The sequence below is a fragment of the Schistocerca serialis genome, chromosome 11 (assembly GCF_023864345.2).
Source record: "Schistocerca serialis cubense isolate TAMUIC-IGC-003099 chromosome 11, iqSchSeri2.2, whole genome shotgun sequence".
Lineage (NCBI taxonomy): Eukaryota > Metazoa > Arthropoda > Insecta > Orthoptera > Acrididae > Schistocerca > Schistocerca serialis.
The window spans coordinates 185017057-185089145 of record NC_064648.1 but is presented as its reverse complement, the minus strand read 5'-3'; the positions used below and the strand labels follow the sequence as shown (position 1 = coordinate 185089145).

General features: G+C 44.5%; 2 protein-coding genes across 5 annotated transcripts; one reads left to right on the top strand and one right to left on the bottom strand.

Moving 5' to 3' along the window:
* Positions 1–17952: 17952 nt before the first annotated feature.
* Positions 17953–18384, bottom strand: LOC126426623 (ankyrin repeat domain-containing protein 65-like). Its single transcript, XM_050088512.1, has one exon. It carries the CDS (start codon positions 18382–18384, stop codon positions 17953–17955), a length of 432 nt encoding a protein of 143 aa, XP_049944469.1.
* Positions 18385–36088: 17704 nt separating this feature from the next.
* LOC126427251 (ankyrin-1-like) lies at positions 36089–71644 on the top strand. Of its 4 annotated transcripts, XM_050089494.1 has the most exons (7): positions 36105–36150; positions 39547–39662; positions 50442–50611; positions 50739–50786; positions 59776–60103; positions 63965–64105; positions 71084–71644. In XM_050089494.1, exons 3-7 carry the CDS (start codon positions 50524–50526, stop codon positions 71583–71585), a joined length of 1107 nt encoding a protein of 368 aa, XP_049945451.1. In that variant the 5' UTR covers positions 36105–36150; positions 39547–39662; positions 50442–50523; the 3' UTR covers positions 71586–71644. The 4 variants fall into 4 exon arrangements, with proteins under 4 accessions (XP_049945452.1, XP_049945454.1, XP_049945451.1 ...); XM_050089495.1 differs by lacking the exon at positions 39547–39662 and having other exon boundaries at positions 36089–36150; XM_050089497.1 differs by lacking the exon at positions 63965–64105 and having other exon boundaries at positions 36103–36150.
* Positions 71645–72089: the final 445 nt, after the last annotated feature.

Below are 72089 nucleotides of genomic sequence, written 5' to 3'. Positions count from 1 at the left end.
TTTTATCATCATGACACCTAATCCCCTGCATTTGTCTTTGGGCACCTATCGCAACTCGCCAATTGGCACTGACTGTTGCATGATATGCCCATATAAGTTATTCACATCCAGGTACCTGATGTAATTTGAATCAAGGGATGCAGTGAACCTGTCACCCATCTGTGGGTTATTTGTCTTGGCAAGCCTATGGACACATTAACAAACTCTGCGATGAATCTCTCACTCAACGAAAAGAAACAAGTTTGGATCAGTCAACAATTTGATGCTGCACTTCGTTTTCCTGAGAGTTGCATCCCCATACAACTCTGGTGCCATGTAATAAAGGGTGGGATCCATAGAATATGTGGTCATGCATAGACTCCAGAATTTCTCAAAAACTTCCGCAAGCAAGCTCACGTCTGTGTTCATGCAAATCTGGGCATACTCTCCTAAAGTGGAGATGCTGAATTTTCATCAGACATTCATGTCATGCTCATACTCTGCATCCGTTATGGCACTGCCTGTTCGGTTGCTGGAAAATGCATTCATATCATGTATCCTGGTTTTTTTGAGTTTTGCCATGCTATCCAGATACTTGTGTGGGAAAACCCCCTTCCTAGCCACAAGTTCAAACTTTTCCTCATTGGGAAAAGCAGCTTGAATGATGTGCATATCGTCCCAAGGTAATTAACGAGTTTCTGGAGTGGTCCCTGGATGGAATGTAGCGGGTCAAGGAAGCGGAGTGTGAGTCTTGGCGTCATTCATTTGGAGAATGAAATATATTTCTCAATACTCAGGCAGGATCCGATTTTTCTCCAAGCTGAAACCAGCCAAGTACTCAACACGAAAGTGAGTGCATACCAGATTAAATTATGGTAACTGCCTTGGTAACTGATACTTCAAATTGCATGTCTTTTGAGTTCCACCATGGAAATTCCCTGTAAGATGACAGTGGTCCCCATGAGGAGTTTCCATTTTTCTACCTGACAGCAGCCCACAAACTTGACAGTCAATCGTATTATTATACAAAACTTCATTCTCCTTCGATTTGGTCATGGGAACGTTGTTGCTGTAAAGCGTATCAAACTCCTATGGCCGCCCAGGGTAGTCACACGGTCTAGGGCGACTTGTCATAGTCTGTGTGCCTCCCCCTGTCAGAATTTCGAGTTCTCCCTCGGGCATAGGTGTGTGTGTTGTCCATAGTGTAAGTTAGCTTAAGTTAGAATAAGTAGTGTGTAGGTTTAGGGACCGATGACCTCAGCAGTTTGGTCCCATAAGACCTTAACACAAATTTCCAATTTCCAAAACTCCTATGAAGGTTTATCAAGCTTAGTTAGATGCCACACTGCAGGATTATCTCTGGCATAAGATTTCTAGTGGTTTAGACTTGAAACATACGAAAATACCATTTGGAACACAGTAAATACGATATGTGTTTTTCTGTAAAGCTAGTATCTGAGGCTGTAGGGCCACTTTCACAGTGGGTCACAGGAGCGAGGACATATCTCACAAACGGGCATCGCTCCTGATAGTGAGCATTCCTAAACTTTATGAATCTGTTTTCCTCAGTGAGCACAAAACACCTACAGGGTCCTTGGAAGCACAACGTACTCGATGCTTGCTAAATACTCGCTTGTCGAAAAGGCACTGGGGCACCTTAAACAAATATGTTCTGTACCCTTATTTTCTTTACCCTTATGTTTCCTCATCTGGGAGACGAGAAAATGGGGACATATCTTTGATCCAGACATAATGATAATTGTCTTTCTTCTTATTTTTCTCATTAGTGAATAGGACCATGTTTACATGCATCTTACAATCACTGGCAAATTATGAGAAATGTAGAGGGCCGATGACTTGCATTTCTCCAAGCCATGAACATGAACCGATATTCCAGTATTCTGAGCCTCAAATTTAGGTATGTTCTGGATCTTAATGGGGAACTCTATACCATCAAAGTTTTTCTCTCCAGGGATAGTATTTTTACGCACATGATATCTGCCTGTACTCTGCAGATCTTTTGTATAATTTCCTTTGCAAGCCAGGACTGACCATGCAAAACAAGGCCTTTTCATTTTTGACATTAATGCATGCCCTCTTAGTTGCTATTTCCTTAGGTAACTCAGTATAGCTATTACTCTATCATAGACATTGACGTCCAGGTGTGTTATTTGGCTGAGTGTGGTGGCTGGCACCATAACCTCCATCTAGAAAAACTGGGCCCGTATAGCTCACAAAGCCACTCAGTGATTGATGTAATTGGTGTTATCACGCCATTATCCCCCCAAAGATAATGAAGACTTGTGCCTTCAACGCCAAGGCAACTGCAACTCTTGGGGGTGGGGGGGGGGATGCAACAGTTTGATCCATTCAATGGCAGTATACTGTGGATCATTAAGGACCTCCGTTTCCATGACAGGAAGGCATGCTCTTAGAAACACAATAGGGTTGCAGTGCTCTCTTTCCGCATTCTCAATGCTAATGAAGGAGATTTGCTTCTCAAAGGCATCCACAATTACCGAGTATTTTAACTGTGGTATGGTGTTACCATTCTGTTATACTTCAATAAAGGAACAGGGAAGGGAATTCCCAACAACTGCAGGATCATTGCTACTACTAACACTATAACTAGATGATGACTGTGTCCACCCCACTGCCGAAAGTGGTTACAGCAAGATGTTGAGGGGTATGTGCCAAGCCACACACACCATTCGTTGACGCTGCTTCTTGGGGAGGATGATATAATGGAGGTGATGCTACAGGCGTCAGGCCAGTGAGAGCAGCCTGGATGTGATGATGACTCTCGTTGCTGCTGCTGCTGCTGCTGCTGCTGTTGTTGCAGGCCTGACACACTAGCCTGATGGGTAGGAGGCCATTGCTCTTGCTGATGTCCAATCCAGGAACGCCAGAGGAGAGGTGGCGCTGGGGCTACACCGAGTGTGGGCTGAGCAACTGCTGCAGTTGTGGCAGCTTCCCACACTGCGACTGTAAGTGCCTTGCATGGCTTCTCATGCCTCATTGGGCCACCCTTCATGGCTGTTGGTTTGGCCGCCACTGCCACTGGAGCCCTAGGCACAGCAAGCAGCAGCACCTCTGCAGAAGAGAGAGAGAGAGAATATCGAAAATTAAAGGGTGACAATTATTGAACTACATGAAATAAAATTGCTTAACTTCCGAACTGTTTGTATTAGGACATTCAAACTCAACAGTTGGCCATGGGGCATGATGGGCATTAGTATGTGCATGTTTTGCATTTGTTTAGTGACAAAGCCCACTTTCATTCGGATGGGTTCGTCAATGAGCAAAATTGGTGCATTTGGGGGACTGAGAATCCACGATTCGCTGTCGAGAATTCTCTTCACCCCCAATGGGTGACTGTGTGGTGTGCAATGACCTGACACAGAACAATCGGTGCGACATTCCGTGATAATATGATGACTACCAAACTGTACATTAAGAGTCTGGTTTGATGCAGCTCTCCATGCTAACCTATCCTGTGCAAGTTTCATCATCTCCCAGTACCTACTGCAACCTACATCCTTCTGAATCTACTTAGTGTATTTATCTCTTGGTCTCCCTCTACGATTTTTACCCTCCACACTGCCCTCCAATGCTAAATTTGTGATCCCTTGATGCCTCAGAACATGTCCTACCAACCAGTCCCTTCTTCTCATCAAGTTGTACCACAAACTCCTCTTCTCCTCAATTCTGTTCAATACCTCCTCATTAGTTAAGTGATCTACCCATCTAATCTTCAACATTCTTCTGTACCACCACATTTCGAAAGCTTCTATTCTCTTCCTGTCCAAACCATTTATCGTCCATGTTTCACTTCCATACATGGCTACACTCCATACAAATACTTTCAGAAACGACTTCCTGATACTTAAATCTCTACTCGATGTTAACAAATTTCTCTTCTTCAGGAACGCTTTCCTTGCCATTGCCAGTCTACATTTTATATCCTCTCTCCTTCGACCATCATCAGTTATTTTGCTCCCCAAATAGCAAAACTCCTTTACTGCTTTAAGTGTCTCATTTCCTAATCTAATTCCCTCAGCATCACCTGACTTAATTCGACTACATTCCATTATCCTCGTTTTGCTTTCGTTGATGTTCATCTTATATACTCCTTTCAAGACACTATCCATACCGTTCAACTGCTCTTCCAACTCCTTTGCTGTCTCTGACAGAATTACAATGTCATCAGTGAACCTCAAAGTTTTTATTTCTTCTCCATGGATTTTAACACCTACTCAGAATTTTTCTTTTGTTTCCTTTACTGCTTGATCAATATACAGATTGAATAACATTGGGGAGAGACTGCAACCTGTCTCACTCCCTTCCCAACCACTGCTTCCCTTTCATGCCCCTCGACTCTTATAACTGCCATCTGGTTTCTGTACAAATTGTAAATAGCCTTTCGCTCCCTGTGTTTTACCCCTGCCACCTTAAGAATTTGAAAGAGAGTATTCCAGTCAACATTTTCAAAAGCTTTCTCTAAGTCTACAAATGCTAGAAACGTAGGTTTGTCTTTCCTCAATCTTTCCTCTAAGATAAGTCGTAAGGTCAGTATTGCCTCATGTGTTCCAATATTTCTACGGAATCCAAACCGATCTTCCCCGAGGTCCGCTTCTACCAGTTTTTCCATTCGTCTGTAAGGAATTCGCGTTAGTATTTTACACCTGTGACTTATTGCACTGATATTTCGGTAATTTTCAGATCTGTCAACACCTGCTTTCTTTGGTATTGGAATTATTATATTCTTCTTGAAGTCTGAGGGTACTTCGCCTGTCTCATACATCTTGCTCACCAGATGGTAGAGTTTTGTCAGGGCTGGCTCTTCCAAGGCCGTCAGTAGTTCTAATGGAATGTTGTCTACTCCTGGGGCCTTGTTTCGGCTCAGGTCTTTCAGTGCTCTCTCACGCAGTATCGTATCTCCAATTTCATCTTCATCTACATTCTCTTCCATTTCTATAATATTGTCCTCAAGTACATCGCCCTTGTATAGACCCTCTATATACTCCTTCCACCTTTCTGCTGTCCCTGCTTTGGTTAGGACTGGGTTTCCATCTGAGCTCTTGATATTCATACAAGTGGTTCTCTTTTCTGCAAAGGTCTCTGAAATTTTCCTGTAGGCAGTATCTATCTTACCCCAAGTGAGAGAAGCCTCTACATCCTTACATTTGTACTCTAGCCATCCCTGCTGATTGCACTTCCTGTCATCTCGTTTTTGAGACGTTTGTATTCCTTTTTGCCTGCTTCATTTACTGCATTTTTATATTTCCTCCTTTCATCAATTAAATTCAATATTTCTTCTGTTACCCAAGGATTTCTACTAGCCCTCGCCTTTTTACCTACTTGATCCTCTGCTGCCTTCACTACTTCATTCCTCAGAGCTACCCATTCTTCTTCTACTGTATTTCTTTCCCCCACTGCTGTCAATTGTTCCCTTATGCTCTCCCTGAAACTCTGTACAACCTCTGGTTTAGTCAGTTTATCCAGGTCCCATCTCCTTAAATTCCCACCTTTTTGCAGTTTCTTCAGTTTTAATCTGCAGTTCATAACCAATAGATTGTGGTCAGAGTCCACATCTGCCCCTGGAAATGTCTTACAATTTAAATCTAGTTCCTAAATCTCTGTCTTACTATTATATAATCTATCTGATACCTTTTAGTATCTCCGGAATTCTTCCATGTATACAACCTTCTTTTATGATTCTTGTACCAAGTGTTAGCTATGATTAAGTTATGCTCTGTGGAAAATTCTACCAGACGGCTTCCTCTTTCATTTCTTACCCCCAATCCATATTCACCTAATTCACCTACTTTGTTTCCTTCTCTCCCCTTTCCTACACTCGAATTCCAGTCACTCATGACTATTAAATTTTCGTCTCCCTTCACTATCTGAATAATTTCTTTTATCTCATCATACATTTCATCAATTTCTTCATTATCTGCAGAGCTAGTTGGCATATAAACTTGTACTACTGTTGTAGGCATTTGTAGTAGCTTACCCACACTCCTATTTTTTATTTGTTATTAATCCTACTCCTGCATTACCCCTATTTGATTTTGTATTTATAACCCTGTATTCACCTGACCAAAAGTCTTGTTCCTCCTGCCACTGAACTTCACTAATTCCCACTATATCTAACCAGAATGTTGCCCCTGCAACTACTGAAAAGGCTGCTTCCCCTCTTCAGGAACCACACGTTTGTCTGGCCTCTCAACAGATACCCCTCCATTGTGGTTGCACCTACGGTACAGCCATCTGTATCGCTGAGGCATGCAAGCCTCCCCACCAGCCGCAAGGTCGATGGTTCACGGGGAAGTGTATGGCAACTAAAAACTGGTTATGTGTTTAATTTCGATGTGTCGAAACGAATAACTCATCAATGGGACCACATTCTGCTATCATTGATGTGTTATTCCTTTTGGCACATCGAAATTGAACACATAACCAGTTTGTACTTGCCAAATTAGTGATGGATACGAGCAGACCGAAAGGTTCTAACAGATAAAGGAGATTCACGGGCCAGAATGTGAAACAGAACTATACTCAGCTTTGAGCTACAATTAAGCTTCCGGAAAACCCAATGCTCCACAGGAAAGATGGAATTGCAGGACACTAACAAAGTAACCATAGACACCGATCCGGGTCCTTAAATTTCGCTCTTCCACCATGATACCACGATCGGAGTTTGCTCGTGTCAACCACTGCCAGTTATCTGAAACATAAACACATCAGCAGCAGACAACATTCTGGCGCATCAGATACTCAAAATGTATCTGCCGAACTGGTTAGAAATAAACCTTTTATTATACATGGCACAAAATGACCCCAAGCAGAACTAATCTACGTGACCACTTGCCCAGTAACAGCTCTTAAAATTTTATTGGCCAATTCTCTAGAACAAAGAAATAAAATAATAACACAGAAAAGGGAAATAGGTAAAATTATTTCGGCCCGCTCTCGAACGCCAGGCACAGACTTACGCACTACTTGGTATGACCTCTAGCTATGCATTAAGCATGACTTCATGTCTATTTGTTGTGCATAGCTAGCACTCACTTAAATGCCATCAACATATCAGGAGGCCAGACCAAATACAGTGACAAGTAACCGAAACAATCAAGATTGTTTTCAGTGTAATTGAGTATTCAATTAACATGAGCAGAACCCACCAAGGAACAATTCGACGACTCCAGTTCATTCACTTTGAGTAATATGTAACAGGCGCGACGCAAATCTGTTCTTCAAATCCCAAGGAAATCCGAATCACTGTCGGCAGCGGATCTGCATTCCAAAGGCTAAACGCGCCGCAGCAGCTGCCCATGCTCCTCCGTCGTCTGGACTCGGCCACTCGTCACGCTGCATACATCCACAGCACCACACGTCACTGTCGCTCACACAGCTGATATCCGAACTCAAGCCCCCTCAGAGAGCGCGCTCCACAGTTAAATAGCCATCCGCCAAAGATGCGAAGAAGACAAGCAGGCATCGAAAATCGACTCACAACGATTGGGATGACAATCGAAGGAGACTGGCGCTAGCAGTGTACCAGCTCAACCACCACCCCACAAAGATGAACACGGGGGCAGCTAAGAAAATGGTAGAATAGGAGGTGCCCTGGTCCCTGAGCTTAAGCTGGCTCAGGTGGACCCAAGATTTACGACCAGATACGAGTTCCTTGACATCAAAATTGACAGTACTCAGAATCTTCACGATCCGGCAAGGACCTCGGAATCATGGCCTAAAATTCCCCTTAAGATCGAATCCTGTGTTACTAGCGACATCCCTCACAAATACCACATCGCTTATCCTCTGTTGACAGGGGCGTCTACCCTTATTGTACAGAGCTGCTTCACGTTGGTGGGCAAGATCGATGTTATGCTTGGCCCATTGTCAATTCTCGCGCAAGATATAAGGGGTGACATAAAGTGGGATAAGGTCATAAACTCCCACAAATTAGAGAGAAGGGAGTTGGGAATGTAAGCAAACATCAATCGACTGGGTACAGTGCCAGTGGACTCGTGTCTGGCAGAACAGAACACCTGATTGAGCCAAGGCAAGGTAGCGCCTCATCGAGTAAGTGTGGTATAACGGTAAAAACAGAGAGCAGCCTTAAGATTGCGGTTGACGCGCTCTGTGAAGGAAGCCTTGGGATAGTAGGGAGTGGTAGTTATATACTTAATCCCGTTAGTAAAACACAAACCCTTGAAGATCTTAGACAAGAATTCGGGAGAATTATCACTAACCAAACTCGTTGGAGGACCAAACTAGGAAACGATCTGGGACAGCTGCTGTACCATAATTTCGGCTGTTATGCCTCGGATGGGTAGGAGCCACGTAAAGTGGGAAAAGATGTCGACAGCCACAGTATGTACTTATTTCCCTGTTGGTATGGGGTAGTGGTCCGATATAATCGATAAAAATGGGGTCAAGAGGATACTGCTCCCTAAACGACTATAATAGGCCTTTACGCAGTCCCACATTAGGCTTACCGCGCTTACTGGATACAGCTACCCACAAATCGCCTAACATCCTAATACAAGTTGGGCCAAAACGTGTTCACGAACTCGGTTCAAGGTCTTGTAGAACCGCAAATATACCCCGACTGCCGAATCATGAAAATATCTGAGGACCATACTAACCAATTCCTGAGGAATAAACACTTTCAGTTCACCATCACTGTCTCCCCTTTTACACAAGAGGCCCCTGCGAACGTAATAGCCAAGGACGACCTCGCCATCTGCCAAATCAGCCCCTACCTAGGGTCCTCAGCCTGTTTGCTGGCTAAGTCACAGAAGAGCCTGGGTGTCTCGAAGAGAAGGAAATTCACCGTGAAATGGCTCAAATGGCTCTGAGCACTATGGGACTTAACATCTATGGTCATCAGTCCCCTAGAACTTAGAACTACTTAAACCTAACTAACCTAAGGACATCACACAACACCCAGTCATCACGAGGCAGAGAAAATCCCTGACCCCGCCGGGAATCGAATCCAGGAACCTGGGCATGAATTCACCCTGAGATCCGGCTCCACTTGGCGCTCGCCTTCCCTGGACTCTCCCACGAACATACCACTAAGGGCGTCCGCCACTTCAGCACGTGCCCCTGGCATGATCATTAGATGTTGCTTTCATAGATTAATCTACAATAAAGAATGTATAGCTCAGACAAGCACATACTACATGAATGATGAAATTCTTAGAATATTACTAACAGCGACACATTACGACAAAAATATATGTACCTACATTCTTGATGTGCCCCTGCCTCAACTACTGCTGCAAGGTGGCCCTGCTGTCTTTCCGCCTCCAGTTGCTGACTGAGGTCAGCTAAGATCTCATCGAAAAATGCTGCAACAACCAAAAAAAAATTAGCACGTGCTATGAAACTCGTTTATGAACACACAGTTGAATGTTTACTTACAGGGCAACTCAGGATCTTCCGATTCTCTGCGTCATTTGCCAGCACCGCTCTTATTGGTATTCCTGCTGCTACATTTCATTTTTTGAAAACAGATAAGCACTGAGAAAAGCGGAACTATAGCCACCACAGTGGACGGGAATAGTGTGAGGATGAGGGAGGTAGGGGGAGTGGCTTATTTAGACTCACCACATTGCATATGCAGCCAATCAGAGGGCTTCATTTTCAATGGGCACCCAACTGGGACGGGCAGCTGATGGAAAGTTACTGAAATCCCCTGTCCCACTGTATGGTGGCGAGATCAATGATGTCACCCTTCTTTGTTAGGGCTGGAAGCTGTGTCCAGCAGGACTTTGTTCTCGATACAATGGGGTGATCTCTCACGTCACAATGGGTGGATACCTGACTTCTGGCCGGCTTCACTTGGTAGTATTCAGCAGCAGTGAGTCGATCGCCATGCGGCCCCTGTTCCATTCATGAAGCACGCACGCACGGTGGTGTGGCACAGTGGTTATTATTATTAAATGTGGGGTTTTTTCCCTAGTGCGTCGTTGTAGTAATTATACACACAGGTTTTTTGCCTCTAGGACAATACTTCGAATTTCATCATCTATTGAGATGATGTATTTCCTGTGACACATTTCGAACTGTTGAAAGCATGTCATCCCCAAAGAAAACTACAGCTCTTGTTGTGCAGCGTTTTGAAGGCAACATTTATATGTATTTAACGATGTTTTCATTGGGTGTAGAAGTATTATGAAGTCCATTGGCGATAGATGTCAGTGTCTGTATTTGATTTATGCGATGTATTATTGAGAGAAGGTGACTCCTTAGATGTACACTATGTGATCAAAAGTATCCGGACACCTGACTTAAAATGACTTGCAAGTTCGTGGCGTCCTCCTTCGATAATGCTTAAATGCAATATGGTGTTGGTCCACCCTTAGCCTTGGTAATAGCTTCCGCTCTCGTAGGCATACGTTCAATCAGGTGCTAGAAGGTTTCTTGGGGAATGGCTGCCCATTATTCGCGGAGTGCTGCAGTGAGGAGACGTATCGATGTCGGTCGGTAAGGCCTGTCACGAAGTTGGCGTCCCAAAACATCCCAAAGGTGTTCTATAGGATTCAAGTCAGGGCTCTGTGCAGGCCAGTCCCTTACGGAGATATTATTGTCGTGCAACCACTCCGCCACAGGCCGTGCATTATGAACAGGTGCTCGATCCTGTTGAAAGATGCAATCGCCATCCACAAATTGCTATTCAACAGTGGGAAACAAGAAGGTGCTTAAAACATCAATGTAGACCTGTGCTATGATAGTGCCACGCAAAACAACAAGGGGTGCAAGCCCCCTCAATGAAGAACACGACCACAACGTAACACCACTGCCTCCGAATTTTACTGTTGGCGCTACACACGCTGGCAGACGACGTTCACTGGACGTTCGCCATACCCACACCCTGCCATCGGATCGCCACATTGTGTACCGTGATTCGTCAATCCACACTACGTTTTTCCACAGTTCAATCGTCCAATGTTTACGCTCCTTACACTAAGCGAGGAGTCGTTTGACATTTACTGGCGTGATGTGTGGCTTATGAGCAGCTGCTCGACCATGAAATCCAAGTTTTCTCACCTCCCACCAAACTGTCATTACTTACAGTGGATAGTGGATCCTGGTGCAGTTTAGAATTCCTGTGTCATGGTCTGGGTAGATGTCTGCCTATTACACATTACGACCCTCTTCAACTGTAGGCAGTCTCTGTCAGTCAACAGACGAGGTTGGCCAGTACGCTTTTGTGTTGTATGAGTCCCTTCAAGTTGACACTTCACTATCACATGGGAAACAGTGGACCTAGGGATGTTTACGAGTGTGGAAACCTCGCGTTCAGACGTGTGACACAGGTGACATCCAATCACCTGACCACGTTCTAAGTCCGTCGGTTCATCAGACGGCCCCATTCTGCTCTCTCACGCTGTCTACTGACTACTGAGGTCACTGATATAGAGTACCTGGCATTAGGTGGCAGCACAATATACCTAATATAGTTTATTTAGACTTGTAGCTGAAGGAGAGATATTTATTTCGACTTATAGGTAAAGTGAACATACTACTTAGAGTTACACAGATTCTTATTTATTTACTTAGAGTTATAGCTGATGGGATTCTCTGTGTAGAGTTTGAGTCTGCATGCTACTAGTTTACTCTGAACTTTTTTTTTAACACCAGTTGTGTGACATTGTGAGTTTCTAGCTGTATTATTGTCTTAAGAAACCAATAAATGAACTGTGTGGAATCCATCCCTGTAACCTGGTTAATTAAACAATATTCCTCACTGTCTTGTCTCCTGAAAATTGTTTAAACAGTATTCCTATGCCTTAAACTGTATAATGCAATGTGATTGATGATATATTCACCTAATGTCATGAGATCCTTCCAGTTCAACAAAGACTGACCGATATTTCCCACCATTTTTATCAGAGGGATTGGGAGGAAGGAGGCGATGGTGGAATGTCCTCTGGTGGTAGCATTCCTAATTGTTTAAATAAATACAGACACTGTGAAATTGTTTAAATAAATACCGTATTGATCCTTTCGGGCCTGCAGCTCAATGTAGACTGAACAAACTTTCCACCATTTCCAGGACTGCTGGGGAGGAGAGAGGGGAGAGGGAAGGGATAGGTGAGGGGTTGGGATTTTTCAGAGGGGTGGTGGGAAAAGGAGCCACGTGTGAGCCAGGGAAAACACATTACATCATCAGGGGAGTAAATAATTGATCAATTTATTTAATTTGCATAATTATTTTGATATAAATTCGATATCAATAGTGTGCCAGAACCTGCTTTGCCCTAATACTGCTTTCCACACTGTGCCCAAAGGATGGTTGCTCGATATACTGAAGAAAATATTATTCATTTGTCGAAAATATAGAAATCATATTCTCAGCCTCAACACTAGCAATACCAACGTGTTTCCCATAATGTGCATTACTGAGGGGAAAGGGTACCTTATGCCCACCCTAAAAAACAAAGTTAGTTAATCACTGTTCAATTATATTCACGACATATTTTTTAAAGAGATGCTGATGAGAAAGTGGGATTCAAGACCTGAAAGTATCTTTCAGTACACTCTCATCAATATCAATGCACTTTCAACAATGTGTACTACCAAGGGAATTGAGGATACTTGTGCCAATCCTAAAAAATAATTTATAAAATGCACATTTCGTTAATTGTCATTGACTTTTACTCAAAACTTACCTTTTAAAGAAATATTCATATGTAAGTAAGATCCTGAACCTGAAATACTTAGAAACGAGCTGGTGCAAGCCACATGGGACATGCTCCTCTTCACAGTTTGTGACCTCAGTACACGGCAACTGCAGTTGTTGGCTGCTTCGGGTTTACAAGTCGCATAGCTTGTTTATGAAAGTGGAGACACATGAAATTGCTGTGTTAGCTGGTTTGAAATACACAGTTCCTTCCTTGCTCACGTTCTACACATGATTTTCAGTCTGTAGCATAGGGAAATAAAAACTTTACTATCACCAACATAATATAGGGAAAGAAAGAAAGTTCTGTGTCCAGTCAGTCAGTAATATAAATTTACATTAGTCTTCCACATTTGTTAAACATTATTTAACCACCCTCTCATTTTAGCAAAACACTAAGGTCTTTCTTATTAGAAACGTGCCTTTATTTAATAGCAAATTGTTTGACCTTGTAAAATACAAGGCTTTAAGCAAAAACCAGCTGCAAGTACTGATAGCTCTCTTGTAAATGAAGCAAAAAGGAAAAGTGACATGTTTCCAGCAGTAATTCTGTTAAATTTTCTGCACTTGATAAGTGTGTGTATAGGGGAGGTGAGGGAGGTTGTATATGCACATGCATGTACATTTTGCTTGTGCATACTGTCATAAACAATATTTGACCCCTTTGGGGCACAAGTAATGTAACTCACATTTCTCTTGTTTTGTAATATTCCAGCCTTGGTAGGTTATAGTTAGTTATTAAGTGAAATTATCATGAGACTGAAACGGACTCATGCATTAATCATAATGTCCTGAGGTGTAAATTTGAAACTTGTCTGCTTCTAGCCAAAGAAAAAAGCACTCAGCAAAAATAAGAACTGGATGACATTTGAATCAACGGTTAGGAGAAATATCCAAGTGCAACAAAAATGTAAGTGAAAATTCGATTGTCACATTTAAATGAAAAATGTAGGTGAATGAAACAACCAAAGTTCTGAAATGGCAGGAAGCTTATCCATTTGTAACTTGTCGAGAAAACGTTATGGAGATGGATGTTTGAGAATTTTGACTATACAGAGTGAAGGTTTTTCTTATTGCAACTATATTTTCACTATGGAACATTCATATGATAAGAAGATGTACAAATCTCTTCTTGATTATTTTCTTATGTGTTAAAAGTATTTATGAAACAGTTTTCTTATTTTATGGTGGTTTATTGGATAAATGATTAACATATACAGATGTTCGGATATTTTTCTGAAAAGTCGCCAAACCAGTTCACCATTTGTTCTTTCATCTGGGTCATTTGTGTGTGGATTTTCGTCGTTCAAAGAGGTCATAAGAGTTCACAAATTGTAACAGAATTTAATTTTTTCGAATTTTCATTAATATCTACAGATGTTGAAATGACAAATAATATGTTTATCTTTTGTGTTTAACAGCTTTTATGTCAGACTAGAGCAAGGGATTGTAGGGATAAATTTAATCTTTTATTAAACCATATTCATAAAGTATCATTCAAAAATTTCAGAAAAAAACTTGTTTTATTTATTGAAAAATTTTATAAATGCAGACAACTGATTTTAAACGAAGCAGTAGGGAGCTGGGGGAATGCAGTGGAGGTGATGGGGCAATTGGAGAGTGCGAAAATTTGCTGTAATGTGAGAATGGGAATCCATGTTGCCTGACAGATATTAGCATGCAGCAGGAGCAGCAGCAACATTGCCGCTGTGTGGGAAAGGAATTATTTGAAGTGGCTCCTCTGTTCGCTTTGATTGATCATAAATTGATAAACGATTTCAATTAGTTCAATATTTGTTTTTAAGTTTTATAAAGGTTGCCTGAGGAATGTTTTTCACGGAGTTTCCTCAAAAGAAAGGCTACTTTTGTTCGTTTAGGAACTGAATACTAATGCTAATTTCACATTGCAAGTTAAGACATAAACTGCAGAATGTTACACACTAAAGTGCCAAAGAAGCTGGTATAGGCATGTGTATTCAAATGCAGAGATACATAAACAGGGAGAATACGCGCCAAGGTCTTCCATGCCTATATAAGACAACAAGGGTGTTGCACAGTTGTTAGATCGGTTACTGCTGCTAAAATGCAGGTTATCTAGATTTAAGTGAGTTTAAACGTGGTGTTATAGTCGGTGCTCGAGCGATAGGACACAGTGTCTCTGAGGATCTATGAAGTGGGAATTTTTCCATACGACCATTTAACGAGTGTACCGTGAATATCAGGAGTCAACGACGACTGGAGAGAATTGTTCAACGTGACAGCCTGCAAGCCTTCTGCAAATTCCTGCAGATTTCAGTGCTTGCTCATTAACAAGTGTCAGTATCCGAACCAACGAAACATCATCGATACGGGCTTTTGGAGCTGAAGGGCCACTTGTGTAGCCTTGATGACTGCATGACAAAGTTTAACACCCCGCTTGGAAGCGTCAACGCCGACATTGGACTGTTTATGACTGAAAACATGTTGCATGGTCGGACGAGTCTCGTTTCAAATTGTATCTAGTGGATGGACGTGTATCGGTATGGAGACACTTCACAAATCCATTAATCCTGCATGTCGAAATGGTGTGAGGCGTGTGCAGTTCCAGTGGTATGGGACTCCGTGATACGTCTAGCAACTGCTGACACAGGTGACACGTACATGAGCTTCCTGGCTTATCATCCGGATCCATTCATGTCCATTGTAATTTCTGACTGACTCGGGCAATTCCAGCAGGACAATGCGACACCCCACATGTCCAGAATTGGCTCTAGGAACACTATTCTGAGTTTAAACACTTCTGTTGGCCATCGAACTCCCCAGACATAAACATTATTTAGCATACCTGCGATGCCTTGCAATGTGCTGTTCAGAAGAGATCTTCATCCCCTTATACTTTTACGGATTTAATGGACAGTCCTGTAGATTCATGGTGTCAGTTCCCTCCAGGACTTCCTCAGACATTTTTTGAGTCCATGCCACATCATGTTGTAGCACTTCTGCATTCTCGTGGGGGCCCTACATGATATTAGGCTGGTGTACCAGTTTCTTTGGCTCTTCAGTCTATATTCTAGGAGCAACTGAAGTTCAGACAGAGAACTGTAGATTATTGGCAACGAAGAGAGTATTTTTCAACTGTTGTGAAGTTTTGAAATGTGAACAGAGAAATATTTTGCACACTGTTTCTTCAAAAGAACAGTTACTTTCATTAGTTTATGAAGTGAATACCACAACCTGTGTCAGATGGTACATTAAGACACAAACAACTGAGACATTTGTATTGCAGCGACAGAGGAGCAATGTCCTTCTGAGTTCGGAATTGAAGATACATTTAATCATACAGCTCATATGGCATTAATCTGAGTATGGTACAGTTTACTCAGGTTTATCCTAGCACTATATGTGTTCCTGCTAAGTACTTCTCAGTAACCAGATACTGTTGACAACTGATTTAAATAACTTATGGGTACGCAGCTTGGTGAAGTCTATGAAGAACTGCTGATATTTCGCCATTTTTGCCTTGAAAATTGTTGGGGATTCACCAGTCAGAATATACACTCCTGGAAATTGAAATAAGAACACCGTGAATTCATTGTCCCAGGAGGGGGAAACTTTATTGACACATTCCTGGGGTCAGATACATCACATGATCACACTGACAGAACCACAGGCACATAGACACAGGCAACAGAGCATGCACAATGTCGGCACTAGTACAGTGTATATCCACCTTTCGCAGCAATGCAGGCTGCTATTCTCCCATGGAGACGATCGTAGAGATGCTGGATGTAGTCCTGTGGAACGGCTTGCCATGCCATTTCCACCCGGCGCCTCAGTTGGACCAGCGTTCGTGCTGGAAGTGCAGACCGCGTGAGACGACGCTTCATCCAGTCCAAAACATGCTCAATGGGGGACAGATCCGGAGATCTTGCTGGCCAGGGTAGTTGACTTACACCTTCTAGAGCACGTTGGGTGGCACGGGATACATGCGGACGTGCATTGTCCTGTTGGAACAGCAAGTTCCCTTGCCGGTCTAGGAATGGTAGAACGATGGGTTCGATGACGGTTTGGATGTACCGTGCACTATTCAGTGTCCCCTCGACGATCACCAGTGGTGTACGGCCAGTGTAGGAGATCGCTCCCCACACCATGATGCCGGGTGTTGGCCCTGTGTGCCTCGGTCGTATGCAGTCCTGATTGTGGCGCTCACCTGCACGGCGCCAAACACGCGTACGACCATCATTGGCACCAAGGCAGAAGCGACTCTCATCGCTGAAGACGACACGTCTCCATTCGTCCCTCCATTCACGCCTGTCGCGACACCACTGGAGGCGGGCTGCACGATGTTGGGGCGTGAGCGGAAGACGGCCTAATGGTGTGCGGGACCGTAGCCCAGCTTCATGGAGACGGTTGCGAATGGTCCTCGCCGATACCCCAGGAGCAACAGTGTCATTAATTTGCTGGGAAGTGGCGGTGCGGTCCCCTACGGCACTGTGTAGGATCCTACGGTCTTGGCGTGCATCCGTGCGTCTCTGCGGTCCGGTCCCAGGTCGACGGGCACGTGCACCTTCCGCCGACCACTGGCGACAACATCGATGTACTGTGGAGACCTCACGCCCCACGTGTTGAGCAATTCGGCGGTATGTCCACCCGGCCTCCCGCATGCCCACTGTACGCCCTCGCTCAAAGTCCGTCAACTGCACATATGGTTCACGTCCACGCTGTCGTGGCATGCTACCAGTGTTAAAGACTGCGATGGAGCTCCGTATGCCACGGCAAACTGGCTGACACTGACGGCGGCGGTGCACAAATGCTGCGCAGCTAGCGCCATTCGACGGCCAACACCGCGGTTCCTGGTGTGTCCGCTGTGCCGTGCGTGTGATCATTGCTTGTACAGCCCTCTCGCAGTGTCCGGAGCAAGTATGGTGGGTCTGACACAACGGTGTCAATGTGTTCTTTTTTCCATTTCCAGGAGTGTAGATGGTTATCAAAGACATTGCCCAGTCTGTATGTTGTTTGAACATTATATATGTCAGGAGAAACTCAAATTCCAGACAGAAAACTGTTGTTCATTGGTAATGAAAAGAATATTTTTCAGTTGTCGTTAAGTTTTTTAAAGTTTGCTCCAGAAATGTTTTCACACTGCTTCCTCAAAAAAAATGTTACTTACATTTTTTTGTGGATGGCTCCTCTTGTTGTAATTCTTGAGATGTTATTGGAGCAGTTGTATGTACTTCAGAATGATGAGTACAAATGAATGTTGGTGGAATAAGTTTATTGTATTATTTGTTTTAAAAAATAATGCAGCAAAGCTTTGTTTCACTCCAGATATGTTGATAGGACTTTGAGCTTGGTGTCAGTAAGACTGACCGACTTGTGGTTAGAAATCCTGGCGACGTCTGGGGCATGTCCCCATTCCCATCCCTAGACCCCCCACTTGGCTCCTGCCTCCATGCAGCATTGTGCAGAGGGGTGTTCTGCCTGATGTCCCTGGCATCCACATCTGCTCCGTACTCCACCAGGCACCTCACCACCTCAACGTGCCTCTCCCAAGCAGTCCAGCGCAGGGCGGTCTGCCTCTCCCCATTCCTTGCATCAACATCCACCCCAGCCGCGAGCAATGTCCAGACCTCCTCCACTGCCCCCTTCATAGCTGCTTCGATCAGCCTGCTGCCTCTCTCCTCTCCAGAAAGGCTCCTGCACAAAACATCAAATTCGTACATTATAATACACACACACACACACACACCAAATGAAGAAAGCTATAACACAAACATGACTGTGAGAAATTATGAATACTTATCTACACATTACCCATTTAGAAATCTAGAAATCTCTATTCTATGATACACAACTGTCCAATTGTCAGTGTATGAGCAACAAATGTATAGAATACTACATCCCATCTCAGAAATAATACAGTTGTCAGATTTTCCCATAATTAATTCCAAACAGCGAATACATTTGACCTCAGCATGTTATTCTTAACAAATGGTTGAGCCCCTCTGGGACACACACTTAATACAGCTAATACTAGCTCTCTGTGTCAAGCAATCCACTTTGATGCATAAGAAGGAAACACACAAAACTATTTACATCCCTAGGTATTTGAAGGCAGTTTACTCACATGGCAGCAAAAATCTATAGAATATTTAAATGTAAACTTTTTGACCCACCAAATAGTATAAAAACTGCATCACATGCAATAAGTTGCTCAAAATATTTTAGATATAAAATTGGCAATAAGTTGACTGTCACTGCCATCACTTCACATATACAGATATATAGAGCGTATGTGTTGGCACATGAAAATTAACACACATGCACACCACGATCTTCTGACCTTACCACTTGTCATCACAAATCGTCACCTCAGGAAGGAACATAGGGACATCAAGCAGATCATAACGAGGCTGCAACATCCAGTGGACATCGTAGAAGACTGGGCAAAGGCGAATAAGATTATGCTCTACCCCGCCAAACCAGCGGCAATACTGTTTATCAAGAAAAGGTCTGTATTAAAGACGCAGCTGAGCATCACAGATCAGCGAATACCTAGGCCCCCATTGCTCTCAACGCGTTAAAAACCTGGGTACCACATCGTTAAGCCATCAGCAGTATATATCTAAATCAAACTGCTTAGTTTTTAACGGTGTATTCTCTACACGTTTAACTAGAAGTGCCATCTTCCTGTTTTCAAAAATCATTGTTCATTTTCGAGAAAAACAGTAAAGCATGGTTTTGGGTACCAAAACCGAGCTGCGGATTTCAAGGCGGCTAATCATAGAAAATGGTTGAAATTTTTGCAGTATATTCGTAAGATCTCGGTCACGTACAACCTTGAAAATTTTCTTGTTATTATATCCATTTCCGAGATATAGAGGTTCAAAGCCATCCAGCGTGTGCACAGAACAAAGGCACGTAAAATCCTGCATGAAGCGAAATCTAAATAATAAATTACCGTAGAAAATTGTTCACAGTATACTCTCCAGGCATTTATCTAGCAGTTATAATAAGAGATAGAGTTTATGACAATGGCAACACGGAAGAGAGAGATGGTGACAATGAGAAGAGACAGCAGCAGTTCGAAAGAGTAAATGAGACAGTAGCAGTAAGAGACAGCAACAGGGAGACGTTGCAGGGAGAGGAGACAGTAGTAGAAGGCGAGAAAGAAGGATACTGTGTCTGTGTGACGGGAGACAGTGATTTTATATAGAGTCTTGTTTCCAATATTTCTTTGGTTACTGAGGAATAGAAAAACAGAAACAATGTGCTAGCAGACGCCATTTTCCGATTTAAGCGGGAAATCAAGCGGAAGTCGCCCTAAGTACAAATCAACATATTGTTAACGAACTGTTTTTCGACCTTAAAGCAAATGAAAATGTAAATAACTTAATTGCAGACCACTTATGATACTTTACCTCAGTAAAGCGAAACGCGTCTGGTGAAAAAGAGCACCCATTTTTGTAGTTGCAACAACAGAACAAAAATACCCTGAAGAATTGTAAAGCAACTACGCACAACATGGCCACGCAAATGAAGAATTTCTTACCATTGTGCTTAATTTTCAGCATCCTTCTGTGACACCGCATTTCAAACACTCGAACTGTGTTCTTTTCGATTTTCTCACAGGTCCTGATTCAGTTCTATACAATGCTCTGCTGTAGACACGCAGTCTCAGTAATTTCTCTCACAAGCTGAAGTCTATGTTTCATTCTAGTAGACTTCCTTTGACAACGAATGTCCTCTTGGGCTGTAATAGTTTGCTTCTTATTCCCTTCTTGTTTTGCCCACCATTCCAAGTCAGCGAAATTTTTTCACTTCGTCTAATGTGTATCCCTGAGTATAGGGCTTAAGTTTGTTGCAAATCACGTTTCTGTTAGTCTTCAGTACTTTTGTTCTTTGTCAATATTTTACGCTCGGTAGACTATTGGTTCAACAGCTTCCGAAAGTCACATTGATAAGCACAGGCTATAAAAATGTGTTAATCGAAATTACCCTCAATTTTAATCGCGCTAACTAACCTTTGTTTTAGTGCCGACATTGTTTCTTCTATGTATGGCCCGCACGTCGGAGAAGAAAGGCTGTATCGTTATCTCACGCTTTTATTTTTCATCTGAGCACTTGTCCGATGACAATAATAGTTCCGTGTGACTCAAAGGCGTGATATAGTTTTTGCGATAGTATGCCACTTCTGGGGCTTGCGTGTCCCTAACCTACCCCAGTTTGCTGCCCAGGAAACGGGACCTACAGTTTAACGTGAAAACCGAACCATGGGCCGTTTCTGGTGAATCTTCGTGTCACTGAGTAATGGCGGCTAGCTAGCTCGGAGGCAGGATAAAGTCTTCAGTGGATTCGATCCTGCGATCTCTTGGTTCCCATTCACAGGAGGCACGCACTTTACCACCAGAGCCGACCGTTCCCTCTTCCATTCTCATTGGTTTCTCCTCCTTGGCCCTCGTCTGTGTCATTGAAACGTTCTCTGGAACTGACTAAGTTGTCTTGGCGGGTAGGTCGTCAAACTTGGAGCAGGAGAGGCACGAGAGGACGTTTTAATTTGCACTGTCTATACTTTGACAGATAAATTCATAAAACTTTGCTAACGTGACCAGAAAATATTCAGGATTCACACTCATAGCAGTGGAAGTTCAAAAATGTAACAAAATAATTTTTTTTTACAAGTGAAATTTGATCATTTTTTCACTTACTATGGGCTGCATTTGTTGCTATAAGTACACTTTTCTTGATAGATAAGAGAGATTCTTCCATGAATTTTGAACAGCATACAAACCATACTTACAGGTGTATGAAACTCTAGAATTTTCGTAATCTATTAAAAAGTGTGCTAAAAATTGAGATAATTAACTATAAAATTTGAGTTTTTTCTAAACATGAAGTTTAAAATGTAGCAGCTCATTCTTTTTTTCATAAATTAAATAAATTCTAGAGTTTCATACACCTGTAAGTATGATTTGTGTGCTGTCCAAAATTCATCGAAGAATCTCTCTTACTTATGAAGTGTACCTATAGCAACAAATGCAGCCAATAGTAAGTAAAAAAATGAAGTTTCACATCTAAAAAAATTATTTTGTAATCTTTTTGAAATTCCACTGTGATGAGTGTGAATTCTGATTCCTTCCTTTTCATGCTGACAAAGTTCTATGAATTTGTTTGTAAAATTATAGACAGTGGAAATTAAAATGTCCTGTGATGCCTCTCCTGTTCCAAGTCGTCCCGTTTGACGGCCTACCCCCCTTAAAGTCTCTGACATCTCATCGTTACATTTTCCGTTATCCTACAAAGCACTTTTTTTCAAAATTTAGGAGATGGTCGCTTGGCCGAACTAGATGTCTCAGAAGAAATCCCTTTACGGCAGCCTTCAGTGTTCCTATGTTGCTGTTTCTCCCAGAAATGTTTGATCATAAGTTTCCTTTCTCAGTGGCGGTTCAACTTCATCTTTTATAGTGTTTTCTGAATAGGAGAGGTAGGAGACATCTTTTACACGTCTATTGGAGGAAAAAATTACTTTACAAAATTAAATGGGAGCTATTATGCTATTGACTTTCCTTCGTTTTGTTCCAAAAGATAGTTGTCACAAAGAGCTGGTGACGCGCTACAAAAAACTTGCATTTACCAGTGTTGTTGATGGACGTTACGTGTTCAAAGGATTGGCGCTAGAGTGAGAACCACAAGTAGCAGGGCGGGGGGGGGGGGGGCAAATGAAAGTGGTACGCACGAGTGGATCCGATTGGCCGTGGATGTATGCATCTAACCATCTAACAACACACCGTGACGTGAACACTAAGTGTGCGCCCGCCACGTGATCCACACAGGTTCAGAGGGCTGTGCGGGCTGTGTCAGCGGGAGTGGAGCAGTGCAAAGGGGACGACGGTTCTCAACACAGTGGAGCAGCAGGTGTTCGTAGCGGAAAGTTACGCGACAACAAAGTCGGGCGAACGGCGTGGTAAGAAGTTTAATAGTGTCAAAGTGCCAGCAAAGGGTGCCATGCAACGATTAGTCTGAAAATGACTTCAGACAGGATCTGTTTTGAGCAAGTCAAAAAAAACATTCCGAAACGCGTCCGCACGCCAGAAAATGTGGCTGCATTTTCTGGTATGATTTTTTTTTTTTTAGTAATTTAATTGAAAACTTTGTTGCTTTGGTAAAAATAAAATTCGTTCTTTTTGTCGTGACAGAATAAATTACTATTAATCACACCAGATTTGTCGGAGAACAGCAGCAACATGTGTAATTGATCCAGCTTTAAGAAATTCTATTACCTTTTAGCGGAAAATTCGTGCGGTAGTCTCCGACGTTAGAAAAGTCGTGGTGTTCCGTTCGGAGCAGGAGGCGGCTGTCTTTTCTCATTCGCGATATCGAAAATTACTAAAAAATGAACAGAAATTTTTTTTCGGAGGAAGATCGCGCGGAGCAAACAGGCAGAAGTTACATGAAAGAAACCTAAGGGACCAACTAATTGGATTTGTACGAACATATAAACGGAACTGAAAGAACTTGGAATAAATACTATAACGATGTCGTCACGACAGCCTCCTGTTCCGACAGAACACACGCTGGATCATAAGCTGCATAAATCTTTTAAACAGGAAAGATTATCACAAGTGTAATTAATGAAAATAAGGTTGAGAGATTTTGTTTGAAATTAAATAAACTTCAAGGCTTCAAGTATTATATTATGAAACGGAAACTTATATTAACATGGCCACCCAATGTGGCGGTGGAGCGAATTTTCATGATATACATTCTCGCTTGTTTGTGGCTACATATATTTTTTAATCACTTAAACTCTTAAAGTTACAATAAAATGATTATATCAGTATGGAGCACAATACTTTTGCGTCCGACTCGCAACACATTCACAGAACAGCTAGAGAGCGGCGCGGCTCCCTGAAGAAGTAAAAATTGGCAATTGTTATTTTGAAACATAGGTGCAACGCTTTTTTTTTTTCCTGATCGATAGCAGCGTATAACAGTTTATAGCTATCGTGATATTCTGCGCTTTTCAGGAGCGCGGCAAATATATCTGATTACAACATTCATTGGTATATGTTAAAAGTTCGCACATACTGACGCGAATACAGAAAAAAAAACTTTTACATGTTAAAAATCGCAGTGATAAAGGCTGTAATGTCACAATTTGAGCGGAAAATGCTTCAGGGTCCTACCAAATCAACCTGACACCTGCTGCAAGAGACCGGCACATCACGTCAATGGTGCAGACGAATACTCCACCTGGACCTGCACATGCATCCTTAGCGAGTGGCTGTTGTTCGTGCATTAAAACCAACAGATGCTCCTCATCGCCTCCATCTTTGTGAATGACTGTTCACTGAGATAACAATGAACTGCTTGGACATGGATCTGTTCTTTGTCTAATGGGGCCTGATTTCGTCTGAGTGGTAGCGTCAGCTCACAGAACCACAGGTTCTGGGCAGCAGAGACTCCGGAAACCTTCCACAAAACACAGCTGCGTGATCAGAAGGTTGGGGTTCGGCGTCCAGTGTCTACATTGCGCATTATTGGTCCCACCTTCTTTCATCGGGCGCTACACAGCCAACATTTCGAAGCCATTTGTGGAAGCGTTGAAGGAGGAGGAAAAACCTACAGTTACTTCCAACAGGATGGAGCAACTGCCCAACTAGTCGACCGAACTTTGGTGCACATTTACACAATCGTGACTTCTGACGGAGTTGTCAGCAGAGGTCGGTCTGGGCTCGGCTCCAGCTGGTCACCCAGCTCACCTGATCTCTCAGTGTGCGATTATTTTGTGTACGGAGCCTCTAGTCTAAGGTGTATCGCAACAATCCCCACGGTCTTCAACAACTCTTGCAAAATATTTCGGATGAGATTGAATACAGTTCCAACAGTCCAGCTTCGATCCGCCTTCAGCAACTTGCTGACCAATGCTCGAAAGTGCCAAGAGATGAATGGTGGTTCCTTTCAACGTCTGCTGTAGTCAGTTTAGTGCTGCATTTTCTTTCCTTTACTGCGTTTCTTTGTACCTTGGAGTTCTGTTCTCCGGGCCACTTTTATTTGCCCTATCCTGTAAATTACATTAGGGAAAACAGCGGTGAAAGGTACACAGCAGGAAGCAAATGTGCAGCCAGTAGGAGACAGAATCGCGTCGAGGAAAACATATTCCGAGCAAAGAGGTTATCTCGGGGTTAACATTCCCAGATAAGCTCAGGGTCAGCTCTTGTCTCTCGAACGAAAACTGACCCGCACTAGATTTGTAAATGATTCACGCAGTGAAACTATATTACCATGATTTCCTCCTAACTACTCGATGTATTCGTCTGTGTTAACATTGACATCTACCTCCTGGTGGTGTGTGGCGGAGGGTACTCTTGGCGGCACTTTCTTATCCCCCCCTTCCCTCTACCATTCACGAATGGCGCAAAGCAAGATCGATTGTCGGTAGACATTCGCGTAAGTTCGGAGTTTCTTGTTGTGGTTGTTTCGCGAGACGTATGTGGAACTCACTTTCTCGGAATTCCACTAGCTACGTCTCTCTTGTAGCGTCTGCCACTGCACTCTGTCGAGAAACCCTGTAGGGCTCACGCGTCCATCGCTTCTATTGATCTTACATGATAAGTGTCCCACAGTGACGAGCAATACTCAAGAACTGGTCAGACAAACGTTTCGACAGCAGTGTCTTTCATGGATGAATTACTGTACATTTCCTTACGATTCTTCCTATGAATTTCAGACCGTCATCTGCTTTTCCTAGTATTTACTTCACGTGATTATTCCAGTTAAGATTGCGGCAGATACTTACTTCTAGATGTGGTAGCTACTGTTTCCAGCAATTCTTCACCTACAATGCGATTGTACAGTCGTGGGTTTCTTCTTCTACATACACGCAGTATGTTGCATTTAAGTACCTCCAGCGTCAATTTTCAGAGCTTGCATCATGCGTTAGTTCTCTGTAGGTCTTTCTGCAAGTCGCAACTTTTTCTGACGTTGCTGCCTTCTTGTAGACAACCGCATCATCTGTGAACAGTCCTATAAAGCTACCGACGTTACCTACTAGCTCATTTATATACGCTGAAGCGCCAAAGAAACTGGTATAGGCGTGCGTATTCAAATACGGAGATATGTAAACAGGCAGAATACGGCGCTGCGGGTCGACAGCGCCCATATAAGGCAACAAGTGTCTGGCGGGGTTGTTAGATCGTTTACTGCTGCTGCAATGGCAGGTTACTAAGATTTAAGTGAGTCCGAACTTGGTGTTATAGTCGATGGGATACGGCATCTCCGAGATAGCGATGGAGCGGGGATTTTCCCGTACTACCATTTCACGAGTGCACCGTGAATATCAGAAACCCGGTAAAAATATCAAATCTCAGACATCGCTGCGTGCGGAAAAAGATCCTGCAAGAACGGGACCAACGTGACAGAAGTGCGTCTCATCCGCCGCAAATTGCTGTAGATTTCAGTGCTGGGGCATCAACAAGAGTCAGCGTGCGAACCATTCAACGAGACACCATCGATATGGGCTGTCGGAGCCGAAGGCCCACTCGTGGACCCTTGATGACTGCACGACACAAAGCCTGTCAACAACGACACTGGACTGTTGGTGACTGCAAACATGTTGCCTGGTGGGACGAGTCTCGTTTTAAACTGTATCGAGCACATGGACGAGTACGGGTACGAATCCATGGACCCAGCTTGTCAGCATGGGGCTGTTCAAGCTGCTGGAGTCTCTGTAATGGTGTGGGTCTTGTGCAGTTGGAATGAGATGGACCCCTGATACGACTAGATACGACTCTGACAGTTGACACGTACGTAAGCATCCTGTCTGATCACCTGCATCCATCCATTGTGCATTCTCACGGACTTGAGAAGTTCCAGCAGGACACTGTGACACCCCACACGTCCAGAATTGTTAGAGAATGGCTCCAGACAGACTCTTCTGGGTTTAAACAACTCCGATGCTCACCAAACTCCTCAGACATGAACATGATTGAGCATATTTGGGATGCCTTGCAATGTGCTGTTCAGAAGAGATCTCCACGTTCTCGTACTCTTACGGATTTACGGACAGCCCTGCAGGATCCATGGTGTCAGTTCCCTCCAGCACTACTTCAGACATGAGTCGAGTCCATGCCACGTCCTGTTGCGGCACTTCTGCGTGGTCGCTACACGTTATTAGGCAGGTGTGTCGCTGTCTTTGGCTCTTCAGTGTGCATTGTAAACAATAGCGATCCTATCACACTTTCTTGGAGTACTTCTGAATTACCATTACGTTTGTCGATTTATTTCTGTCAGGGGGTAACACCACTGTAGAATTTTCAAAAAAATCATTTTTTGATTGGCTTAAAAGATGCTCTGAACGTTCTAAAACACGAGGAAAGAAGTCTAATTCCTGAAAAAGCATTGTTCTGTGGCTCCTTCTCTAGCGCCTCGGATGACCCGAAACTGCGCGCCTGCACCAACTCGATACCCCCCGTGGTGTCTGGTTGGCTCCGAGCACTATGGGACTTTAACATCTATGGTCATCAGTCCCCTAGAACTTAGAACTACTTAAACCTAACTAACCTAAGGACAACACGCAACACCCAGCCATCACGAGGCAGAGAAAATCCCTGACCCCGCCGGGAATCGAACCCGGGAACCCGGGCGCGGGAAGCGAGAACGCTACCGCACGACCACGAGATGCGGGCCCGTGGTGTCTGAGTATGGCTAGAAGCACTCCACAACCATAATACGTTAACTTTGCGTCAACAGGCGTCGGTACGTGTAGGAAAAAGATAATTCTTTCGCTTCGAATCTTGGTTCTTGTATTGACTTATGCTTGTTTATTTGTGATCATATATTATACAGTTCTGTATTTCAAGTAAGAATGAGTGCAAGAAAGTGTACTCCAGCAGACGAGGTACGAAGAGATCGTATCGAATGCGGCCTCGAAGCAGAACGGCATCAAAGCGTTCAAAGAGCAGACATGACGCTATGAGAGCATTTCGGAAGGAATCAGCGGTTCTGCTATGAAAATTGAAAGACAGTGACGAGGATTTTGATGTGAATTACGGATTGAGTTACACGATTATAAATTTTCTTGCCTATTCCTCTGTTATTTCTCAACACGTGAAATGTAAAGCACATCACATTGCGGTAACGAAGTCTTCGAGGTTTTCGCTCCACAATAATTATTGCTTGTTCAAACTGCAAGAAGTTGTTATACCAAGTAGTTAGTTTACGCGGAACGCGTATGAAATCAACCGCCGAATCGTCCTAGCAATGTACCTACTTTGCAGTAGGACTAAACGGAATTGAAAAGTTTTTTGCGTTCATGGAAGTGCCACGACCGATATTTCAGATGTTCTATGATAAACTAGTGAGATGATTTCGATAGCAACGGCAACGATACGACAGGGCAATCCTGGGATAGCGGATTAATGGTAAGAATTTTCCAAAAGTAGAATTTTTTCACTTCTTCATGTACATAACACATTTCAAAACTTCATGCGCGTTTTTCTCGGAATATGATGTTTCAAAACGGCACGCAGCATGACTGCGACAATTTTCAATCTTTTCATTTGAAAACTTAACGACAACTATGAAATAGCAAAAATGGCTCTGAGCACTATGAGACTTAACGTCTGAGGTCATCAATCCCCTAGAACTTAGAACTACTTAAATCTAACTAACCTAAGGACATCACACAACACCCAGTCAGAGAAAATCCCTGACCCCGCCGGGAATCGAACCCGGGAACCCGGGCGGGCGAAGCGAGAACGCTACCGCACGACCACGAGCTGCGGACTATGAAATAGCATTCCGAAGTGAACCACGTAGAGGATTTTCGTGTAGTTAATTTAAACAGCGCTTATTACAAATGATTCTCCTTTTGTTGGTGAAAATTGAACGACTTGATTCAAACACTCTCCAATTGCACGAAAATCAATATTTTTACGAGGGAAAGTGAAAAAGTAAAGGGACATTTCAGAAAAGAAATATTTATTCTGTTGATGGGGAACCGAAACGTACATTATTTTTCTTTATAAACTCCCTGCACTACAACGCAATTTGTCCAGAATTTTTTTGATTCCGTAGGGAAAAAAGTTTTTTGGTTGCACCTGTAGCCAATTTAGCGCCCCAATGACTTCTGCATCGGTTGCAAGTCTTCTCCCCCCGAGCGCCTCCTTCAGTGGTGCAAATGTATGGAACTCGCCTGGAGCCATGTCTGGACCGTGTGGCGGGTGGGTGTTCCAGCAGTTCGAATCCCAACTCATCTATTGTTTCGGCAGTCCGTTATCTTGCTGCAGGGTAACATCTTTTCGCAGTTTTCTGCGACGTTTCGATCTGATAGCAGGTTTCAGTTTAGTTCGCAACACATCACAGTAATTGTCACTGCTCACAGTTTTGTCACTTGGCGTGAAATGAATGGCTAAAGGCCTGGCCAGACAGAATGCGGCCTGGCCGTCCGGCCTGTGGCCTTGAACCGCAGCCGGCAGGCCGGACTGTTGAGTCGCTCGTTACTGTACGGCGGCGGTCTCTCAGAGTGCGGCTCTGACGCAGCGGCAGTCGCCGGGTTGTCACAGATTCAAAGACCTTGTAAAAAATAACTAGACTCACTGATGGCGCTGCAGTCGCGGGATAATTTGAACCTTCGGCTGGACGCCATTATAGTGGTTGTAATCTGATGTGTTGTGTAGTACTGTTGTTTATGAAGACCCTTATTCAACGTTGTATATTTGTTGGGACGTACATACAGTATTTGTTACTCGTAATTCTACTGTCTATACGTTCCAATCAAAAGAAGTACAATGGTGAAGAGTCGTGCAGCGATTAATTGTACAAATAAATTCGAGAAAGGAACGAATATTACATTTCACAGGTATGTGGATATTTTAAGTTGTTTTGTATGTCAATGCACTTGCTGAATAAATGTTTTTGTAACACGGTATTGGTATAATGTCTGTGCATCTATTTGCAGGTTTCGTTTCTCAAAATCATAGCTGTTACAAAAATGGTTTCACGCTGTCAGGAGGCAACATTTCCGACCGACAGAATACCATTTTATATGTTCTGATCATTTTGAAGAAAGTTGGCTGATCTGGAGTGTTTTCATGGTGTAGGTTAGGTTGAAACTTGATAATTTGTTCGTGAGTTGCCAAAGCACTATGTCATCTATAACGCACTTCTCGTCATAAAATCTAAAGCAAGGTAGAGTCAGAAAATATCTATTAATATAGTGAGCAAATCTTCGAGTATTTTGATGCATTTTGCGTACATCTATCGTAAATGAACTACGAAGTATGCTAGGGGTCCAGTACGTAACTTTTAGCTACGGCAGATTCCATGTAGTACGTAAGATAAATTCATAAACAGTGACTAGTTGCTGTTTGTTCATAAATTAAAAAGTATATTGTAGTAACGTATTTAAATGAGGCATTATGTTTGTGACCTAACTCAAGGGACGGCATTTTATAACCAAAAGCGATGTATAAACATTCGAACTCCGCGCGTCAGTTTACCACTCTAAAGGCCGCCGCCCAGCTATTCAATTTGTCGGCTCTTCACAGTCGACCACTGATGCGGTTGTGGGGCCCTGCGCAGATTACAGATTCGCCGCAAGCCGGAGCGGCTGCCTGCCTCTGTTGGCGCATTCAACTGCTCTATGGTCACACTGGAAGCGGCGGCGTGAGGCGGTTTTTGTCTTGCAGCTCGTAGTGAATGCATCATGGACACAGAAAGACTTATAGAGGAGCTGAGAGAATACAACTTTTTGTACGGTACACGCGATCCTGATTTGGAGGCAGAATACTTATGTCCTCGATATACTCTTGATAGAAAGCTGAATAGTGTTGTCACTGTTACGTCCATAACTTCCAATATCAACTACTGTAAACTCGGTAGTATGGATCAACGATCGCCGGGAGAACTAGCGAAAAGAAACTGGGATCCACTATCCTTCGCGCATTTTAACCTGATAGCCTTTCCGTCTATGCTTCCAAGGCAGTTCGGAAACCCCCAGTTCTATAAACCCTTCTTCAGATTTCTTCCACATCTCTGTTGTAGGAGTAGGTAAATACTTGGGCTGTAGAACAGTCCATATTGCCTGGCACACTTGTTTCACAATATCTGAGACTGTTGAACGTCCTAACCGAAAAGAAAAGGCTATGGTCTGGTGACTGTCGCCTGTAGTCAAGTATATGGAGAAGAGTAAAATCAATTATGCCGATAGAATGAATAGATAAGTTAACGACCAAAGATATGTTTGTTTAAATTCGATGATAATGTTATGAATACAATGAAACAAAACAATCTATTAAGTAGAAAGTTCTCTCTAGCGGGACATACGGAACTAGATGTTACTATCGTTTGCTCTATTCGTAAACACTGCAGATAAATTTATCACTCCACTCGTAACTACGTTGTGGGGTAGCACTTTCTTCCGCCGAACCTTTCATATGATACAGCGAAACTGAAATGGAATAATTTATATGACTTCTGTTTCAAGCACAAAGAGGCCACAAACGGTAAAACTTACCTCAAACAAACGGCTTGTCTGTGCCTTGTATCAATTGGCTTTTTCCGGTTCGTTGTGCACTTCTCGGTGCTACCTTTTTACCAGCCGATGCATTTCCTCGAAACATTCTCGCGACATACGAAAAGATTTGAAGAACCTATCTTCGTCAGACTCTAGATCAATACTCAGACGATGGTATTCTCCTAAGCTTTCTCTCTCGCTATCAATGTCGTGCACCCAACATCTCCTCTTCTTGGTGCCATTTCGTATCGCTAGTGCAAGCTTCTCATTTCTGCAAGCAAGCATAATAATGGATTTCGGCCCCTTCCACAGTGTAACACAGCTGACGCATCAAGAGTCGCTGCGGCCGGCCGGCCGTTGCCTGTGTGGCGTCCCTGGGCGCTGACGGGTCCGGCCCACCGCTGCGCCTCGCGGCAGGCCGGATTCTGTCTGGCCAGGCCTTAAGAGACCTTCCACGCGCACAATGGCGTTAGCATAACCTTACCAGCTGGTGGATGACTTTTAAATTGCTTAACTCGTGATGATGATGGGTGTTTCCAGACCATGCTCGCAGCCTTACTTTCCGGTTCGCGATGATGCACCTACGTTTCTTCTACAGTAGCGATTTGCTGTAAAAATCCACCTCCCTGGCGGTGATAAGGGGCCAAATGTTTACGAGAAGATTTTCATCCTTCGCACCTCATGGTGCGCTGACCACTCTGTCGGTACCCACCTTGCACACACTTTCCGAAAATTTATCCTGTCGTGTAAGACGGAATACGCCGAACCACGACTGACATGTAAAGTACTCGCGATTTCGCCCACTGTGATTCGTCTGTTTTCCGTAGTCACGCCCTCAACGACTTCCAAATTGTACTCAGTTGTTGGCTTCGGTGGCCTGCCCCATCATTCCTCGTCACATAGAGAAGTTCTTTCCTGTTTCAAGCGCTCTGTCCATTTGCAGTAAACAGCTGTCGCCAATCCGCACTTGTTGTTGTTGTTGTTGTTGTGGTCTTCAGTCCTGAGACTGGTTTGATGCAGCTCTCCATGCTACTCTATCCTGTGCAAGCTTCTTCATCTCCCAGTACCTACTGCAACCTACATCCTTCTGAATCTGCTTAGTGTATTCATCTCTTGGCCTCCCTCTACGATTTTTACCCTCCACGCTGCCCTCCAATGCTAAATTTGTGATCACTTGATGCCTCAAAACATGTCCTACCAACCGATCCCTTCTTCTAGTCAAGTTGTGCCACAAACTTCTCTTCCCCCCAATCCTATTCAATACCTCCTCATTAGTTACGTGATCTACCCACTTTATCTTCAGCATTCTTCTGTAGCACCACATTTCGAAAGCTTCTATTCTCTTCTTGTCCAAACTGGTTATCGTCGATGTTTCACTTCCATACATGGCTACACTCCATACAAACACTTTCAGAAACGACTTCCTGACACTTAAATCTATACTCGATCTTAACAAATTTCTGTTCTTCAGAAACGCTCTCCTTGCCATTGCCAGTCTACATTTCATATCCTCTCTACTTCGACCATCATCAGTTATTTTACTCCCTAAATAGCAAAACTCCTTTACTACTTTAAGTGTCTCATTTCCTAATCTAATCTCCTCAGCATCACCCGATTTAATTTGACTACATTCCATTATCCTCGTTTTGCTTTTGTTGATGTTCATCTTATATCCTCCTTTCAAGACACTGTCCATTCCGTTCAACTGCTCTTCCAAGTCCTTTGCTGTCTCTGACAGAATTACAATGTCATCGGCGAACCTCAAAGTTTTTACTTCTTCTCCATAATTTGCATTCGACAAATAATTTCCGAAGGGTTTAACGCCTTCCGCGCCAACGGCTTTGCCGCAGTGGTAACACCGCTTGCCGTCAGATCACCGAAGTTAAGCGCTGTCGGGCTTGGCTAGCACTTGGATGGGTGACCGTCCTGGTCTGCCGGGCTCTGTTGGCAGGCGGGGTGCACTCAGCCCTTCCGATGCCAATTGAGGAGCTACTTGAGTGAGAAGTAGCGGCACCACTCACATACACTGACAATGACGGCAAGAGCGGTGTGCTGGCGACATGCTCTTCCGTATCCGCATCGAGTGACACGAAAGTGCTATGGACGACACGGCGGCCGGTCGGAGCCGTTGGGTTTTCAAGGTATATTCCGACACTGTGTGATTTCGTATAAAGCATCTGCACAACGATTGGAATTCACGATATCTAGTTCTGTGGTGCTGTACGATAAGTTCGTTGATTTCAAAAAAGCGTACGGGGCCTGAAGATGTCAAAATCAACTGCCTAAACCGGTTCTTTTCAGAATAAAGTAAAATGTCTTAAAGTGTGCGGCTGCCGGTAACGTTAATTGACATGGAAAATTACATACCAGCCGATGTCCCCTGGTCATAATGGACCAACTGAGATTGTGTGTTGTTTTAACACCTTCCGCAAACAAAAGGCGAATCACTTCCCTCATTTCTTTTTTGGGGCAGATCAGCAAATGAGCTGTCACGTATCACGGCCTGCTACAATAGAACGTCTATCGCGGGGATAAGAGCGACACGTTGTTTAGAACTGCTGCAGACGACAATACTTCAGCCCTGGATGATAGCAGACAAACTTGCTGACTCCTCACAAAATCCTTTCGTGGTTCACTAGCTACACTCGCGTAGATTAAATAGGCTTCTCCTGTTTTTTTGTTTTTTTTTTTTTTTTGTTTTCAGGTTTAGACTGACAGGAGTTACAAGGCGTGCCGCAGGTAGCCTAAAATTCAATATATCTGGGGAGAATTTCTGCGGAGTCGCCATTTTGTAATATTCCCCATACAATTTTTTGTAATGTACTTTAGGCTCAATAATAATCCCGAGCGTTATTTCTCCATCGCCTTCCGTGAAAACGCTTTTTTCAGGACGTTACAGTGATAATAGACCTTAGGAACGATGTGTTGAGTTCTGTCTGCAAGGAACTGTTAAATCCGGTCTGAAATATGGTGCAGTACCCGGTAAGCTCGTATTTCTTTCCACTAGATGGCAGTGCTTTCCTAAAGCCAGTGACCACGGAATCCTCCTGAGCGCCGATGTCTAAGACATCGTGCATTCATGGGGGAGCAGAAGGAGCCGAGTTTCGCAGTAGCTCTGTTGCAGGAATCCATGTCGAGCTTCATAGAGAGTAAATTTTTCGTTCTCTAAAAACGTCATAATACCCGAGCACGAAACATGCTGCAGGATTTTGCAACAGTCTGACGTCAACGATTTAGGTCCGTAATTTTGTCCATCAATCTTAGGAACCTCCTTGAAAACGGGAATGTCTGCCTCACTCAACCTGTGTAGAATCTTACAGGTATCTCATCCGGCTCAGTCGACATTCTACTACTAGGCGATGGTAGTAGCTACTCTTTTACGCTATCACTGTCTGCCATTTCGGCGTTCGTGCGATGGTTGAAAGGAGGTACCGTATTACGGTCTCCCGCCGCGAAACAGCTTTCGAATGCCGAATTCAGTATTTCGGCCTTCTCTGTGTCATCTTCCGTTTGAATGCCAGTGAGTGACAGTATAGGCCAGGGGCGGGCAAACGCTGCACGCGGCTCATGAGCACACAGCGCTGCACGTGTGCTGCTCGCGTGCAGGCGTCGACCGCGGCAGTGGCGACAGGCGGCAGGTTGCGGCAGTGTAGTGGCAGGCTAAGCTGCGGACCTTGATACGAAGCGAGCACTACGTAGTGAACGTTGTATTTCAAGAACCGGAAAATGCAGAGTGAATCAAGGAAACGGAGAAGTGGAGATTTGCTATCTTTTAAAAAGGAATGGGAGAATCAGTTGTTCTCTGTGCAAAAACGTGAAAATTGGAAATGTATAATATGTGACAGTATTGTCGCTGGTGAGCGGAAGTTTAATATTGAACGCCATTATAATAAATTTCAGTGTGTTGCCGTTCTTAGTGCATTAAAAGAGGAATTTCTCAAGCGATTTGGGGATATGTCTTACTTATCCCAAGGTTTTGAATAGTTCTCGAGAGAATCTGGTTTCTGTAGATGATATTCATCGTAGTTTGCAAATGGAATTAATAGACCTACAGTGTAATTCTCGTCTGAGAGACAAGTTCCTTTTGGCAAGACGTGTAATAGATTTTTATCACGACTTTCCACAGCAAGAGTTTCCTCGTCTCCATCGTGAAGCCATGAAGATACTCAATGTTGGGCTTGACATACTTTTGTGAGAGATTTTTTTCTGTTATGAAAATTAATAAGTCTCGGTTAAGAGCAAACATCAGTAATGAAAATTTACGTAACTGTTTGCGTTTGTCTGTATGTAGAAATTTTGTTCCAGACATTAAACGTATTGTAAACTCCACCTGTGATAATTAAATAAAACGTATCGTAGGTAATAGGTACTCTTTCAAGCCATGATTTCTTTCAAGCACTCCTACTAACCTTATTCCTTCATTCAATAAAGCAGGCCAGGAAACAAAACGCATTACAGAGGAAGAAGCGGAGAGACGGTATGGTGGGGAGGGGTGAGAAGCGGGTGGCCAGCTTGCCCCTGTGTGCACACAGAACACCTGTTAACTGCACACGTGCATGTGCAACGCACACGTGCAGAATTCCTGCCCGCCCCTGGTATAGGCTATCCGACTCGCCAACAGATTTTGCCTTTCGTTCGGATTACTTGGCAAAATTTTACCTTGCGGGTCACCCTGAACGCCGTGGCTGTCACGTGCGCGTCGAGTGCCGATAACCCCAGTGTTGAGTGCCACTGCCCCACACACACACGCCGGCCTTGGCATCTGCTGTGTGAGATGTTAGGCAGAAATACGTAGGACGTCATACGTATGCAAGCACTGTGGTGGGGGAGAGAGGGTGGGAGACCCGAGGTGGAGGGGAGACTGAGTGGGAGGCAACAGCCAGCTGCGGCCAGGATAAGGATATAAATGGCAGAATTCGCGACCCGCCGCAGCACACGCTGGTACGGTGTGCACCGGAGCGCGACGTCTTTGGTAAGTCTCTGCATGCGGAATTTCTTTCATCAGCGTGCGGTGTTGCGGGCAAATCGCTTGCCTCAACTTGACAGCCAGTTGTTTACACAGTTACTGACTCATAAAAGCGTTGCACATGAAACTCGGGGAAAAACTAAAGTGCGAACCGCCACTTTTTCTCAACTTCTTTCCAGGACCTGTAGCGCAACAGTTTTTCCGATGCATTCCTGTACCACTTCACGCGAGCTCTGCACTTAGCAGATGACTGTTGCCGGCCGCTGTGGCCGAGCGGTTCTAGGCACTTCAGTCCGGAACCGCGCTGCTGCTATGGTCGCAGGTTCGAATCCTGCCTCGGGCATGGATGTGTGTGATGTCCTTAGGTCAGTTAGGTTCAAGTAGCTCTAAGTCTAGGGGACTGATGACCTCAGATGTCAAGTCCCATAGTGCTTACAGCCATTTGAACAAGATCACTTTTTCTTACATCATAAGTCAAATAATAGCGCAGTCTCTTTTTTCCCTAACTCTTCTGACTGGTTTGCCACTATCCGCCATGACTTCCTCTCTTGAGCCACACTCTTCATCTCAGAGTAGCACTTGTAACCTACATCCTCAATTATTTGCTAAATGTTTTCCAATTTCCGTCATTGAGGTTACTCCGTGATGTCGTAACAAATGTCCAACCATCCTGCGCCTTCTTCTTCTCGGTGTTTCCCAAAATGCTTCAAATGATTCTGAGCACTATTGGACTTAACTTCTGAGGTCATCAGTCCTCTAGACTTAGAACTACTTAAACCTAACTAACCTAAGGACATCACATACATCCATGCCCGAGGGAGGATTCGAGCCTGCGACCATAGCGGTTGCTCGGTTCCAGACTGTAGCGCCTAGAACCGCTCGGCCACTCCGGCTGGCCGGCGTTTTCCATGTATCCCAAATATCCATATGTCTGAAATGCTTCGATTCTCTTCTTTCCCAGTTTTCTCCCACAGTCCATGTTTCACTACCATACAGTACTGTGCTCCAAATGTATATTCTCAGAAGTTTTGTTCGCAGATTTACGCCCATGTTTGATGCTAGTACACTTCTCTTGGTCAGGAGTGCTCTTGTTACCAGTGCTAATCTTCTTTTTATGTCTTCCTTGCTCAGTCTGTCATGGGTTATTGTTAAATTTCTCACTGTTCTCATTTCTGCTACATTTCATTACCTTAGTGTTTACTCTGCCGCGCGGTGAATGGGCGTCTTGCCACGGTTCGTGCGGCTGCTGCCGTCTGAGGTTTGAGTCCTCCCTCGGGCATGGGTGTGTGTGTGTTGTCCTTAGCGTAAGTTAGTCTGAGTTGGTTTAAGTAGTGTGTAAGACTAGGGACCGACGACCTTAGCAGTTTTGTCCCTTCGCAATTCACACACATTTGAACATTTTTTAGTGTTTACTCGACTTAAAAAATGGTTCAAATGGCTCTGAGCACTATGGGACTTAACTTCTGAGGTCATCAGTCCCCTAGAACTTAGAACTACTTAAACCTAACTAACCTAAGGACATCACACACATCCATGCCCGAGGCAGGATTCGAGCCTGCGACCATAGCGGTTGCTCGGTTCAAGACTGTAGCGCCTAGAACCGCTCGGCCACTCCGTCTGGCCGGTGTTTTCCATACATCCCAAATATCCGTATGTCTCAAATGCTTAGATTTTCTTCTTTCCTAGTTTTTTCCCACAGTCCATGTTTCACTACCATACAGTACTGTGCTCCAAACGTATATTCTCAGAAGTTTCTTCGCAGATTAACGTCCATGTTTGATACTAGTACACTTCTCTTGGTCAGGAGTGCTCTTGTTACCAGTGCTAATCTTCTTTTTATGTCTTCCTTGCTCAGTCTGTCATGGGTTATTGTTAAATTTCTCACTGTTCTCATTTCTGCTACATTTCATTACCTTAGTGTTTACTCTGCCGCGCGGTGAATGGGCGTCTTGCCACGGTTCGTGCGGCTGCTGCCGTCTGAGGTTTGAGTCCTCCCTCGGGCATGGGTGTGTGTGTGTTGTCCTTAGCGTAAGTTAGTCTGAGTTGGTTTAAGTAGTGTGTAAGACTAGGGACCGACGACCTTAGCGGTTTTGTCCCTTCGCAATTCACACACATTCTAACATTTTTTAGTGTTTACTCTACTTAAAAAATGGTTCATATGGCTCTGAGCACTATGGGACTTAACTTCTGAGGTCATCAGTCCCCTAGAACTTAGAACTACTTAAACCTAACTAACCTAAGGACATCATACACATTTATGCCCGAGGCAGGATTCAAACCTGCGACCATAGCGGTTGCCGACTGTAGCGCCTAGAACCGCTCGGCCACCCCGGCCGGCTGTGTGGGAGATGTTTTTCCGGGCCGGCCGCGGTGGTCTCGCGGTTCTAGGCGCGCAGTCCGGAACCGTGCGACTGCTACGGTCGCAGGTTCGAATCCTGCCTCGGGCATGGATGTGTGTGATGTCCTTAAGTTAGTTAGGTTTAAGTAGTTCTAAGTTCTAGGCGACTTATGACCACAGCAGTTGAGTCCCATAGTGCTCAGAGCCATTTGAACCATTTTTGTTTTTCCGGAAGTCAGATAGTATACCGCCAGATTCAGATATTATAAACATCGACTTGAATAGTAGTTTTGTTGCCACTTTCCCCAGTGTCTTTTGAAATCCTGATGGAGTATGTATCACTTCTCGCTTGTTCGATCTTAAGTCTTCCAAATTTCTTTTGAATTCTCATTCTGATACCGGGTGCGCTATCCCTTCTATGTCTATTCTTGTTTCTTCTTCTGTCACGTTATCAGACAAGCCTTCGGCCTCATAGAGGCGTTCAACATAACCTTTCCGGCTAACCGCTCTCTCGTCTGCATTTAAAAGTGGAATTTCCATTACTCTGTTAATGTTACCATCGTTGATTTTAATTTCACCGAAGTTTGTTTTGACTATATGATGTTCTGAGTCAGTCCTTCCGACAATCTTTTTTTTTCCGATATCTTCACATTTTTCATGAAGCCATTTCGCCTTACCTTCCTGCACTTTCTGTCTATTTCATTCCTAAGTGACTTGTATTTACGTATTCCTTAATTTCCCTGAACGTTTTTGTATTTCCTTCTTTCATCGATCAACTGAACTCTTTCTTTTATTACCCACGGTTTCTTCGCAGTTGGCTTCTATCTACCGTGTTCTATCCACCTTCTGTGATTACCCTTTTTTATAAATGTCCATTCCTCTTCAACTGAACTGCCTACTGGGCTATTCGTTACCGCAATACGTATAGTCTCAGAGAAATTGAAGCTTGCCTCTTCATAGCTTTCTACTTCCATATCGCACTTCTTTGCGCACTGATTCTTCCTACACTTCGCGAGTCCTAAATTGTGATTTGAGTCTACTAGCAATATTTATTATTGTTACAGGTTGTTTTTGATACGGAGTCTAAACGAATGTCACGTTTGACGTAAGCTTGTTGGATGCGAACGACCATATAAACTTTAGAGGCACTTTGGAAGCTTTCCTTAAAGTGGCGAAACACGTAAGTCGCATTCCCTATTTAACAGAACTTCAAGTTCTCTCGTTTTATCAATGTTTTACTAACACTTTCAACACTGCCCTCTTTACACCCGGCACTTGGCTGTGAACTGGCACATTTAATGGATGTTTGAAATTAGACTGCAAAGAACAGAAAAATGATAGGAATATGGTTCTTGCATCATTTAAAAGAAAAAAGTAAGAGCTTTACATGAATGTGAGTTTATATTACAATATAAAATAAGAAGGCGTGTTATAATTAAAAAGAGAAGACACAAAAATATCGTGGATAAAAAACTTTTTACATGATCTCTCTCTTGAATAGTACCATTATTACTGTATCTAAATTTAAAACAAAATATCACTGGACTGTCTAACTGCAGGTACCTGTAAACTAGAGTATTTTAATAGTTCAGATGTAGTTTGCCTTTGTGTGAAAATCCTGGAAACACTGTGGGACGCAAAGGCGAACGCCACAGTCCTTGCACCACCATCTACTTCCCTCCTGATGCGCTTACCTGTCTCTTTCTTCCCCCTGTGTGAACATACTTTGCAGTACCTAGTAGTATTCACCTTGTTTGCAGTGGGTGGGACCTTCTCTGGAAAGTGCCTTGCAAATGTCCTCTCAATTTGTGAGGATGAAGCGGCTTGTTGCTGAAAAATGTTTCCGCCATTCTCAGCCAATTTCTTCCCCACTCTGTGATTAAAGCCTACTAGGGATACATTCTTCCTAGTGTTCTCTTTATATAAAATAAAACTGTTGACAGTTGACACGATAAACAAGTGGAAAAACAGCTTTTCGGGCAAACGGATAATAGCTGGAGAACTGATCTGCTCTGTCAACCCCAGCTTTATTCTTATTGTAATCAATAATTACGTCTGGCTTTACAATTTCTGTTATTCCACCTTTGGCCCTCACTTGAATACTACTGCTGGTAGACTTATGCTTTGCGGAAAGGAAAAAAAAATAATCTCGTTTTGACTTCCACTTCACTTCCAAGAGATGGTGTTTCCTTTGAAAAACTATATTTTTTTTTAGTGTTCTGAATATTCGTCGCAAACCTTTCCTGTTTTTCATTACAGTTCCCTCTCCAAGAACTTTATTTTCCCACAACATGTCCAAAGAAGATGGACTGGTGTAGTACCTATCCACATAAATGCTATGTCCTTTGCCAAAATACTGTGAACGCAACGTTTTTAGAAGGCCCTGGATACTATTGTCAACATTGCCTGCAGAACCCGTATATACATCACAGTTTAGCATATAAACAGTTGATGAATGGCAGAGAGCATGCAATTTTATTTCATATTTATTGGGTTTGTTTTTCATGTATATTCTGAAGCTTGTTCTACCACGAAAGGGACACATTGCCTCATCCATTGTCAGATTCATGCCTGGACGAAAACTAATTTTGCTTTTATTCACAAAGAAATTTTTGTGGACTGGCAAGACAGCCAATCCACTAGGACGGGAGGCCGAAGAGCACGCGTTTAAGCTCACGCAGGATGGCGTGAGGTCTGGAACAGGACAAGGACTTTATAGTAGCAAAAATAGTACGTAGCTTCTGGAATACTTAACTTTAATCCATAATTGGTGAACATCGGTCTGACGGTACATGCATCACAAGATAAATAGCAAATGATAATGGCGCCTTGCTAGGTCGTAGCAAATGACGCAGCTGAAGGCTATGCTAACTATCGTCTCGGCAAATGAGAGCGTAATTTGTCAGTGAATCATCGCTAGCAAAGTCGGCTGTACGACTGAGGCGAGTGCTGGGAAGTCTCTCTAGACCTGCCGTGTGGCGGCGCTCGGTCTGCAATCACTGATAGTGGCGACACGCGGGTCCGACGTATACTAACGGACCGCGGCCGATTTAAAAGGCTACCACCTAGCAAGTGTGGTGTCTGGCGGTGACACCACAGAAATCAAACAAAGGCCTCACTTTGTGAAGTGGGTGGTGCTTCTCCTCGCCTCTGCTAATGAACGTAGCGTTGTCACTAAAGTGTAACATCGACTATGTAGCGCAAAATCGATCGCGACTCAACAATTTACTCGCAAATCCTGCCTGTGGAAACAGGTCTGTTGACCAATAATCACTGATTTTCAGCAATTTTACGACGCACATATGCAAAATGATACTGAGAGACTAGTAAATCTCTTGCAATTTTACTGCAGACCACTTATTCCAAACAGAGTTTATTTTCAGGCTACCTTTGCGTTTCATTGTCGTAATAACGTTACCAGCGTACAGATTCGTTTCACTTTTGATGAGCGGAATAAGGTCGTCATCAAAAAAATAACTAAAATATCGAAGCTCCTCAGTGGCGTCTGAAAAATGCGATGCTACGCCGACCACATCCTGGAAATCCGGCAGTGCTGGCTGAGCGTCTGGTTCCGGCCAATCTTGCTCTTTGTGCTCAGTGAGGCTCACACGACGAGGTACCGCAAGATGGTGACTGATGGTCTGTACCACTGTCTGCACAGAAAAAATATAATGCTAAGATTGGTACTAAAAGGTACTAAATGCAAGTGAAGTAATGAACATTACCCACAATACAAAATGCGGTAATGAACTCTTCACTTTATGAACAATTGAGACATATACAGGGTTATTACAAATGATTGAAGCGATTTCACAGCTCTACAATAACTTTATTATTTGAGATATTTTCACAATGCTTTGCACACACATTCAAAAACTCAAAAAGTTTTTTTAGGCATTCATAAATGTTCGATATGTGCCCCTTTAGTGATTCGGCAGACATCAAGCCGATAATGAAGTTCCTCCCACACTCGGCACAGCATGTCCCCATCAATGAGTTCGAAAGCATCGTTGATGCGAGCTCGCAGTTCTGGCACGTTTCTTGGTAGAGGAGGTTTAAACACTGAATCTTTCACATAACCCCACAGAAAGAAATTGCATGGGGGAGAGCGTGGAGGCCATGACACGAATCGCTGATCTTGATCTCCACCACGACCGATCCATCGGTTTTCCAATCTCCTGTTTAAGAAATGCCGAACATCATGATGGAAGTGCGGTGGAGCACCATCCTGTGGTACGTTTAGCTCCCTGCTTGCTTTATTCGTCGACTTCCGCGGGCTATGCGTGAAACTTGCCCACACGCGTTCAACCGTTTCTTCGCTCACTGCAGGCCGACCCGTTGATTTCCCCTTACAGAGGCATCCAGAAGCTTTAAACTGCGCATACCATCGCCGAATGGAGCTAGCAGTTGGTGGATCTTTTTTGAACTTCGTCCTGAAGTGTCGTTGCACTGTTATGACTGACTGATGTGAGTGCATTTCAAGCACGACGTACGGTTTCTCGGCTCCTGTCGCCATTTTGTCTCACTGCGCTCTCGAGCGCTCTGGCGGCAGAAACCTGAAGTGTGGCCTCATCCGAACAAAACTTTATGAGTTTTTCTACGTATCTGTAGTGTGTCGTGACCATATGTCAATGAATGGAGCTACAGTGAATTTATGAAATCGCTTCAATCATTTGTAATAGGCCTGTACATACGTGAATCATCACTTGTAGTTTCGTCTGGAGAGTACGAATCCTCTTTGTCAGAATGGTCAATTTCAGATCCTGCATCTCCATAAAGAATATCTAAGATCTCTGCCTCCGTCAACTCGCTGCGCGATATTTTCACGATCGTAAACACCTGTGAGTGAACTGCAGGTAACTTCGTCTTTGCAGTGCTCACAGCCGCTCCCAGGATGAGATAGCCGATAAGTGCTGGCCTCTTGCGGAAGAAGAATGAAATATCTCCACATTAGTTGACGAAATTGCTTCGGAGACGCGCCAAACGCGCTTACGGAGCCAAATAGGGGCTCGCCCGTACGACAGGGCGCGCCCGTATGGCGTACGGGCACCGTGCTGTAAGTGTTAAAAGCAAGTTAGATAAGGAGCAAAATCGGACGTTGAATTTATTGCGTTACACAGGCAGATTCAAAAAGTTGTGCGGAAGGAGCCGAGATACAGGTATGGAATTGCAGTTACGGTGTTGGAAGTAATGCTGAGGCGCTGAGAGCTTTCCGATGTCAGGATTTATGTAAGTTACCAGCAACAGTTCTGCCAGTACTGATGTCTGTGTGGGACCTCGCATGTCATGTTCCACCCACTGTGAGGTAGGCTCCTTGCCCGTGACACACTATGAGTTCCGTTCTGAAAGTAGGACTCCATCTATGGGAGAAGGGTGCCATTAACGCTACGAGTCATTATGTACCAAGTGGAATTTTGTCGTCCGCAAAGTAAAAAGGTCACAAAATACAGGGTGATTCAAAAAGAATACCACAACTTTAAAAATGTGTATTTAATGAAAGAAACATAATATAACCTTCTGTTATACATCATTACAAAGAGTATTTAAAAAGGTTTTTTTTCACTCAAAAACAAGTTCAGAGATGTTCAATATGGCCCCCTCCAGACACACGAGCAATATCAACCCGATACTCCAACTCGTTCCACACTCTCTGTAGCATATCAGGCGTAACAGTTTGGATAACTGCTGTTATTTCTCGTCTCAAATCATCAATGGTGGCTGGGAGAGGTGGCCGAAACACCATATCCTTAACATACCCCCATAAGAAAAAATCGCAGGGGGTAAGATCAGGGCTTCTTGGAGGCCAGTGATGGAGTGGTCTGTCACGGGCTGCCTGGCGGCCGATCCATCGCCTCGGGTAGTTGACGTTCAGGTTTCATAACTAACCTTTTTCGTAGGACTCTCCATACAGTTGATTGTGGAATTTGCAGCTCTCTGCTAGCTCTGCGAGTCGATTTTCCTGGGCCGCAAACAAATGCTTGCTGGATGCGTGCTACATTTTCATCACTCGTTCTCGGCCGTCCAGAACTTTTCCCTTTGCACAAACACCCATTCTCTGTAAACTGTTTATACCAACGTTTAATACACCACCTATCAGGAGGTTTAACACCATACTTCGTTCGAAATGCACGCTGAACAACTGTCGTCGATTCACTTCTGCCGTGCTCAATAACACAAAAAGCTTTCTGTTGAGCGGTCGCCATCTTAGCATCAACTGACGCTGACGCCTAGTCAACAGCGCCTCAAGCGAACAAATGTACAACTAAATGAAACTTTATAGCTCCCTTAATTCGCCGACAGATAGTGCTTAGCTCTGCGTTTTGTCGTTGCAGAGTTTTAAATTCCTAAAGTTGTGGTATTCTTTTTGAATCACACTGTATAATGACAAATTTATGTTTCGTAGCTCCGCGGTAACGTAATTTGTGCCGTCTTGTATTGCGTTCTCTGTGAAAAAGTCTTTAGGAAAATCAAACTTGAGGCAATTAACAGGTTTTGCTCTGCTAAATGAGCCAGTGTCCTGTTACAAACACTATTTCATAGACTTTTCAAAACACAGCAAGCAGCGAAATTGGTGGTCGTGTGACGAGGGCCTCCCGTTGGGTAGACCGTTCGCCTGGTGCAGGTTTTTCGATTTGACGCCATTTCGGCGACTTGCGCGTCGATGGGGATGGGATGATGATGATTAGGACAACACAACACCCAGTCCCTGAGCTGAGAAAAATCTCCGACCCACCCGGGAACCGAACCCGGGCCCTTAGGACTGACATTCTGTTGCGCTGACCTTTTTTTTTCTTTTTTTCGTTATTGATCGTTGTGTTTGGTCGTTGCGGACGTCGCAAGACATCCTGTTCAAGTTCGGCGTTTGATCCTTCGACTCAGTTTTTTATTACAGAGGCCAACTGGCTCTCTGACCGAACACGCTGAGCTACCGTGCCGGCATCCACTCAGCTATAGGGGGCGGGACGAAACAGGTGGTATTGAATGTACGTTGCTTATCTCTTCCTTTACATATCGTTGTTCGTAGGCATACGCTATTTACAGACAGAGGAAGGTAAAAATAAATCTGTGCATTATTTAGATGCATAGGAAGTCAATAAATTGAAAATCAAGTAAAATTTTCGGTGTCGAAAAACTCAGGCAGGTAAGAATAAAGTCTGTCAGGGAATGTACAATGAAGAACGCAGCGAGGTAACAAGTCAGTACTGATATTTAACTCTAAGGCCAGAACATGTAACCATACTGTGTTGTGCAAGTATTGATGCGTCCTACACCAGCAGCATGTTTTCTTGTTGTTATTGCCTTTGGTCCAAATATTGGAGTGGTACAGCTCTCCATGGTGGTCTGTCCTATGCACCTCTCATCATCTCTCTATGCCGACTGCCACCTACGTCTATCTGATCCTGCTCACAGTATTCGAGTGTTCATCTGCGTCTACAAATTTTACACGTGACATTTCCCTCCATTCCCAAACTGACGACTGCTCGATGTCTCAGGATATGCCATCAGAACCGTCCTCTTCATTTAGTCAAGACCTGCCATAAATTTCTACTTTCTCCAATTAGATTGAGTACCTCCTCATTAGTTATCAACCTGTCTGTCTAATCTTCAACGTTCTTGTGCAACACCACGTATCCAGAGGTTTTATATCTGAACTGCTTGTCACCCACGTTTCACTTTTGTGTAATGATACCTTTAAAAAAAAATTCGTAACACTTAAATTCATATACGATGTTAATAAATTTTTTTTTTCAGAAATCCATTTCTTGCTATGCCGAACCTGCCTTTTATATGTTTCTACCTACGCAGTAAACAGTAATTTTGCTGTCCAAACAATAAAATTTTAGTGTTTTATTTCCTAATCTCATTCTCTAAGAACAGTTCAGTTTAATTCGACTGCATTCCAATAGCATTGTTCTAATTTTGGTGTAGTTCATCTTACAATATATTTTCTGGGGAGTGTACATCCAGTTCAACTGATCACCCAAGTCTTTTGTTGTCTCTGACATAATTACAATGTCATCGGCAAACCTCAGAGTTTTCATTTCTTCTTCCTGACGTTTTATTATCTCTACAAAATTTCTCCTCCTCTCAATCAAGCAGCTCATCATTGGCCTCACGAGGCTCAGTCCACCATGTACCAGTTCCCTTACCGAGAAAAAAATCCTGCCACTACCGGGAATCGGACACACATCGTTCGCATGAAATACCGCTATGTCGACTCTCAGCTATGGAGGCGCACCCCTCAGAGCTACACATTACATTAAAACAATCTTACGGTAGGTGCTCGGAAATTCCCGTTACAAAGCTCTAAGGGTTGCCGGGTGAAATGCTCTCCATCTACAAGCATTTGAAAACACGTTAGCAACACGACCACTTTTACAAGTGATTGATTAGGTGAGACCCTTTGTTTTACAATTCTACTCATCAACAGCCAAAGACGTCGCTCGTGTACTTGCTGATGCGTTCGCCTCGAGGTGATGCAGTACCGCCTCTTCCAGTTAGTACGTGCAGAGCCTCCTTCGAGCACAACAGTCACGCTTGCTGACGGTTAAGGTACTCTTTCTCAAAGCCGTTGCGTCATTGTGGCGAAAAGGGTATGCGATGGGTCCGGACGTTCTGGAGAACGATCTTGACAAAGGCGAGGAGTATCTCCTCCGTTACCGTGAGCTTCGCCGTCCAGGAGGATCACACCGGTATATTATGCAAACGTCACTCAACCATATTGCTGTAATACTCTCAGACTCGTGAATGTGGCTCGAAGTAGGTCAGAGAGATAGGACATACGTCAAATGACATCAGCCACTTTGCACATGGCTGCCCTGTCGCACACCTACCTACGAAACATGTTTTGTGGCACAGTAACGGTGCGTTTCTGGACCTGAGTTCCTTCTCAACATGTTACTCACTCCCCTCTACAAGTTGTAGAACATTGGAACGGGAGTTTCCGAACACCCTATATTAATTATTGTCATTCTGTGGTCTCCCAAGTTACAAACGACAGATTATTACACAAGATATATAAAAAAAATGTAAATCATGCTCACAGTAACTTTGATGCACACTCAAAAGTATGCTATGCATACTTATACAAGTATATGTGGCCAGGATAGAAGAGTATCAGTCCCCCCTCTGTTTATTTGTGCTTCTATATTTTGCGTATGTACCCCATTAATTTTTTTATTTTGCATTTTTACAATCGGTCATTTACATAACCAGTAAACTAATAATTATACTTATAATTCTCACTTGATGACCTGGAATAATTAGGGGTGGACGTGGGTAACTAATGCTATCTTCGTATTACGTGTGCCTGTGGCAAAATGAGAGTAATAAATAATGTTATAAGATTGGCTGCAAATTTTATAAGATCAAAAATAAATGATATGCAACTTCTGCCGCGTTTATTGACATATCTGACTCGCATTTTGTACCTCATATGTTTGTCATCCATTAATTTTCAATTGCCTGTCACAGTATTCACAATTACAAACATTTGTAACAGTTGCAAAATTATTATAAAATTACGAACTATTTAGCAATTAGCTCCTCTCATCGCCACAATTTGTGTAGTATCTTTGCTCTCACTGTATCTTTTTACGAAATAGCAACAGCTGTCTTTGACTCACCGGAGCCGGCCGGTGTGGCCGAGCGTTTCTAGGCGCTTCAGTCTGTAACCGCGCGACCGCTACGGTCGCAGGTTCGAGTCCTGCCTTCGGACATGGATGTGTGTGATGTCCTTAGGTTAGTTAGGTTTAAGTGGTTCTGAGTTCTAGGGGACTGATCACCTCAGATGCTAAGTCCCATAGTGCTCAAAGCCATTTGAACCATTTGACTCAGCCGTCAGTAGCCGCCTTATACCGCTAAGGCCATAGCTTCCCACACCGCCAATCTGGGAAGTGCCTACAAGCCTGCCCTTATCTGCCTGAGGCTCGTCTAGCTAATGCTGCTGCTATGGCCGAGACACACACTCACCCCTGTCTCACTTTTCGTGAAACATCAGCTCCTGCCGCGGGAGGTTGCCATGCGGTCCAGGGCGTCTTGCCACGGTTCGAGCGGCTTCCGCCGTCGGAGGTTCGACTCCTCCCTTGGGTGTGTGTGTTGTCCTTAGTGTGTTAGTTTAAGTTAGATTAAGTAGTGTGTAAGCTTAGGGACCGATGACCTCCGCAGTTTGGCCCATAGAACTTACCACAAATTTCCGTTTCATGAGCTCCTAATGTTATACAGGGTGATTCAAAAAGAATACCACAACTTTAGGAATTTAAAACTCTGCAACGACAAAACGCAGAGCTAAGCACTATCTGTCGGCGAATTAAGGGAGCTATAAAGTTTCATTTAGTTGTACATTTGTTCGCTTGAGGCGCTGTTGACTAGGCGTCAGCGTCAGTTGATGCTAAGATGGCGACCACTCAACAGAAAGCTTTTTGTGTTATTGAGTACGGCAGAAGTGAATCGACGACAGTTGTTCAGCGTGCATTTCGAACGAAGTATGGTGTTAAACCTCCTGATAGGTGGTGTATTAAACGTTGGTATAAACAGTTTACAGAGAATGGGTGTTTGTGCAAAGGGAAAAGTTCTGGACAGCCGAGAACGAGTGATGAAAATGTAGCACGCATCCAACAAGCATTTGTTCGCAGCCCAGGAGAATCGACTCGCAGAGCTAGCAGAGAGCTGCAAATTCCACAATCAACTGTGTGGAGAGTCCTACGAAAAAGGTTAGTTATGAAACCTGAACGTCAACTACCCGAGGCGATGGATCGGCCGCCAGGCAGCCCGTGACAGAGCACTTCATCACTGGCCTCCAAGAAGCCCTGATCTTACCCCCTGCGATTTTTTCTTATTGGGGTATGTTAAGGATATGGTGTTTCGGCCACCTCTCCCAGCCACCATTGATGATTTGAGACAAGAAATAACAGCAGCTATCCAAACTGTTACGCCTGATATGCTACAGAGAGTGTGGAATGAGTTGGAGTATCGGGTTGATATTGCTCGAGTGTCTGGAGGGGGCCATATTGAACATCTCTGAACTTGTTTTTGAGTGAAAAAAAAACCTTTTTAAATACTCTTTGTAATGATGTATAACAGAAGGTTATATTATGTTTCTTTCAGTAAGTACACATTTTTAAAGTTGTGGTATTCTTTTTGAATCACCCTGTATAATACAGTTATATTCGAAAAAGCGAACTTGTTACCGATATCAATACAAATGATTTGGGTGCGACAAAACACCATACACAGTTTGGAAAGCACTTTCTCACAATTAATACGATGTAAACGGAATTAAAAATTTATGAAACGATTTTGGAAATCAGCCAGTATAGATATTGCGTTAAATGAAGTGATCTCAGACTTGTAAATTGCCGGCCGGGGTGGCCGAGCGGTTCTAGACGCTACAGTCTGGAACCGGGCGACCGCTACTGTCGTAGGTTCGAATCCTGCCTCGGGCATGGATGTTTGTGATGTCCTTAGGTTAGTTAGGTTTAATTAGTTCTAAGTTCTAGGCGACTGATGACCTCAGAAGTTAAGTCGCATAGTGCTCAGAGCCATTTGAACCATTTGAACTTGTAAATTACGTGAAACTTCCTGAAAGATTAATACTGTGTGCCGGACCGAGACTCGAACTCGGGAGAAGAGCTTCTGGGAAGTTTGGAAGGTAGGAGACGAGGTACTGGCAGAATTGAAGCTGTGAGGAGCGGTCCTGAGTCGTGCTTGGGTAGCTCAGTTGGTAGAGCACTTGCCCGAAAAAGGCAAAGGTCTCGAGTTCGAGTCTCGGTCTGGCACACAGTTTCAATCTGCCAGGAAGTTTCATATCAGCGCACACTCCGCTGCAGAATGAAAATCCCATTCTTGTGAATTATGTAGTCGAAATTAGACTGAAGCACAGATTTACACTAATTGATCTCCTGTAGACCTTGGTGAAAGAAAACGAGATTTGTAACTACATTTATTGATAAAATTACAGGTTGTTGATCAGCGTGCAACTTTTCTGAAGATATTTTGAAGCAAAAGTTATTTACTTGGCCCAACACATTTGACCTTGCATTATGTTCTACAGAAGCATTTGCTGGTTCACGTGCATTTTTGTGGCAGCGGTCATAGCTTCTGACTACAATGATACAGATGTCATTACAGGTAAAGATTTTTCTTATTTCAGCTGCCTGTTATAATTTTGGGTATGATAGTGAATAGTAAATTTATAATAAGTACTGAAATACGTGCCAAATTTATGCAGTGAAATTTATATGAATTTCTTTTTCAGGATTTGATTCGGTAGTCACAGTCAGTCATTTAAGAACCAGTAGTACAGGTATGTATTTTTTCCCGTAATTTCCAAACACATTTCTTGTTTCAAGTAATGCATTTGGTGGTAACTAATCATATTGTGGTAGATTTATTTCGTGATTTAATAACTGTTTTGAGTGACAGTCATGGCACTATCATGAACGAAATCTGTACGGTGGCGGATACAGAAAAACGTCAAGCAGGGGGCGCTAAAGATGTCTTGAGCTACCTTTACTTATTTATTAGTAAACATATTGTTACCAGTCTCGTAGCAATACTTTTACTGAGAAACTACTGTGAATTACAGTTATTAATACTTCACAATCAACTGATCACTCTTACCCTCGACTAATCTTCACACTTGCACTTGCTACAATCAGGACTTTTTACTTATTGATTCTTCAGTCTTAATACTTCTGCTTCTGAATGTAAACTAGCTTCCTACTCGGCGAATAGTCCGTATCTGTAACGCTACGCATCGAAAGTTCTCTGTACAAGAAAACATTAGAATGTTTACGATTTTTCCCCAACAAATGCCAGATAGAATAATGTATCGAGATCACTAGAATGGCCGCGACTTTTCTCGTAGGTGTATGTTAGCTATCTATGTGACAGACAGGAACGTATAAAATACGATGATGCGGACGCTACACAGGAAAGTACAACTACTCGATTCAGTTGAGTCGACTAAGGGAAGAAACGAACGAATTGTTTGTGGGCTAACTTGCCCCACAATGGTGCGGGGGGGGGGGGGGGGAAGGGGGGAGGGGCGTGCCCCACATATGTATCCGCCACTGAATCCGTAACATCATTGCTTTTGGTTCTGTACCCTATATTACTTAGAGTGACATTTACTTACCTGTTGCATACCTGTTCCACACATCATTACAGTGTTAATCGAAGCCTGACTGTAGAATGTATCACTGCCATTTTCTCAAAGATTTATTTTGGAGTATATATATGAACAGACAACAGCTAAATTTATGAACTCAGTGCTGGCATACACACGTTTGAAATATCTCTCAGCATTACAGTAGAACACACACAATATATTCCAAAGCATTTGCAACAAGCGATTACAGGCGATAGATTAAAGCCTGGGGGAAATTTCTTTCTTCAGAGACAAAATGTTCGCTGACGTTTCCCAGTGTTGCTAGAAGTCCTTTCGTATTCTCTGGTACTGGGACGATGAGATTTCATGAAGACAGTGATATTCAAGTAGAGAAGCATAAGAATGAGTGTCTCTAAGCCGAGAATGATATTTTTGGAGTGAATCAGGAACTTCAGTTACGCTCGGCCTACTGCCTTTCACGAGGGGCAGAAAACAGGATGATAGGCCGGACACACTGCACACAGACACCGCGGGGTGCCTATGTCCTGTCGTCTCTCAGAGGCATAAACAGTCTTAAAGCACGCCTCATGCTGGTGGGAGGAGGTAGCGATCATTTGTGCCCCAGTCACATGGCGCATTGTCATCCATAAAAAGTCGGTCGTCGTTTTGGAACATGAACTCCACGAATGGCTGCAAATAGCCTACAAGTAACTCTTGAAGTTTTCCGGGCGTATCGAATATTCCACAAGATTTAGGGATTGCAGCCGGATCTCATCGACTTCTTTCCACGATATTTCGGCTGACAACCTTACAGCCATCTTCAGGCGAGTGTTTGACACTGGAGATTGCTAGTTTTTTTTTTACTTTATTGTTATTTTAAAGCCTGTACAACAGGCAGGCTGTCAGCAGCACACTACGCTGCTCTTCAGCCATAGAAGACACAAGCATCAAAAACAGTGAGAAGACACAAGTTACAGAACGGTGGGCAATAAAACAGGAGACACATAGAGACAAACACGGAGCCATTCACACTCGTCGATAATCCACACTGCTAACTGATGAGACGACGCACAAACACTGAAGATGACGATGGCACTGGTGAACGAGGGAGTGTGACGGCGAACACTGAACACTAAACACGACGGCACACACGAAACACAGATGGCGGTGATCTCCGGCGCGCGAATGTCCACGTAGCATGTGCGAGTCCGGGGACCTGCCAAGAGGGGAACAGGGGTGAGGTGGGGGAGAGGGGAGAAAAAGGATGCCAATGGCTGAGGAGACGGGGGCAGGAGGAGAGGGACAGGGGAGGGGAGGCCCGGGGGAGGAGGGGCGAGAAAAGGAGGAGGGAGGGAAAAGGGAGAGAAGGGAGGGAGGGTGCCCAGAGGAGCAAACACAGGAGGAGGGCGGGAGGATCAAAGTTGGTAGGAGGGGTAGATGGAGGGGAGGAGGGCATCATCAGGGGGAGCTGGCGCAAGCCACCTTGGGAGAGGGTAAGGAGGGTGGAGAGATGGAGACCGGGTGGGACGTGGGAATATAGGCGCAGCAGTGGGCGGGGGTAGGAGAGGATTGTGGAGACGAGCGGGTGAGGAGGATCGAGTTTGCGGGAGGTGTACAGGATCCGTATCCTTTCAAGGAAAAGAAGGAGATGGGGGAAGGGGATGAGATCGTACAGGATCCGCGTGGGAGAGGGGATACGGATGCGATAGGTGAGGCGGAGAGCATGATGTTCAAGGATTTGGAGGGATTTATAAAAGGTAGGGGGGAGGGGCGGAGATCCAAGCTGGATGGGCATAACAAAGGATAGGGCGGATGAGGGACTTATAGGTGTGGAGGATGGTGGAGGGGTCCAGACCCAACGTACGGCCGGAGAGGAGCTTGAGGAGACTGAGTCGGGAGCATGCCTTGGCTTGGATTGTCCGGAGGTGGGGAGTCCAGGTGAGGCGACGGTCGAGGGTGACGCCAAGGTACTTAAGGGTGGGAGTGAGGGCGATAGGACGGCCATAGATGGTGAGATAGAAATCAAGGAGGCGGAAGGAAGGGGTGGTCTTGCCTACAATGATCGCCTGGGTTTTGGAGGGATTGACCTTGAGCAACCACTGGTTGCACCAAGCGGTGAACCGGTCAAGATGGGATTGGAGAAGGCGTTGGGAGCGCTGTAGGGTGGGGGCAAGGGCAAGGAAGGCGGTGTCATCGGCAAACAGGAGAAGGTGGACAGGGGGGTGACAGCAGCGGCATGTCCGCCGTGTACAAAAGGTACAGAAGGGGGGAGAGGACGGAGCCTTGGGGCACACTGGCAGAGGGGAAAAAGGTGTAGGAATCTGTGTTATGGATGGTGACATAGGAAGGACGGCGGGAGAGAAAGGAGCCGATCAGACGGACGTAGTTAATGGGAAGGGCGAAGGTTTGGAGCTTGAAGAGGAGACCGGAATGCCATACGCGGTCATACGCACGTTCGAGGTCCAGGGAGAGGAAGATTGCGGAGCGACGGGGTCGGGCTTTACACTTTTGGGAGTAGGTGGGATGGGGAAGATGGCAGGTATTACAGGAAGGAGGGGACTGGAGGTTAGGGCACTGCCTGAGGAAGTGCGCTTGCCTACAATGCGGGCAGGTGGGGGCCTCGTGGAACTCAGCGGTGGGGTGCGCGTTATAGCGCAGACACCTCTGGCAGCGCAGGGATTGAGGAGGGGAATGGGAGGGGTCGACCCTGTAACGCTGGTTGAAGTTGAGGGCACCCTCCTTCAGGAGACGGTCAATGGAGGGGGCGTCCTCAGAGAAGACCTGCATAAGGCGGGTGGGGCCGGCCGAGTTGAAAATGCGGCGGACCGCCCGCACCTCCAGCATGGGATGCGCCTTGAGCTCCGCCAACACCTCCTCCTCCGTGAGTGACGGACTGAGCCGAGTGATCACGGCGGTGAGGGTCGGCGGGCGACGCAGAGGTTGGGGTTGGCGGGTAGGAGATGGGGAAGGAGCCGGGGTGAGGGAGGCGTTGGGGCCAAAACGGGTGATGGGGAGGCGGGAGAGGATGTCAGTATGGAGGGTGGGGCTGGGGGAGGAGATGAGAACGGAATCCCATCTGGGAGTGAGGAGAGAGATAGGGGCACCAGGGAAGTGTTGGCGGAGAAGGAGGGAGAGATTCTGGGCCTCAAGAAGGGAAGGATCGGGACGGGAGAGGAGGTATTTGTAGAAAGAGGGGGGGGAGGAGGAGGAGGAAGAGGTGGGGGGAGCAGGGCCAGGTGGGGAGATATCCATGGCACCCTGGGGGGGGGAAGGAGGACGGGGCGGGGTCTTTTTGGGGGCGGAGGAGGTGGTGGTGCAACTAGGGCGCTTAACGGCGGCAGAAGGGCGGGTGGTGACAAGAGGGACGGGAGCTATAGGGAGGTGGTGGGAAGGGACAGGTCTCGGCATGGACGCAGCAGTCAGCGCCGGAGACGGTGACGGAGACGGAGACGGTGACGGCGACGGCGAGAGCTGGGCATGGACAGTGGCCCGACGGGCCACCACCCTAGCCGGAGCTGCAGTGACAGGCTGGGGGAGTGGGGGGAAAGGATCAGAGCAGGAGGAAGAAGCTGGAGAGGGGGCGACAAAGAGCGAGGGCGAAGGGAGAGTGAGAAGACGTGGGATGGAAGGAGGGGGGTGGGACTGGGCACACCACGTTATAGTGGTGGAGGCGGCGGAAGGGGAAGTGTAAACTACGGCGGTGGTGGTAGCGGTGGTGGTGGGGGTGGACATGACGTCAGGGAGAAACAATAACGCACAGAACGAAAAGGAAAGGACACAAACAGGGGACAGACGAAGACAAAGACGGAGGAGGACGAGGACGGAGGAAGACGAAGACGGCCAAAGACCAGGGACGGACGGCGACCAGAGACGGACAGCGACGACGGCGGCGACCAGGGACGGACGGCGACGGCGGCGACGAGCACCGGCTGGCGGCGACCAGGCGGCGGCGGCGGCGGCGGCGGCGGCGAACAAACGGACGGACGGCAGGCAGCAGCGGTGACGGACAGCGAGCAGGCAGGCGGACGGACGGACGGACGGACGAACAGCTACAGCAGGAAGCGGCGCGCAGACAGACAGACAGACGACGGACACAATCTTCGAAGACGGATATTCCAACCTGAGAGTAGCCCAGGCTTTGCAATCTGACGCCTTCGAATGAGGGGATCCAACCCTCTGATCGGTGGAGATTGCTAGTGCAAGTCGCTCTATTTATACGTAAAAGTGCCGCAGGCGCGCATGCGCAAGTTACCGTAGCATGCGCGCCACCTGTCGATTCCAAGGCCCTCTACAAGATTACTGCATCTATGGAGCGCAATCGAATGCGTGAAAAAAGTAAAACATGCACGCAGACGTGTCCAAAACAATAAAATTTCAATATTAAAATTACTTGTCGCTCGACGTGTCAGAAGCCATAAAAAGTCCCAGGCCTTATTCAATAAAAAGCCGCCATCACGATTAATGAGATTATCCGCTAAACTCATTTCCACGGATTCCTTCACAACTGAATCCCAGAAGGATCTCGATGGGGCCAAGATTTTCGTGGACGAATAATCCATAGTATGTCCTGTGGAAATAGAATGTTCGGCTATGGCCGACTTACTTGGCTGTAAAAGGCGAGTGTCGCGCTCATGTTCAACGAAGCGGTCGTGTACTGTGCGTGTGGTCTGACCTATGTAGGCTTTCCCACACTCGCAAGGTATTTTATAAATTCCAGCCTTCCGTAATCCCAAGTCATCCTTGGCTGAGCCCAGAAGAGCACGAGTCATTGTAGGTGGCCGGAAGATTTTCACACGATGTTTCTTTAAAATTCTGCCTACTTTCGATGAAATGCTCTGGACTTAAACACCTCCTTATCCTCTTGATCTTGTTGGTGGTCACGTTTTTTCCTCCTTAAAGCAGTACTGACCTGATGTGCAGAATATCCATTATGTTGAAATACAGATTTCAAGTGCTCTAATTCGTCTGCAAGGCTGTCTTTATCAGACACGACATGTGCCCTATGCACCAACGTTCGAAGGACGCCCATAGTTTGTGACGGGTGATGACAGCTTGACGCCTGCAGGTACAGATCCGTATGCATGGGTTTTCGATAGACCGAATGCCCCAATGACCCATCTACCCTGCGTTTAACCATGACGTCCAGAAATGGCAGGCAACCATCCTTTTCAACTTCCATCGTAAACTGAATGTTTGTGTGGATGGAATTCAGATGTTGTAAAAACCTTGAAAGGTCTTCTTCACCGTGAGGCCACACTACAAAGGTATCGTCCACGTACCGCCAGAAGACTGTTGGTTTCAACATCGCCGAATCGAGTGGCAAACTTTTATATGGAAGACTTGGAGGAGAGGGCTCTCGATTCGGCGATGTTGAAACCAACAGTCTTCTGGCGGTACGTGGACGATACCTTTGTAGTGTGGCCTCACGGTGAAGAAGACCTTTCAAGGTTTTTACAACATCTGAATTCCATCCACACAAACATTCAGTTTACGATGGAAGTTGAAAAGGATGGTTGCCTGCCATTTCTGGACGTCATGGTTAAACGCAGGGTAGATGGGTCATTGGGGCATTCGGTCTATCGAAAACCCATGCATACGGATCTGTACCTGCAGGCGTCAAGCTGTCATCACCCGTCACAAACTATGGGCGTCCTTCGAACGTTGGTGCATAGGGCACATGTCGTGTCTGATAAAGACAGCCTTGCAGACGAATTAGAGCACTTGAAATCTGTATTTCAACATAATGGATATTCTGCACATCAGGTCAGTACTGCTTTAAGGAGGAAAAAACGTGACCACCAACAAGATCGAGAGGATAAGGAGGTGTTTAAGTCCAGAGTATTTCTCCCATATGTCGGGAACATTTCATCGAAAGTAGGCAGAATTTTAAAGAAACATCGTGTGAAAATCTTCCGGCCACCTACAAAGACTCGTGCTCTTCTGGGCTCAGCCAAGGATGACTTGGGATTACGGAAGGCTGGAATTTATAAAATACCTTGCGAGTGTGGGAAAGCCTACATTGGTCAAACCACATGCACAGTACACGACCGCTTCGTTGTACATGAGCGCCACACTCGCCTTTTACAGCCAAGTAAGTCGGCTATAGCCGAACATTCTATTTCCACAGGACATACTATGGATTATTCGTCCACGAAAATCTTGGCCCCATCGAGATCCTTCTGGGATTCAGTTGTGAAGGAATCCGTGGAAATACGTTTAGCGGATAATCTCATTAATCGTGATGGCGGCTTTTTATTGAATAAGGCCTGGGACCCGTTGATTTCTTTAATTTCAACCAAAAGAAAACTTTTTATGGCTTCTGACACGTCGAGCGACAAGTAATTTTAATATTGAAATTTTATTGTTTTGGACACGTCTGCGTGCATGTTTTACTTTTTTCACGCATTCGATTGCGCTCCATAGATGCAGTAATCTTGTAGAGGGCCTTGGAATCGACAGGTGGCGCGCTTGCTACGGTAACTTGCGCATGCGCGCCTGCGGCATTTTTACGTATAAATAGAGCGACTTGCACTAGCAATCTCCAGTGTCAAACACTCGCCTGAAGATGGCTGTAAGGTTGTCAGCCGAAATATCGTGGAAAGAAGTCGATGAGATCCGGCTGCAATCCCGAAATCTTGTGGAATAGCCTGCAAGTAGCTGAACATCCAGGGGAACCAATCCATTCTGGGTAAACACAACCCAGACCATCAAAGGGCCACCATCAGTTTGGACAGTGCCTTGTTGACAATGTGGATCCATGGCTTCACGGGGTCTGCGCCAAACTCGATCGCAACCATCAGCTCTTATCGACTGAAACCGGGACTCATCTGACCAGACCACGGTTTTCAAATCACATAGGGTCTAACCGATATGGTCACGACCCCTGGAGAGGCGCTGTAGACGATTTCGCGTGGTCAGAAAAGACACAAGCGTCGGTCGTCTGCTGCCTGGTCTGTTGACTAACAGAGACTGCCGACAGTTGAAGAGGGTCGTAATGTGTAATAGGCAGACATCTATCCAGGCCGTCACACAGGAATTCCAAACTGCATCAGGGTCCGCTGCAAGTACTATGACAGTTAGGAGGGAGGTGAGTTAACTTGGATTTCATGGTCGAGCGGCTGCTCATAAGCCACACATCACGACAGGAAATGCCACACGACACCTCGCTTGGTGTAAGAAGCGTAAACATTAAACGACTGAACAGTGCAAGTGAAGAATAACGGTAACCAATGTGACGATCCGATGGCAGGGTGTGGGTATGGCGAACGCCCGGTGAACGTCATCTGCCAGCGTGTGCAGTGCCAACAGTAAAATTCAGAGGTGGTGGTGTTACGGTGTGGTCGTGTTTTTCATGAAGGAGGCTTGCACCCCTTGTTGTTTTACGAGGCACTATCACTGCACAGGCCTACATTAATGTTTTAAGCACTTTCTTGGTTCCGACTGTTGAAGAGCAATTTGCAGATGGCAGATGGCGAACATGATAGAGCACCTATTCATAATGCACGGCCTGTGGCGGAATGGTTACACGAAATAACATCGCTGTAATGGACTGGCATGCACAGAATCCTGACCTGAATCCTACAGAACACCTTTGGGATGTTTTGGAACGCCGACTTCGTGCCAGGCCTCACCGACCGACATGGATGCTTTTCCTCAGTGCAGCTCTCGATGAAGAACGGGCTGTCATTCCCCAAGGAACCTTCCAGTACCTGATTGGACGAATGCCTGTGAGAGTGGAAGCTGTTATCAAGGCTAAAGGGGGGCCAACACCATACTGAATTCCAGTATTACCGATGGAGGGTGCCACCAACTTGTAAGTTATTTTCAGCCAGGTATACACAAAGTGTATGAACATCGCTAACCCACAAGTTTTATCATCTCCGTGTCTTACTGTAGTTGTTAATATTGTGCTTGATCTCTATTTAGAATGACTTCCTGGGCAGGTAACAGTAGAAAAAACGAAGAAAGTGAAGTCTGCATCAGTTCTGGAACTAGTTGTGCAAACGGAATGTGCTGAAACAAATCCGCGTCTTATAAACGGCACTGTTAAAGATTTGCAGCTGGTCACCTTTGGCATCTTCTGGTGTGCTAAGGATCTCATGATCGACACGACTGTTGCTCAATAAAGGTCTACCTGAGGCTGGGGAAGGGTAAGTAATCCTTCACTGACGCCTTGTTTCAGAGCTGCCTACAACAGAACGAGACGTAGCCCACCAGCAGCCCAGCGTCACACCCCAGATGCCAGTGGTCGCAGAGCACAGCTCGTCAGACCAGAAGGACGTCTGTGAGCAGCAGGTGGTCGGACAGCTGTCGGTGGAGAGCGCTGCAGCAGCAGCTGTGCACGCGCTGAGGCACTCTTGCTCCAGCCTGAAGCAGGCCGCCGTCGCGTTCATCAAGGCCCACACCCACCAGGTGGTGATGACGCAGGGCTGGGCAGATGCTACGGTCAGCCACCCGCACTCTGTTGTAGAACTGACTCGCCTGCTTGCAGAGCCACCCGCAGAAACCAGGTATGCATGCACTAGATATTCAGCTACTCTCCCAGGTCTGTCTATGTATGAGCCTACGAGTTTACAACCTCCAGCATGTCAATATCCCCCAGCCACTTAGTTTCCTTAGTGGTGTCTGTCCCGTGAAATGCATGTTGATGGGCAGCTACAAAAGCCATGCCAGATATCTCTCAGAATTTATATCTATACTTGCCCTTTGTATTGCACAGTGGCTCTCCCCTAGAAAAAACTGAAAACTCAAGGGCATTGAAAATGGCGATGAGGTCAGGTCGCCAAAAGATTTCGTCTGGAAAACTAAGGACATAGGCTGACTAGGCGTCACATAGTTACCATGTAGGTAATACCGATCAAATGTCATTAAATTTTGTATATACCACAGCGGTCTCTGATCACAAATATTTGTGTATTCAATTACCGGATCAAGAACAGAATGCCAGCGATAACCTGACATTATGGGTCATGACTGTTTAGCATTTATGACGATGCCATTGATGGTTATATATTTTACTTGTTTACTCTGTTAACATCATGAAGACAGGTATCTTTGCTAACGTTCCGGACTATGTATATCAAGACACTGTTCGTAATAACTGAGAATCGCCGGCCGCGGTGGTCTCGCGGTTAAGGCGCTCAGTCCGGAACTGCGCGACTGCTACGGTCGCAGGTTCGAATCCTGTCTCGGGCATGGATGTGTGTGACGTCCTTAGGTTAGTTAGGTTTAAGTAGTTCTAAGTTCTAGGGGACTGATGACCACAGAAGTTAAGTCCCATAGTGCTCAGAGCCATTTGAACCATTTTGAATAACTGAGAGCCTACTATCAGTTAAAAAAATGGTTCAAATGGCTCTAACCACTATGGGACTTAACATCTGAGGTCATCAGTCCCCTAGACTTAGAACTACTTAAATCTAACTAACCTAACGACATCACACACATCCATGCCGGAGGCAGGATTTGAACCTGCGACCATAGCAGCTGTGCAGTCCCGGACTGAAGTGCCTAGAACCGCTTGGCCATAGTGGCCATCTACTATCAGATACATTTTTTAAATAAATATCCACATTTTCTATTTTTAGATCAATATTAAGATGATCATTTGCCCGTTTATATTCCTTCTTGCCTCCTTCATTTACTGCATTTTTATATTTTCTCGTTTCATAAATTAAATTCAATATCTCGTCTGTTACCCAAGGATTTCTACTAGCCCACATCTTTTTACCTACTTTATCCTCTGCTGCTTTCACTATTTCATCTCTCAAAGCTACCCATTTTTCTTCTACTGTATTTCCTTCCCCCATTCTTGTCAATCGTTCCCTAATGCTATCTCTGAAACTCTCTACAGCATCTGGTTCTTTCAGTTTATCCAGGTCCCATCTTCTTAAATTCCCACCTTTCTGCAGTTTCTTTAGTTTTAATCGACAGTTCATAAACTATAGGTTGCTGCCCCTTGAAATGTCTTACAATTTAAAACCATGTTCCTGAATCTCTGTCTTACCATTATATAATCATCTGAAACCTTCCAGTGTGTCCAGGCCTCTTCCACGCATACGACCTCCTTTCATATTTCTTAAACCAAGTGTCAGGTATGAGTAAGTTATGCTCTGTGCAAAATTCTCCAGGCAGCTTCCTCTTTCATTGCTTGCCCTCATTCCATATTCACCTACTACTTTTCCTTCTCTTCCTTTTCCTACTATCGAATTCCAGTCACCCATGACTATTAAATTTTCGTCTTCCTTCACTTTCGGTATAATTTTTTTATCTCATCACGTATTTCTTCAATCTCTTCATTATCTGCGGAGCTAGTTGGCATATAAATTTTTACTACTGTGACAGGTTTTAGGTTTCATGTCTATCTTGGCTACAAAATGCATTCACTATGGTGTTCATAGTACATTACCCACATTCCTTCTTTTTTATTCATTATTAAACCTACTCCTGCATTACCTGTATTTCATTTTGTATTTATAACCTTGTATTCACCTGACAAAAGGTCTTGTTTCTCCTGCCACCAAACTTCACTAATTCCCACTATATCTGACTTTGACGTATCCATTTCCATTTTTTAATTTTCTAACCTACCTACCCGATTAAGGGATCTGACATTCCACACTCCGATCCATAGAATGCCAGTTTTCTTTCATCTGATAATGACCCCTTCTGAAGATCCGAATGGGGGACTATTTTACCTTTGGAATATTTTACCCAAGAGGACGGCATCATCATTTAACCATACAGTAAAGCTGCATGCCCTCGGGAAAAATTACGGCTGTAGTTTCCCCTTGGTTTCAGCCGTTCGCAGTACCAGCACAGCAAGGCAATTTTGGTTAATGTTACAAGGCCAGATCAGTCAGTCATCCAGACTGTTTCCCCTACAACTACTGAAAAGGCTGCTGCCCATCTTCAGGAAGTTGTAATATGTCACAAAATCGAACTCAACTTTCTGAGCCGCATTTTTGTCTGAATTTCTTCTCCTACTCAGTTGGAAAGCTGTTGTTCACATGCCTACTGTCTATGCTTACTGTCTATACCTTCTACAGCCCTGTCCCTAACATACGAGCTACAGATACCTTAAGTACTGAGTCATAATGATAGTACCACATTAAATACATTAAAAGGATATTGCCATTCTAATTTATGCGATTTTTGATGTCATACATTGAAACAGTCCTCTCCAGTACTACTTATGTCACTCCAGCACAGTTATTGACGATTGTACAGGATGGATCAAATAAAAGTGGCCCAGATGAGTGGACACGATAGAACATACTATATGACAACAAGGTAATGGATACTACGTGGTCAGTTGTTTGCTGAGAATTTTAACCGTGTCAAACTGCCATCCAAGAGTGCCATGCCACGTTTAGTCCGAAAATGGCATCATACAGGATCTGCAGATATGTCCCTACTGAGTGTCTGTTGTTCATGCATTAAAAGCAGGAGATGCACCTCAACGCCTCCAGTTTGGTGAATGGGTGTTCGCTGATATAACAGTAAATGGCTTGGTCGTGTATCGGTTCTTTATTTCTGATGAAGCATTTTTTCACCTGAGTGGCTATGACAACTGAGAGAAGCACAAGGTCTGCACAGCAGTGTTTGCACACTGCATTACTGATCCCATCTTCTTTCATCAGACACTGCTTTCCACTTGTTACATTGCCAACATTTTGAAACCATTTGAGACAGTATTAACAGAAGAGGAAAAGATCTTCAGTTACTTCCAACAGGAACAACTGCCCATACAGCTGGCCAAACGCTGGAGTACATTTACACAATCTTCACACCTGACAGAGTTGTTAGCGAAGGTCAGGCTGCTTGTGTCCCTAGCTGGCCTACTTGGTCGACTGATTTGTCAGTGTGCATTTACTTTGTGAGGGGAGCCCTCAAGTCTAAGGTGTATCAAAACAACTGCCATAGTCATCAAGAACTGCAGCAGAATATTTTTGATGAGACTGCAGCAATTCCAGCAGTCCATCTTCTATCCGCCTTCAGCAATTTGCTGACCAGGGCCCAAAAGTACTAAGACATTAATGGTGGTCACTTCCAACATCTGCTATAGTCAGGTTAGTACTGTATTTCCTTTCCTCTGCTGTGTTTCTCTGCACCCGGTAACTTTGTTCTCTGGGCCACTTTTATTTGTATATACCTATAATTTGTGTTTAATGTGGAACAGTGTATTGCGTGATATGATAAGCGGCTGCTATGCGGAACTCAGAAGAAGCAATATGTAAAGTAACTAACAGATCTTAGCAATAAGATGTGTTCTATTGTCGTCATGGACAATCCCTCACCAGCACTGCCTGTAGTATGAGACCCTGGGCTCCCATGTGAGTACACTCGCCCACACAGTGTCTCTCTCTGTGCAGCACGGCAGCCACTCCAGGGGGCAGACCCACCACTGGCTCTCAGCCCCACAGTGACGGTGGCCAGACTCCTTATGTGGCTGCACTGCCTACGGCTAACCACCACACTCCTCCACCTGATGATGCCACCATCTCTCACATGCGGTGAGTTGTGTCACACATGTGCACGTTTTCCACACTCATAGTACCACTTACTGAGGTGATGACCATGTGTCGAAGAACAGATAAAGGTGTTTTCCTGTTTTTGAAATTTTGGGTAAAGCAGAGGTTACAACTGTGAGAAAAATCATTTTTGAGTTATGATGGCGTGATAGCTGAAGTTTGAGATTCTGTCCATATGACAGATGCAGCATCTTTCTCTGGATTCTTAGTGAGATCAATCTGCAGTTCAGAACCACTCAACTGCAGTTTACTTTCTATGATTGTAATGTATCTTACACGTTAGTCCTGAAGGAAATGGGTGAGGGAGAAGAGTCTTGTTCACTTCCATTCAGCGGACCTTAGACGTTATGTGAATGAAAAGTTGTGGGTGTAAGTGCATCATGGTTCTCAGAAAGAAATAGTGAAGGAAGAGTATGCAGAAATCGAAGTTATATGTAAAGGAAGTGAATATTCAGCACAGATGTGAGGCTATGGCTTGTTTCGAGTGTGTGATTAAAAGAGTTTGTTGCTCACATACATAAGCAGTGATGTCTGAAAACCACAACAGGTTATCTAAAGCCGGAAAACACCATAAGGAGACAGTCAGAGGAGGATGATGAGGAAATGAGAGTCATAGCAGAAAATAAAATGAATTAGGAAAATGAATTGAAGCAAAGGTTTGTTGGTAAAAGTAGTAAGAAAATCAGCTTAGGGAGCAGAATTTATGTTGAGAAAGAGTATGTAGACATGGTGATAATACACTGATATGCCAAAACATCGTGACTACTGCCCACCGCGACGTTGGATTCCACATGGTGGCGTTGTTGGCATGTGAAGTGGTAACAAAAGTATGTGAGTGGAGCAGACAAGGACAGAGGGTCATCCTAGCAAAGATACAGGCTACAAATGGGGAAATCCATTGAGATCAACGACTTTGACAAAGGGCTGATTGTTATTATGCAGAGCCTGTGAACGAGTATCCCACAAATGGAGAAGCTCGTCGAATGCTCATGCGCTACTGTCATGAGCGTAATGGAAAGATGCAGAAGGACTGTGAAACTATCACTGTGTACTAAAGACTTAAACGCCCACCACAGTTCACAGAACATGAACTGCTGGCTCTGTAAAATGGGACAAACGGTATTGCTGGCATCTGCGCCAAAAGAGCGCAGCGCTGGTGGATGCGTAAGTGTTTTGGAGGACACCATTCATTGCACATTGTCAACACGGAGTTCTGCTTCATAGTGTAGTATGTGTATCTCGTTTGGAGATGTACCACAATGCACGCATTTCCACTGAATGGTCAAAACACGGTCCTGTTGCACTAACTAAGATCGCTCTGCTTCTACATGGGTTGCAGAAGGTGGTGGATATGGCTTTCTCCGACTTCTGCTCAGTTCTTACTTAAATTGGGATGATCATATGCGCGAAGCTGTAGAAATGGGAGCAGTTGCAAGATGTAATTTTACTGTAGCAGACAGGTTCGAGAAAGGTGACTCGTTTCGAGAGACGGGAGTGCCAAAAATATGACTGAGTAGTGGTTGTAATCATTAAATGACTTCTCCATATGATCGAATGCGGGTATGTGGTTGAATGGAGAGACTTGATTCCAAATCCCAGACAGCATTTCTAGCGGATAGCATAGCGTTAGAGATCTGAAAGTTAGTGTACATTTTCTTACGACCTCAATCAGCACACCATCTTCTACTGTTTGTGATCCTTCTCAATCACTCATCACCTATAGCCCAGTGGATACATCACCGAACCTCTGACACGGGATCGAGACTGAATGCATGAGGGATTCGCAAATACCAGTTTCATACCACGTTCCTTAGCCGAATCACTTTCAGAATTGAGCGATTTTATGACGAGGTTGCATCGTGGGTTACGTGTAACTGGACTGCCGGTCTGATAATATACACTCCTATGATCACCATCCTGATATTTGTCTGGAAAAACCATATGATTCATTGGTAATGTCGTACCTCAATTTGTAAAGCAAGTATAGCTTTTAACATGGATACTTGTGTGCACCTGTAGCACCAAGACTGCTTGTGACAGTAATATACAGTAGTATGTTTCTTAACATCTGGCGGTTTGTAAGGCGATGACGCCTATCTTTCTAAGACACAGTGGTATCACTCACAAGAAAAACTTGGGGACATGTCCATCCATGGTTGATTTTCTGTCAGTATTATTTCGTATCGGAGGCAATCAGTTATTGACGAAGTATTATACTTAGTAATAGTAGGTGATGCGTGATAGGTTCATCTTGAGCATCAGGCTTATAAAATATGTGTTTGTGTTCCGACATGTGCAAAGGAAAGGACTATGTCCAGTCATAAGGAAGGTGTGGATTTGATGTGGAGTACTGTGATAGCAAAGGGAAGAGTATACCAAGTTATAAGAATGGGTACCGATATTTTTATTTCCAGAGTCACAGCTGTCAGCAGGGTGTATTTCTGATACTTCGCTCATTGTCAAATGTCATTCAATTGAAACGGCAATGGTAACATATAATTGTAAGTATAGTGATGAAACATAGATGTGAACGATTTCGTAGGATCATTCTGTCTATGCTTGCTTGGCGTGCAGCGCCGGTGACTTCTGGCAGGAAGGATTCACGTTTCCATTAACTGTAGGAGCTGTCTGAATGCAAAGGCCTGTAGGATTGTAGGAATATAGCACAGTTAACTGTTGTCCTTTAGACGGACGAATAGCGAACTAACACTTAGTGTGTGTTGGATAGCTTTCGTAAACATGTGAAAATTTGAGAAGAGTCAATATATTTTTAGTTAAGGTGCAATCGATTGTGGTGTGTGCATCTAGCATGTGGAAGACATGTTTGCTGGTTCCCTAGACATCAGAAACACTTTAGTTGACCTTGTAAACTAAAGGGATGATTTGGAATCTACATCACTGACATCGGTATTCAAGATTGGAAATATCAGTTTTGTCTATTTTTTTCCGAGTCGCCGAGTAAATGTCTTCGCATATGTGACAAGTTTCTAGATAGTCACTGGTTTACAGCACTCACCACCTAGCTAAAGTTTCGGGTTTGTAGAGAAATCATTTCCAGTCTATATCTTGGGAATTATGTTGTGCTAGCGATCAGTATGATGCTGTCAAGTGTTTGATATCGAGAAGTACCATGAAAATGATATAATATTATGGCAAACGATGCTAAAATACATGTGTTCTTGTAAACCCCGAGTCTGGAGATGGGTGTAGAAAAGCGTGCAAGCAAGGAAGCAGGTTCGGATCAGAAACAGTGGTGTGTTTGTGCTGAGGGAAAACGAGTCCAAACTTGTAGAACAGTTCTGAGAGTGACTTCAGTTCGCTGAGGGTGCACTGGTCGTGTGCTAGGGGTGGATGACTTGTGATCGTCGGCTGGGGAAAAATATCTAGCACTGTGAGGAGTATATACGGTACTGTCCGTCTTCGCGGGATATGTGCGAACGATGTAAAAGGGGCGATTTTGTGTGTGTATTACATCGACATGGTTAGAGATAGGTTTCATGCTATAATATTCAAGCTTCTGTCCTCAGTATGAGAGCAGTGTAATTGAGTAAAAGTCTTTCCGTAATTGACGATATGTAGGGGCACTTGGCAGGGCTTAATTGTCGGTGCAATATGGTGATCTGTACAAAACACAATCATAATGCTCTATTAATTAACAAGACATGCTTTGTGTCAGGACATAGCAGTGTCTACAACCTGATTCGAACAAGAATGGAGGTAAGGTATGTATGGAAAGTTCTGAGAAAGCAAGTGTTCTAAAACAAGTTGAAGCAGACCATCCATCTCTGGCGAGGATGCCGTCACTCATACGCCACTGTGCCATTACGACACCTCCAGACCTGTAGCTGTAGGATACAGAATATTTGGTACATTTTTCTCTTCTGTATGACAGTGCTTCGAATTCTGTTTGCGTAATTGTTCTGAATTCCCCCGTGTGTGCTTAGACAGTGACTTCTTTCCAAACAGAAAGAATGCACTTATAATTAATGGTGTTTTCACATGATTGCACAGGCCTTTTAGCGGTGTGAACATTCAACGTATGTATATTGACAGCAGCACAAACATTTCTCCCAGGAGCATTAGCCGCACTGGGTATTAGTGCACACTAGACACAGCTCGCAGTTTCTGTTAGGATCGCGAGGGACAAAGCATCCTGTGTTATTCTGGGCAGCATTGGAGCATCTCTCTCGGTGCTGAACCATACCACAGCGATGCGTCATCGCATATGGGACTTGGGTGAGCACGCCTTGGAGCTCTGTGACGTCAGTATAACACTCGAAGAATTCTAACTGTGTGCACGAAAATAGACTCAACTTTCACCTGCAGTGGTGTGGGAGCGTTGGCTAGTGCTGGCTTGCGTCCAGTGTTGGCTTGCAGCGGCGGCGGAGGCTGTGGTGGGGGCGGCGGCGACGTCGGGCATCGAGTGCTGGGATGTGTTCCTTATTAGCAATCTTTTATTTAAACTATTTTCCATCGATTTCACCAACAAATAGGATGCTGCGAATTAAAAAAAAATCTAGCCCATACATGTGAAGAATACCGATTTAATTAATTTGCATAAATTTTTTATACCAATGTGGTGTTAGTGGTGCAGTAGTTAATGGGAGGGAGTGCATGAGTGGGTGACATGGAGTGGAACTGCAGGTTAAGTGCATAACACTAGGTTAGTTTGCATAATTTTTATGTAAAATGCTGTACAAAAGTTTAAGGTGGTGTGTGGTAAAGAAGAATGCGGCAGAAGTGGCATTCAAAAGCATGTGAAATTCTAAAAGTGTACCAGAAAATGGTGGGAGGATGTAACTAATTACTTAATTTGGTATCAATGGCCGTAGAATACTTTAAGGAAATGGGGGTGACATGGAAAACCACTTAACAGAACAATAGATTAAGTTCTGACAAAGACCCAAACATTAGGTTAAGACACGCAGAGTACAGTGCCATACACAAGATTATGCATCATGTTAACTCCATGTCATTACTTCTTACAAGACCTACCTGTTTCCAGACAGCAGAAAATGATGAGCAAGTGAATTCCAATCCCCACAAACTGATTTCTTTTTATAAATAAACAAATACCCTTGATTTTCCGGTTATGAGATCCTTCCTCTCCACCAATTTCCATATATTGCATACAATGCTTTGCATCCCCTAAATTGTTTAAATAAACAATACTCCACACAGTGTCTAAATTGTTTAAACAATATCCCATGCACTACAATCGAATACCCTCCAAATGATCGATCAACTGAGTCTTTTTCCCGCCAATTCCTAGGAAGAGGTGGCAGTCGAATGACTTAGGTTAGTGGAGGTGCCATTTTTCCCGCCATTTTCTTAGGTTAGTAGAATTGCATTGTCCTGATGGAATTTGAGCTTCCCACCAGGGGGCATGGCAGGGGGGCATGGCACTGTCCCACCAGAGACGTTAACTGTTTGATCAGTTTAATTAAGTATTCAATCAAACTGATAGTAGTGAGAGGGGAAACCTATTCCAATAACTCACACCTGAAAGTGTACCTGTAGCAGAGAGGGGGGAGGGGTGGGGGAACAATAGGTTAAGTGTGGTGATATGGAAAACCACTTAACAGAACGATAGGTTAAGTACATGTCAATCAAAGGAGAACAATAGGTTTGCCACAGAGTGCACACCTACTCCTTATGTAAGCAACCCACAAAATGGCTTCATATCCCTATAGCCCCACTACTAATACATGTCTCTTTTCCTTATCAGTGTTTTCCACATATTTCTTTCCTCTCTGATTCTGCACACAACCTCCTCATTCCTTACCTTATCAGTCCACCTAATTTTCGACATTTGTCTGTAGCACCACATCTCAAATGCTTCTATTCTCTTCCGTTCCAGCTTTCCCATACTTCATGTTTCACTACCATACAATGTTGTACTCCAGACGTACCTTCTCAGAAATTTCTTCCTCAAATTAAGGCCGATATTTGATATTAGTAGACTTCTCTTGGCCAGGAATGCCCTTTTTGCCACTGATAGTCTGTTTTTGATGTCCTCCTTGCTCCGTCTGTCACTCGTTATTTTACTGCCTAGGTAGCAGAATTCCTTAACTTCACCTACTTCGTGACCATCGACCCTGATATTAAGTTTCTCGCTGTTCTTGTTTCTACTACTTCTCATTATCTTCGTCTTTCATCGATTTACTCTCAACCCATACTCTGTACTCATTTGACTGATTATTCCATTCATCAGATCATACAATTCTTCTTCACTTTCACTCAGGATAGCAATGTCATTAGCGAATCGTATCATTGATATCATTTCACCTTGAATTTTAATTCCAATCCTGAACCTTTCTTTTATTTCGATCATTGCTTTCTCAGTGTACTGACTGAACAGTAGGGGCCAAAGTCTACATCCTTGTCTTACACACTTTTTAATTCGAGCACATCTTTCTTGGTCGTACACTCTTATTATTACCTCTTGGCTATTGTACATACTGTACATGACCCTTCTCTCCCTATAGCTTACCCCTATTTTTCTCAGAATTTCGAACATCTTGCACCATTTTACGTTGTCGAACAGTTTTTCCAGGTCCACAAATCCTACAAACGTATCTTGATTTTTCTTTAGTCTTGCTTCCATTATTAATCGCAATGTCAAAATTGCCTCTCTCGTGCCTTTACCTTTCCTAAAGCCAAACTGATAGTCATCTATCGCAATCTCAGTTTTCTTTTCCATTCTTCTGTATATTATTCTTGTCAGCAACTTGGATGCATGAGCTGTTAAGCTGATTGTGCTACAATTTTCGCACTTCTCAGCTCTTGCCGTCTTCGGAATACCGTGGATGATGTTTTCCGAAAGTCAGATTGTATGTCGCCAGACTCATAATACATTCTACACACCAACGTGAATAGTCGTTTTGTTGCCACTTCCCTCAACGATTTTAGAAATTCTGATGAAATGTTACAGTGTATGTGTCTGGATGTTTTGTGCAGGAACTTTTCTAAGCAAGACAAGAACAGGCTGCTGATAAAGGCAGCTATGGTGGGAGCAACGGCGGACCTGAGGGCCCTGCTGGCAGCGGGAGCCGACGTGGGAGCGAGGGATGAGGCCTGGGAGAGCTGGACTGCCCTGCACTGGACAGCTGACAGGGGGCATGTGGAGGCGGCGAGGCTGCTGTTGGAGGCTGGGGCCGAGGTGGGAGCGAGGACCAGGCAGGAGAGCACTGTTCTGCACCTGGCTGCATGCAGTGGCCACGCAGCTATGGTGCAGCTGTTTACGGACTCCACGATGTACTCCGTCGATCCTAACGCCGCAGGTACCTACTCCCAGACACCGCTGCACTGTGCGGCGTCGTGGGGCCGGGCAGAGGCGGCGTTTGCACTTCTGGTGGCAGGTGCTGACAGGGAGGCTACAGATGCCAGTGACCTTACGCCGCTGGACATCGCTGTGAAACGGAATCGGCAGGAGGTGATACAGATGCTGTCACCAAGGTAGCAGTCCTCCAAATGTGGAGTAAAGGAATTGTTTTTAAAATAAAGAATACCAAAAAGTAATTCTGCAGTTGTTGTTTGTACCGATCATTGTGTAGTTCACTGAGGTTCTCCAGTAGCACCACATCAAGAGTGATAGTGGAAGATATCAGTAAACAATCTTTACAAAGCTCATGAACAAATGAAGAACGCTCCCTTCATTAACATCAGTTCTCCGTTGCAGACTTCAGTTTCTCCCAGTGTATAAAAAAAATGGTTCAAATGGCTCTGAGCACTATGGGACTTAACAGCTGAGTTCATCAGTCCCCTAGAACTTACAACTACTTAAACCTAACTAACCTAAGGACATCACGCACATCCATGCCCAAGGCAGGATTCGAACCTGCGAACATAGCGGGTGTGTGGTTACAGACTGTAGCGTCTAGAACCGCTCGGCCACTCCGGCCGGCCAGTGTATAAAATATTCAAACAACTCCAGGAATGCAGCCAGGTGATGTCCCCAGAAACC

Coding starts and splice junctions, on each gene's coding strand:
- LOC126427251 (XM_050089495.1), top strand. CDS start 50,524: ATGTTCTACAGAAGCATTTGCTGGTTCACGTGCATTTTTGTGGCAGCG. Junction 50,787..59,775: donor TTTAAGAACCAGTAGTACAG/GTATGTATTTTT, acceptor GCCTTGTTTCAG/AGCTGCCTACAACAGAACGA. Junction 64,106..71,083: donor GCCACCATCTCTCACATGCG/GTGAGTTGTGTC, acceptor TGTTTTGTGCAG/GAACTTTTCTAAGCAAGACA.
- LOC126426623 (XM_050088512.1), bottom strand. CDS start 18,384: ATGTACGAATTTGATGTTTTGTGCAGGAGCCTTTCTGGAGAGGAGAGA.